Here is a 71336-nt window from a genome sequence, read left to right as displayed (position 1 = left end):
ACTGGCACCCCGGGGTCTCTCCCAGAGGCTCCGTCACCATCCCCGCTGGTCGAGGACTGGCACCCGGGGTCTCTCCCAGAGGCTCCGTCACCATCCCAGCTGGTAGAGGACTGGCACCCGGGGTCTCTCCCAGAGGCTCCGTCACCATCCCCGCTGGTCGAGGACTGGCACCCGGGGTCTCTCCCAGAGGCTCCGTCACCATGCCAGCTGGTCGAGGACTGGCACCCCGGGGTCTCTCCCAGAGGCTCCGTCACCATCCCCGCTGGTCGAGGACTGGCACCCGGGGTCTCTCCCAGGGGCTCCTTCACCATGCCAGCTGGTCGAGGACTGGCACCCCGGGGTCTCTCCCAGAGGCTCCGTCACCATGCCAGCTGGTCGAGGACTGGCACCCCGGGGTCTCTCCCAGAGGCTCCGTCACCATGCCAGCTGGTCGAGGACTGACTGGCACCCGGGGTCTCTCCCAGGGGCTCCGTCACCATGCCAGCTGGTCGAGGACTGGCACCCGGGGTCTCTCTCAGGGGCTCCGTCACCATGCCAGCTGGTCGAGGACTGGCACCCGGGGTCTCTCCCAGAGGCTCCGTCACCATGCCAGCTGGTCGAGGACTGGCACCCCGGGGTCTCTCTCAGGGGCTCCGTCACCATGCCAGCTGGTCGAGGACTGGCACCCGGGGTCTCTCCCAGAGGCTCTGTCACCATGCCAGCTGGTCGAGGACTGGCACCCGGGGATGTGGCACAGCCCTGGGCTGGAGCTGTCCCTTCATCATGCTCAGAGTTTCCTCTGCCTCTTTCTTGCGTTGGATCCTCTACCTCCAGCATCCCCTAAATTCCTCTGTCCTGATCTATCTATCCCTTCTTCTGGAACATTTTAGATTTTTTACTTGTTCCCAGAGTTCTGAAGTTTCACTGTGCTGGGTCTCGACATGGTCCAATTCTGTCCACTGTGCTGGGCTTTCCAAGTACCCTTTCAACATGGACTCCCACGTCGTTCTGTTCCAAGATATTTTCTTGAATTAGTTCTTGATTTTTCTCCATTCTGTTTTCTCTTTATGAAACACGGAGTTTTCATGTACATATCTGATTTCTTCAACTGTTCATCCCTTACAAAAAGAAAAAAAATCTTTCACTTTTTAAAAATTTGTCTTTTGTTCTACAGCCTGGAAGATACCCGTAACTTTATTATTCAACTTCTCTGTAGTTTTTCATTTTTACTCTGTCATGATTGTTTCTTAGAATTTTTATTCCTTGATTATTACCCTTTTTTTTTTTGGTGTCCTGTTCTTGCTTCATGGATACAATGTCTTTCGTTCTTCTTATTTTTTTTAGCAAGAGAGAAAGAGAGATAGAAAAAAGGAACAGACAGACAGAAAGAGAGAGAGATGAGAAGCATTAATTCTTCATTGTGGCATCTTAATTGTTCATTGACTGCTTCTCATATGTACCTTTACCAGCCAGCTCCAGCCAAGCCAGTGATACCTTGCTCAAACCAGTGACCTTGGGCTCAAACCAGCGACCATGAGGTCATGTTTATGATCTCATGCTCAAGCTAGTCAGCCATGCTTAAGCTGGTGACCTTGGGGTTTCAAACTTGGGTTCTCAGCATCCCAGGCCAATGTTCTGTCCATGGCCCCACTGCTTAGTTAGGCTACAATGTCTTTTCTTATCTCTCTGAGGCTAATATTAGAAGAAATGTTCTCCCCCCTATTCCCTCTCTTCCAAGATTTTTTTGCTCTGTCATAAATAATATTCCTCAAATATAGTGACTCTTGGCTGTCTGCTTATATTTAAGACAAGGGTGCAAAAGCCCTGTTTACAGGGGGGACAGAGGTTATTGGCCATGCTTTTTACTATACAACGATTTGAAAATCCCTATCAGAATTATTAGGTCTTTTTTCTGGGGCTGGTTAAGGCGCCAAGGAAGGCTTTTCTCTTTTCTTGACTGTGGGTGTAGGTTAGTTGCTGGTGTCTGAGGAACTAGTTGGGGGAAAATACTTGGGAGACCTGGCTTTTTTTCTGGATTTTTCATTTAAAAGCTTTCTAATCATTCCTCTATTCTTGTCATGGACCCACCTTCACCACTGCTTTTATAGTCAGTGTTGTTTCTTGGCTTTCTTCACTGCTGGTTTAAGATTTGGCTTTTTTGAGTCTTCTAATTATTAGCACTTGTTCATTTAAAGATATTTTGCTATATCTTCTATTACTGTATATACAAGCAAAACCACTAGAACAGGGTCAAACAGTGCTTCGTACCCCAGTAGCATTGCTAAATGTAGTGACAGTGCAATAGCAACACAGAGTATAATAATAAATACTCATAAGAATGACCCTGACTCATCAATAAAAGGCTAACCTCTGTTCAGCACACTCCATGAAAAACACTAGAAAGATTTGTGCAAGGAATATTACTTATACTATATAATTGCATAGTTACTTTATAGTTTTAAAGATATTTTCACATGAATTATTTCACACACACACTCATTTGATAAAAAACTAAGTAGGAAGCACATGTTATTTCCTCTTACGGCAGACAAAGGCCTTAAGGCTTACAGATACTAAGAATTCTTTTCAAAATAGCACAGCAGTTCTGTGAAAGAGCTAAATATTCTAATTCCTAAAAATATTTTGGTTGCCTTACCTGTGGTAACACAGTGGATAAAGCCACACCTGGAATGCTGAGGTTGCCAGTTTGAAACCTTGAGGTCACTGGCTTGAGGATGGGCTTGTCAGCTTGAGCAGGAGTAGTCTACACAATCCCAAAAGTTTCCACCTTGAACCCAAAGTTCACTGGCTTGAGCAAGGGGACTCTGGCTTGCCTTGAGCCAAGGTCCAATCTCTGGTCAAGGTACACATGAGGAAGCAACCAATGCACAACTCAAATGAAAGCAACTATGAGTTGATGCTTCTCCCTCTTCCTCCCTCCCTCCCTCCTTCTTTCTCACCTTTTCTCCTCCTTCCTGTCTCTCAATAAATAAATAAATAAATAAATAAACAAACAAACAAACAAACAAATAAAGTTTGATTATCAAAAACACAAGCTCCAGTGTCTGGAAAAGTCATCTTATGCCTGATAATGTGTGTTCTGACCCACCTTTGCTAACTGAGCTCTCCTCCAGGGAGCTGATCTTCTAGGCTGAGCATGGCTGCTCCAAGCCTTTGGCTCCTACCAATTTGAGGACCTTTCTTTTCTCTGCTACTAGGGAAACTGCCAGGGCCCAAGTCTGTTCTCTACTTGGTACTAACTGTGACCTTGAGCAAGTTACCTAACCTCCAGGTACTTCAGTGTACTCATGTGTCATGAGGGTTTAGCAATAGTCCCTACCTTTTAAGATCACAGCAAGGATTAAATGAGTAAATATATATAATTTTCAATAAGCTTTAGCTATTATTATTTCCATTTTCTCAACCTTATTTATCATCTATAAAAATGGTATATCTGGCACTTTAAACCTTCTACCATAGGTAATTCTCCAAACGCTGCTGTAGATTATATATAGCAATGACATGCCATTCATAATATTGGTGGAAAAAAGATTTTTTTTTTTAAACAAAGGAAAAGAGGGACAGTAAGGGAGAGAGATGAGAAGCATCAACTTGAAGTTGCAGCATTTTAGCTGTTCATTGATTGCTTTCTCATACATGCCTTGATGGGGTGGCTCCATCTGCGCCTGTGACCCCTTGTTCAAGCCAGTGACCTTGGGCTCAAGCTAGTGACCTTGGGCTTCAAGCCAGCATCCTTTGAGCTCAAAGACATGTTTATGATTCCATGTTAAAGCTGCCGACCTTACGATCAAGCTGATGAGCCTGTATTCAAACCAAATGAGCCTGTACTCAAATTAGTGAGCTTGCAGTTTCGAACCTAGGTCCTAAGCATCCCAGGTGGATGCTCTATCCACTGCGCCACCACTTGGTCAGGCAAAAAAGATGTTTTAATGAAAATACCTCTCAAATATTGGTGTAGACATAGACCACCTTTAACCTTGAAAATTTCTTTGTCTTTAATGATGGGGTTATAACCCACTCTTCCTTTCAGGCTTCATTCCATGTAGGTTTAATTTTATAGTCAAGACGCTGTGGTTCTCTTTTTCTGCCCTGTAGAAAAAGCAAAACAGATTTTCAGATTGTGCACATAAACCCAGTTCTGCTGATGACAGTCATCTTCAATAAAGCACAAATACCGAGCCCTATATCCAGTTTTAATCTCTATACCTTGCAGAGCATTCTTTCAGAATGACCCATCATCTACACTGTTGCTTGTTGTCCTCAGATGTCATACTTTTCTGCTAGACATAACTTAGAGACACACCCCTGTGGAGGCTGACAGCTCCTCCGAGGAGACTGCAGCTGCAGATGCTCAGAGGTTGGCTCCAGACAGCTACCTTGCCCCATCAACTTTGCAGAGTCAAAGGTCAGCTTCCTGGGACTGACTGGTTCATTGTTTCTGATCCTGTGTCCATGGACACCTCTGCTGCTGCCTTACAGTCTGGGTCCTCTATACCCTTTGCCCAAGCAGGTTCTGCCTGACATGGAAACCCCAGCCTCCAACTCCACAGCCCTGCTGACTTCACTGCACTCCCTGGCCTCGTCATGAGCTGCAGTCTGAGAGCTGGCCTTCTGAGTTGTGAAAATCAGTTCTCACCTTCTACCAAAGCTGTTGGAAAGAACAGCTATATTTGTACCTTTGATCTACTTTTAAAAGCAAAACAGCCTGACCAGGCGGTGGCGCAGTGGAGGGAGCGTTAGACCGGGACAAGGAGGACCCAAGTTCAAAACCCTGAGGTCGCCAGCTTGAGTGAGGGGCTGCTGGCTTGAGCATGGGATCCTAGACATTATCCCATGGTCGCTGGCTTGAGCCCAAGGTCACTGGCTTGTGCATGGGGTCACTCGCTCTGCTGTAGTCCCCCCCCCCCAGTCAAGGCACATATGAGAAAGCAATCACTGAACAACTAAGGAGCCGCAACGAAGAATTGATGCTTCTCATCTCTCTCCCTTCCTGTCTGTCTGTCCCCATCTGTACTTCTCTCTGTCTCTGTCAAAAAACAAAAACAAAAAGGTCTCAAAATATTTACGTTCAAAAAGCAGTGATGGACTCCTCTGACCCTTTTGCTTTAATCTACTCTGTTTTCCCTCACTACTTGCTTGTTCCTTCAGATTCCTCTTACTTTTGAAAAATTAATCTTCAACTCTTGATGAGGGAATTCCCAGTTCCTTTATATTTTCACTTTTGAATGTTGCCTCATTTACTAAATGAATAACCTTTTTATTTTTTGGAGATGACAAGTGTAAAGCCAGTAGCCGTGGCCACCATCACAGCCGCCTGGCCCATGCAGGTTCGCATTGGATTTGGACAGATGGTAATGAAACAATGGAGCCAAGAACTGATGGGCCATCATCTTTAATCCTAGCTTGCACCTGGTGGGCAAGTAAAAACACACACTGGGCTCCAAAACCCACTCATTCAGTGCTCACAAAGCTACTGACTTATCCGAGTTTCCCAGAATCAAAGGTTTCTAGCTCACTAGCCTCATTCTTCTTTGTTCTCCTTCTCCCTCTCTCCACACAAATTCTGCACTAACTGGCTTCTCTTTCAGCACTCCTTCATCTTGGCTGCCTCTCCTCTCCTCCCTGCTCTCTCTTCTAATGCTAATCTCAGGAACTGAGAGCGCAAGCTCCCGGTCTGCCCCACTTTATAGTATAGAAATCAAGACCTTTAATCCAATATACAAAATAGGGAAGTCTCTGATACAATGTCACTTATCTGAGGCATGATGGGATTGTACCACCCCACATCAAAAAGGGTGGGAAAGGCTTAGTCCTAAAACCAAGCCCCAGGCTACAAGGATCCTGCCTGCCCACAGCCCGTCCCCAACACACATTAATATAATCACACCCATCCCAAGCAATCACCTGGGTGACAGGCTTCCACGTGGGCAGCGCCATCTTTAACAAAGTGAGCATAATATATTTTATCTGCCCAACAATCCACCCCTATGCTCACTTTACTACCCACAATCTATACCAACGGCATCCCTGTGCAAGGAAATTAGGCACATTACACAAATTACAACAGCACAAATCATACAGTTTCAACAATTACAAAGGTACATTTCACCAGCCTCTGAACACTTAGCCCAAAGCACAAAATGTCCTCAGCCTTCTTTCTAGCCATGGGAAAAGCTTCCTGGGGCAGGGAAGTGCTTCCAGCAAAGCCGCCTCCCACCCCCATCAGGGTATTTCACATTGTCCAAAATCCGTAAGTCCATCCAACAAAGGAGCCACTGCTCACTGTGGTCGTAGTCCAGGAAATCAGTCCATGCACATGGGGCATCAGCCATCTCCCTCATTCCTGCTGTCCTGGCAGGTCTTACACTGTCCCAAAGAGGAGCACGTGGCAATGGCAGTCAGCATTTCCATCTCTGCTCTAGAAAGCATGATGGCATCAACCCCTATGTCCCCAAATCACAGAACTACCAGGGACATAGCAAGTACTCCTTGCTGCTGGGCTGTCATCTTCTGGAGACTGCGAATTGCAACTCTAGCCCGATTCTCCTCATCCTCCAAAAAGGAACTGAAAACACCAGTTCCCACTGCCGGTCTTGAGCCCCGGGCTGCCGCACCCTTCTGCTCTGCAGAACTTGCAGCTCTGGACCCAGCCTTAGCCTTAGCCTCAGCCTCAGCCCTGGCCTCCTGCCACTGCTGGCTCTCCACAATGTCCAGGGCAAGCTGTAACTCACAAACCTGTGATTCCTTCTCCAGCGTCTGCTCCATTTCCAAACAAATCTCTCGAACCTAGTCGGCCTCGTCCAGTGCTTGCTTTAGCTCCAGGGTCAGCATCTCTTTCTCCCACATTTGCTCCAGCTTCTTCCACTGCTTGGTTTGCAGGTCCCAGGCAGCTTCTTCCACAGAGCTCTCAGTTTCCTCACACATGGCTGTAAAAGTCAGCCAGCCTATGGTCCCCAAAAGGACAGCCACAAGGAACCATAACAGCAACCAGTCCTCTACTCCGCCGCTCAAAGGTGGTGGTGGCTCCATACCGATCTGTATCGAATCCTGCCACAGACTACATCAAATGTATGGCCAGTATCCATGACCACCATCACAGCCGCCTGGCCCATGCAGGTTCGCATTAGATTCGGACAGATGGTAATGAAACAATGGAGCCAAGAACTGATGGGCCATCATCTTTAATCCTAGCTTGCACCTGGTGGGCAAGTAAAAACACACACTGGGCTCCAAAACCCACTCATTCAGTGCTCACAAAGCTACTGACTTATCCGAGTTTCCCAGAATCAAAGGTTTCTAGCTCACTAGCCTCATTCTTCTTTGGTCCCCTTCTCCTTCTCTCTACACAAATTCTGCACTAACTGGCTTCTCTTTCAGCACTCCTTCATCTTGGCTGCCTCTCCTCTCCTCCCTGCTCTCTCTTCTAATGCTAATCTCAGGAACTGAGAGCACAAGCTCCTGGTCTGCCCACTTTATAGTGCAGAAATCAAGACCTTTAATCCAATATACAAAATAGGGAAGTCTCTGATACAAAGTCACTTATCTGAGGCATGATGGGATTGTACCACCCCACATCAAAAAGGGTGGGAAAGGCTTAGTCCTAAAACCAAGCCCCAGGCTACAAGGATCCTGCCTGCCCACAGCCCGCCCCCAACACACATTAATATAATCACGCCCATCCCAAGCATTCACCTGGGCGACAGGCTTCCACGTGGGCAGTGCCATCTTTAACAAAGTGAGCATAATATATTTTATCTGCCCAACAACAAGGGACCCAGAGCTTCCAGCCATTTAGGGGCAGTGAAAGTGGAAGTGCCAGGGAGTTTGTGGGTATACTGGGGGTGGGGGCTGGGTAGGAAGTTCCTCACATGTCTTAGTTTGGTTGACCCGGCGATGTATTACAGTAGTTGTTTCTAATCATAGAAATGCCTGGGATGTGCAGAGAACTTCCTCTGCTCTAGGTGCCTTACATGCATTTCTCATTGAATTCTCACAGTGGACCCTGTTAACCTGAGAAAGAAGACAACTACTAAGAAGGGCTCCTGGTGGCTAACTGGGCTCAAATTTAAAAAACAACAACATAGCCTGGTAGCCATTACTGCACAGGAGCCTCTCACACAAACTGCACTTCAGGAAGAAGCCTGCACTGCACCTCCTGCCGGCACTGTGTTCCTGCCCTCTGAGTAGCCCTTGTAAAGGAGTTCCTGGATTACATTTTAACCAGTAGGACTGAGATATTCCCTGTCCTCATCTTCACCAACCAATCAGAGCAGCTCCATAATGAGTAATCAGGACAGTGCCTTTTGGACCAAATTGCCAGAATTTGGAGTTTTCATTTGCATGATGATGGGCCAATCAGGAAACAGAGGTGGAGACTTCTTTCTATAGAAGCCAGCTCCCTTCTGGCTCTGGTAACCAGTTTCCCTTCCCACTGAAAAATGAAGACTGAGTATCCCTGACTGGGCAGGGCTGGCCAGGGCTGGGCAGAGTGGAATGGACTTGGGTAGCTGGAGTACAGCAGAGCAGAGAGCAGAACTTCCTCACCCCGGACCTGCTTCACAACCATGATGCATCACAATTGAGCTGTTTGCAGCTCTTTAACCCAAATTGGAGATTTCTTTTGGTGTTGAATTGGTACTAATGATTACTGGTTGACAACCCTACAAAGTAGGTGCTTTTCCTTACTGTCTTGCCCCCACTATCCCTGATTTCTTCTCCTCAAACATTTACCTTTTATTATATCTACCTTTTAACACTCTGTCCAGGGCTTTGCCCCAGTTCACAATCACATTTTGAGGAAGGGTATACTTCCCAGTGTTCAAGAGAAGATTTCAGGGTGCCTCCTTGAGGTACTTGTTGTCAAACACTATGTTCTGGAGCCTACAAAGACAGAACGCACAGAAACACACCCATATACGCCCCGAAATTAGTGCAAACTCACACATGCCCACAACTCACATCAACACACACAAACGTGTATAACCCCAAACTCACATTTAAACCACACTGGAACACCCTGGCCAGATATCTCAGTTGGCTAAAGCATCGACCCAGAGTGTAGATGTTGCCAGTTTAATCCCCTGTCAAGGCACATACAGGAACAGATGTTCCTATCTCTCTCTCTTGTTCTCTACCTTTCTCTCTCTAAAAAAATCAATAAAATAAAACATTTTTTTAAAAAGTTAATCCTTTAAAAAATAACTAAATGGGGGGGGGGGGGGGCGATGGCGACAGAGTAAGTGGATGTTATAACTCTCACCTCCCAGAACCAAAGTAGATTACAATTTAGGAACAATCATCTTGGAAAACCAACTTTGGACTAAACTAAGAGAAATCTATAACCAAGCATCACCGAAGGAACCACACTGAGCTGGTAGGAAGGGCAGAGATGCGGAAAGGTCTGCCCCGCTCCCAGGAGCGAGAGGCAGGGTGGGTTGCCCGGAGACCAGAACCCCAGCCTGGAGCCCCAGAGACTAGAGGAGGTGTAAGAACAGTATTTAGCTCAAAGAAGAGCCTGGTTACTATTTTCAAGAGAGAGACAGGACTCTCAGACCCAGGCTCTGTCTTAAAGGGACTGCACAGAAAACCTTGTTCACAGCCACTTACCTGGTGCTCCGGGAGCCGGGAGCACTGAGAGGACTGGAATTGTGAGAGGAGAGTGTCATCTCGGGGGCACAGGGAAAGGCTGTGGGGGACAGCCACCCTGACTCCTGTACTGGGTCACTCCCCAAACTTAAAGTGGCCATTTTTCCTGGGAGAACCAAACCAGCAAAGGGAAACAATTACCCCACCCACCAGAGGCTCTCCTGCTCCAGTCAGTGCAGACAGACACTTATAAGCAGGGGGTGCATCAGGAACACAGGACTTGAGTGCTGAGGTCTGGGCTACACCGTCTCCCCAAACTGCTGAGTACCCTCCAACGGGCAGGAGGGCCTGGCTGCAGCTGCTACTGCAGCACTTGGCCCCTGCAGTGGGGAGACGCAGAGCCCAGTGAGGCAGCTTGCATCACAGCAGGGGCACAGCGGTCAGAGCCTGGCAGCCCTGGCCACAGGTGGTGAAAGGGAGAACCAGAGGGACATCCCTGCCCCCAGGGGGAGCCAAGCAGAATGAGGCATCCCACCATAAGGGGCGGAGCCAGGCAGCCCTGCAGTGACAGGGGGAGACTGAGCCAGGAGAGGCAGCCCTGGTGCCTGCAGGGGCAGAGCAAAGAAAGACAGCCTGCGCACCTACAGGGGGTGGAGCCCAGCGAGGTGAGGAGTCTCCTGGCTGCAGAGCAGCCCAAGTTGTACCTGTGAGCACGCATGCCCAAGTGCCTGAGGAGGAGGAGGCAATGGGGGGCTGGCAGAAAGACCACAATTCAGAAATAGACCACACACACTGGCCAAGAGTACATAAAAGCCAGTGTGGGGCCCTGGCCAGTTGGCTCAGCGGTAGAGCGTCAGCCTGGCGTGTGGGGGACCCGGGTTCGATTCCCGGCCAGGGCACATAGGAGAAGCGCCCATTTGCTTCTCCACCCCCGCCACTCCCTCCTTCCTCTCTGTCTCTCTCTTCCCCTCCTGCAGCCAAGGCTCCATTGGAGCAAAGATGGCCCGGGCGCTGGGGATGGCTCCTTGGCCTCTGCCCCAGGCGCTAGAGTGGCTCTGGTCACGGCAGAGCGACGCCCCAGAGGGGCAGAGCGTCGCCCCCTGGTGGGAAGGGCGTCGCCCCTGGTGGGCATGCCGGGTGGATCCCGGTCAGGCGCATGCGGGAGTCTGTCTGACTGTCTCCCCCCATTTCCAGCTTCAGAAAAAAAAAAAAAAGCCAGTGTGGGAGTGCAGCTAATATTTACAATGGCATCTGTGTCCAGCAGAGGCAGCCACAAACACTGGATCACCTGTAGCTCCAAGAAGGTTCCTAAGGGCCAGCCAAAACAGTGACCCCCACTGGTCTGTGCCAGGTTCCAGCCAGGGAGGTCCAGGGCTGGTACATCCAGTGGACAGATATAGAGAGCATCATCAGCTTAGGACCAAACAACCCTAGTTAGAGTGGTATGTTAAGGGAAGACTTCTCACAACTGACCCAGCTAAGGCATAGAAAATGCTGTCACAACAGCAAAAAGAGCAGTACCAGTAGATAAGTAGCCCACAGCAGATTAAAAATAACAGCTGAAGCAAACCCAAGAGGATATAGAAACAACACAACTGAAAGCTGGAGGCAGACAACACCAACCCTATAGTCAGCTAGCTACACAAACAACACATCCAAAGGAGCAGTGTATACAGAGACAAATGAGAAGTCAGAGAAATGCAATTCAAATAAATCAACAAGAGAAATCCCCAGAAAAAGAACTGAATGAAATGAAAATAACCAAGATACTGGATGCAGCATTTAGAATAATGATTGTTAGGATAGTCTAGGATCTTAGAGCAACAATGGATGGACAAAATGAGCACCTAAACAAAGAGATAGCAGGCATCAAAAAGGACATTGAAATCATAAAAAAAGAATCAGACAGAAATGACAAATACAATATCAGAAATGAAGACTTCACTAGAAGGAATTAAAAGCAGGCTGGATGAAACAGAGGATTGAATCAGCGATTTAGAGGACAAGATAAACAAAAGCACAGAAGCAGAACAGCAAAAAGAAAAGAGGATCAAAAAGTCTGAGGAAACTCTAAGAGAGCTCTGTGACAACATGAAGAGAAACAACATCCGCATAATAGGGGTTCCTGAAGGAGAAGAAAAAGAACAAGGGATAGAGAAACTGAATGAAGAAATCGTAGTTGAAAACTTCCCTAAATTGATTCAAGAAAAAGTCACACACATTCAAGAAGCACAGAGAGTCCCATTAAAGAGGAATCCAAAGAGACCTATGCCAAGACACATCATAATTAAAATACTAAAGCTAAGAGATAAAGAAAGAATACTAAAAGCTGCAAGAGAAAAGCAGTCAATTACCTACAAAGGAGCCCCCATAAGGATGACATTTGGCTTTTCAACAGAAACACTTGAGGCCAGAAGGGACTGGCAAGAAATATTCAAAGTAATGCAAAACAAGAGCCTACAACCAAGACTTCTTTATCCAGCAAGGCTATCGTTTAAAATTGAAGGAGAAATAAAAAGCTTCCCAGACAAAAATGAAACAAAACAAAACAAAACAAAAAACTCAAGGAATTCATTACACCCAAACCAATGCTACAAGAAATGGTAAGGGGCCTGTTGTAACCAGAACAAAGGGAAATAAAATCTAGAAAAAGAGGATTGTAGATTTAAAGAATAAAATAGCAATAAATAAGAAAATATCAATAATAATCTTAAATGTAAATGGATTAAAAGTTTTTTTGTTATTTATTTATTTATTTATTTATTTTTTACAGAGACAGACAGTGAGTCAGAGAGAGGGATAGACAGGGACAGAAAGACAGGAATGGAGAGAGATGAGAATCATCAATCATTAGTTTTTCATTGCGCATTGCAACACCCCAGTTGTTCATTGATTGCTTTCTCATATGTGCCTTGACCGCAGGCCTTCAGCAGACCGAGTAACCCCTTGCTGGAGCCAGCGACCCTGGGTTCAAGCTGGTGGGCCTTTCCTCAAACCAGATGAGCCCGCACTCAAGCTGGCGACCTCGAGGTCTTGAACCCGGGTCCTCTGCATCCCAGTCCGACGCTCCATCCACCGCGCCACTGCCTGGTCAGGCTTAAATGTAAATGGATTAAATGCTCCCATCAAAAGACATAGGGCAGCTGCATGGATAAGAAAACAGGATCCAGCCTGACCTGTGGTGGCGTAGTGGATCAAGCATTGACCTGGAATGCTGAGGTCGCCAGTTCAAAACCCTGGGCTTGCCTGGTCAAGGCACATATGGGAGTTGATGTTTCCTGTTCCTCCCTCCCTTCTCTTTCTCTGTGTCTCTCTTCTCTAAAATGAATAAATAAAAATAATTTAAAAAAAAAAAAAGAAAAAGAAAACAGGATCCATACATATACTGTCTACAAGAGACCCACCTCAAAACAAAAGATACACATAGACTGAAGGTAAAGGATGGAAAAAAATATTTCATGCAAATGGAAATAAAAAAAAGGTGGGATAGCAATACTTATATCTGACAAAATAGACTTTAAAACAAAGGCTATAGTAGGGGATATAAAAGGTCATGACCTAATGATAAAGAGAGCAATTAAACAGGAAGATATAGCCATTATAAATATCTATGCGCCTAATATAGGAGCACCTAAATATATAAAGCAGATTTTGATGTACATAAAGGATGAGGTCAACAGCAATACTATAATAGTAGGGGATTTCAAAATTCCACTAACATCACTGGATAGATCCCCAAGAAAGAAAATTAACAAAGAAACAGCAGCCTTAAAGGACACACTAGATCAACTGGATTTAATAGATATCTTCAGAACCTTTTACCCTAAAGCAGCAGAATACACATTCTTTTCAAGTGCTCATGGTACATTCTCTAGGATAGACCACATATTAGGACACAAAATGAGTCTCAATAAACTTAAGAAAATTGAAACCATGCTAAGCATCTTCTCTTATCACAATGGCATAAAACTAGAAATTAACTACAATGAAGTACTGAAAAACATTCAAACACATGGAGATTAAATAGCATGTTATTAAATAATGAATGGGCTAACAATGAGATCAAAGAAGAAATAAAAAATTTCCTTGAAACAAATGAAAATGAACATACAAAAACTCAAATATGGGACACAGCAAAAGCAGTCCTGAGAGGGAAGTTCATAGCATTACAGGCAAACCTTAAGAAGCAAGGAAAGCCTGACCAAGTGGTGGCACAGTGGATAGAGCATCGGACTGGGATGCAGAGGACCCAGGTTCAAGATCCTGAGGTTGCCAGCTTGAGCGCAGGCTCGTCTGGTTTGAGCAAAGTTCACCAGCTTGGACCCAAGGTTGCTGGCTTGAGCAAGGGGTTACTCAGTCTGCTGTAGCCCCACAGTCAAGGCACATATAAGAAAACAATCAATGAACAACTAAGGTGTCACAACAAAAAACTAATAATTGATGCTTCTCATCTCTCTTTGCTCCTGTCTGTCTGTCCCTATCTGTCCCTCTCTCTGACTCTGTCTCTGTAAAAAAAAAAAAAAAAAAAAAAGCAAGGAAAAGCTCTAATAAAAAACTTAACCCTGCATCTAAAAGAACTAGAAAAAGAACAGCAAGTATAGCCCAGAGGAAGTAGAAGGAAGGAAATAATAAAGGTCAGAGTGGAAATAAATGACATAGAGGTTAAAAAAAATACAAATGATCAATAAAACCAAGAACTGGTTCTTTGAAAAGGTAAACAAGATTGATGAACCTTTAACCAGACTCACCAAGAACAAAAAGAGAGAGGACTCAAATAAATAAAATTAGAAATGAGAGTGGAGAAGTAACAACTGACACAGCAGAAATACAAAGGATTGTAAGAAAATACTATGAAGAACTGTATGCCAAAAAAATTAGACAACCTAGGTGAAATGGACAAATTCCTTGAAACATATAATCTTTCAAAAATCAATCTGGAAGAATCAGAAAACCTAAACAGACTGATTACAACAAATGAGGTAGAAACAATTATCAAAACACTCCCAACAAACAAAAGCCCTGGACCACTTGGCTTCACAGGTGAATTCTATCAAATATTCAAAGAAGAACTAACTCTTGTCCTTCTCAAGCCATTTCAAAAAATTCAAGAAGAGGGAAGACTTCCAAGCTCCTTTTATGAGGTGAGCATGATCTTCATTCCAAAACCAAGAAAAGACACTACAGAAAAAGAAAACTATAGGCCAATATCCCTGATGAACTTAGATGCTAAAATTCTCAACAATATATTAGCAAACCGGATCCAGCAACACATGAAAAAAAAATCATACATCATATCAAGTGGGATTTATTCTGGGGAGGCAAGGCTGGTACAATATTCCCAAATCAATCAATGTGATTCATCACATAAACCAGAGGTTCTCAACCTGTGGGTCGCGACCCCGGCGGGGGTCGAACAACCAAAACACAGGGGTCACCTAAAGCCATTGGAAATACATATTTTATTTTAAAATGTATTGTATAATAAATACATATTTTATTTAAAAATGCTTGTATAATAAATGCATATTTTATTTAAAAATGTATTGTATAATAAATATGTATTTTCCGATGGCTTTAGGCGACCCCTGTGTTTTGGTCATTCGACCCCCGCCGGGGTCGCGACCCACAGGTTGAGAACCGCTGACATAAACAAAAGGAAGGAGAAAAATCACATGATAATATCAATAAATGCAGAAAAAGCATTTAATAAAATCCAGCACTCATTTATGATCAAAACTCTCAGCAAAGTGGGAATACAGGGATCATACTTCAACATGATAAAGGCCATCTATGACAAACCCAAAGTCAACATTATATTCAATGGGCAAAAATTAAAAGCAATCCCCTTAAAATCAGGAACAAGGCAGGGGTGCCCTTTTTCACCACTCTTACTCAACATATTTCTGGCAGTTCTAGTTACAGCAATCAGACAAGAAGAAGAAGTAAAAGGCATTCAAGTTGGAAAAGAAGAAGTAAAACTACCATTATTTGCTGATGACATGATATTGTATATAGAAAACTCTAAAGTCTAGTAAAAAAACTACTGGACCTGATAAATGAATTCAGCAAGGTGGCAGAATATAAAATTAATATTCAGAAATCAGAGGCATTTTTATACACCAACAGTGAACTGTCTGATAGAGAAATTAAAGAAACAATCACCTTCACTACTGCAACAACAACAAAAATAAAGTATATAGGAGTAAATTTAACCAAGAAGGTTAAAGACTTGAACTCAGGAAATTATAAAACATGATAAAAGAAATCAAGGATGATACAAACAAGTGGAAGTATATACCGTGTTCATGGATAGGAAGAATAAATATCATTAAAATGGCCTGACCAGGTGGTGGTGCAGTGGATAGAGTGTCAGACTGGGATGCGGAAGGACCTAGGTTCGAGACCCCGAGGTTGCCAGCTTGAGCGCAGGCTCATCTGGCTTGAGCAAAAAGCTCACCAGCTTGGACCCAAGGTCGCTGGCTCCAGCAAGGGGTTACTCGGTCTGTGAAGGCCCACGGTCAAGGCACATATGAGAAAGCAATCAATGAACAACTAAGAAGTCGCAACACGCAATGAAAAACTAATGATTGATGCTTCTCATCTCTCTCTCCATTTCTGTCTGTCTGTTCCTGTCTATCTCTGCCTATGTAAAAAAAAAAATCATTAAAATGTTTATATTACCCAAAGCAATTTATAAATTTAATGCAATTCCTATTAAAATGCCAATAGCATACTTCAAAGCTATAGAACAAATACTCCAAATATTTATATGGAATCAAAAAAGAACTTGAATAGCCTCAGCAATCTTGAAAAAAAATAATAAAGTACTGATATCAAGTTATACTACAAGGCCATTGTGCTCAAAACAGCTTGGAACTGGCATAAGAACAGGCATATAGATCAATGGAACAGAACAGAGAACCCAGAAATAAACGCACACCTTTATGGACAATTGATATTTGACAAAGGAGGTAAGGGTATACAATGGAGTAAAGACAGTCTCTTTAACAAATGGTGTTGGGAAAATTAGACAGCTACCCTCAAAAAATACGAAACTGGACCACCGACTTACACCATTCACAAAAATAAACTCAAAATGAATAAAAGACTTAAATATAAGCCGTGAAACCGTAAGCACCTTAGAAGAAAACATAGGCAGTAAGCTTTCCGACATCTCTCGCAGCAATATATTTGCTGATTTATCTCCATGAGCAAGTGAAATAAAAGACAGGATAAACAAATAAAACTATATCAAACTAAAAAGCTTTTGCACAGCTAAAGACAATATGAACAGAATAAAAAGACAAACCGCACAATGGAAGAACATATTTGACAATACGTCTGATAAGAGGTTAAAATAACCAAAATGTATAAAGAACTTGTAAAACTCAACACTGGGAAGATAAACAATCCAATCAATAAACGGGCAAAAGAAATGAACAGACACTTCTCCAAAGAGGACATACAGATGACCAATAGGCAGATGAAAAAATGTTCAATATCACTAATCATTATAAAAATGCAAATTAAAAACACAATGAGATATCACCTCACACCAGTCAGAATGGTGCTCATTAACAAAACAGCGCATAATAAGTGCTGGTGAGGATGTGGAGAAAAGGGAACCCTCCTGCACTGCTGGTGGGAATGCAGACTGGTATAACCACTGTGGAAAACAGTACGAAGATTCCTCAAAAAATTAAAAATGGGCCTGACCTGTGGTGGCGCAGTGGATAAAGCGTCGACCTGAAAATGCTGAGGTCGCCTGTTCGAAACCCTGGGCTTGCCTGGTCAAGGCACATATGGGAGTGATGCTTCCAGCTCCTCCCTTCTCTCTCTCTCTCTCTCTCTCTCTCTGTCTGTCTGTCTCTCTCCTCTCTAAAAAAATGAATAAAAAAAAAATTTAGCCCTGGCCAGTTGGCTCAGCGGTAGAGCGTCGGCCTGGCGTACAGGGGACCTGGGTTCGGTTCCCGGCCAGGGCACATAGGAGAAGCGCTCATTTGCTTCTCCACCCCCCCCCCTCCTTCCTCTCTGTCTCTCTCTTCCCCTCCCGCAGCCAAGGCTCCACTGGAGCAAAGATGGTCCGGGCGCTGGGGGTGGCTCCTTGGACTCTGCCCCAGGCGCTGGAGTGGCTCTGGTCACGGCAGAGCGACGCCCCGGAGGGGCAGAGCATCGCCCCCTGGTGGGCAGAGCTTCGCCCCTGGTGGGCGTGCCGGGTGGATCCCGGTCGGGCGCATGCGGGAGTCTGTCTGACTGTCTCTCCCCGTTTCCAGCTTCAGAAAAATACAAAAAAAAAAAAAAAAAAAAATTAAAAAAAGATTAGCCTGACCTGTGGTGGCGCAGTGGATAAAGTGTCAACCTGGAAATGCTGAGGTTGCTGATTCAAAACCCTGGGCTTGCCTGGTCAAGGCACATATGGGAGTTGATGCTTTCTGCTCCTCCCCCCTTCTCTCTCTCTCTCTCTCTCTCTTTCCCCTCTCTATAATGAATAAATAAAATCTTTTTAAAAAAATTAAAAATGGAACTGCCTTTTGACCCAGCCATCCCACTTTTAGGAATATATCCTAAGAACACCAAATCACTGATTCAAAAGAAGAAATGTACCCCTATGTTTATGGCAGCACTGTTTACAATAGCCAGGACCTGGAAATAGCCCAACTGTCCATCAGTGGACAAGTGGATTAAAAAGCTTTGGTACATATACACAATGGAATACTACACGGCCATGAAAATAAGGAAATCTTTTTGCGACAACATGGATGGACCTGGAAACTATTATGTTAAGTGAAATAAGGCAGGCAAAGAAAGAAAAATATCATATGATCTCACTCATTTGAGGACTCCAATGAACAATGTGAACTGAGGAGTGGAATAGAGACAGAGGTGGGATCAAAGGGACCAGAGAGAAAGTGGACAGAAGGAAGGGGGATGAGAGGATGGGATCAGAAAAAGGAAAGAGATTGGTGAAATTATATATACATAACACAGCGTTATAGAGAGCAGAAAAGCAAATCCTAGAGGGAAGGGGGAAGGGCGTTGGGGGGAGGGGAGCAAGGGGGATGTTGAGGGGAACGCGGGGGTGGGGGTGATGTATTAGGTGGGACACTTGAATCTATGTAAACACAAATTAAAATCAAAATGAAAAAGAAAAAAAAATAAACCTGCACTGAAGAAGAAGTGTGTGGCAGGTCCCATCCTCCTCGCCTGTACAACATGAGGCTGGAAGGAAGTGAAACCTGTCTCCACAGGAAGTGAAACAGTATGTGAGCCTCTCTTTTGCTTCTGACACAGCTTTTGGTGGAGTTAAGCGAACAGTCTACAGTTCCTGGAGCTGCTCTGAGGTACCTGGGATCCCTTGGGGTGAGGGTCTGGGTGGAGCACTGGGCTTGTGAGGTGACCATAGGTTGTTGGGAAGTTGGGCGTTTAGTCTTTGTTTACCTCCCCGCCCCTCACCGTTCTGTGTGCAGGAAGAACATTGACTTTCTCCACAACAGGGTATTGAAAATGGTTGTGGGCCCTGAGGACATTTACTCAGAATCACAGATGCCACACAACCTGTTTTTTTGTTCTTAGTCTGGCAACAATGTGTTTTCATAGAGTTGTCATTTCACCCTCTTTTCAAAAAGTAAAGAAACGTTTCAGAGAGAGAGACAAAATGAAGTAAATATAACAATAAGGGACTTTTCTTCCATATGCTTGACCAGCTGATCCTGACTAGTATTAGATAAATTTTGTCTGGTAGGCCAAGAAAAGTCCCCAGATGCTGGGTGACATGAATACGTCTGAGGTCCTTAGAGAGGATAGAGGCGGACATTTTGTAACAGTGTCCCCAAACTACAGCCCACGGGCCGCATGCGGCCCTCTGAGGCCATTTATCCAGCCCCCACCGCACTTCCGGAAGGGGCACCTCTTTCATTGGTGGTCAGTGAGAGGAGCACTGTATGTGGCAGCCCTCCAACGGTCTAGGGACAGTGAACTGGCCCCCTGTGTAAAAAGTTTGGGGACCCCTGTTTTGGAACTTGGTGGCCTCTGTTTTGTGTCACTATGGATAGAAGGACAAGGGGCTGGGGACATTGAGTGGAAGACGTAGTGTTGGGTAGATGGAATGGTGAGGTGGATGTGAATGTCATTGTTCTCTTGCCCTAGAGGTTTCAGTTGAAGGCAAACACTGTAGTCTGGGGACAGATTCCAGGACTTAATGAAAATGAAGGGGTTCTTCAAAAATTCAGTTATCTGACTCGAGAGTATAGCCCCCATCATAACTGTGAGACTAGAGTAAATGATCATCTATTTCTTTCTCAAAATTCCCTCTGGTGCCTGATATACCGTAGAATAACTGAATGCTAGCCCTGGAAGAATCTTGGGTGTAATGTGCTTCAATGATTGCCAAACTTTTTATTTTTGTCATATCCCTGCACCTCTATTTATTTATATTTTCCTTTAAATTAACTTGCTTAAATTAAAAAGAAACCCTAAAATAATATTATATTTTCAAGCCCTTCTAAAATTGATTCTTTTTTGAGAGAGAGAAAAACAACAATTTGTTGTTCCACTTATTTATGCATTGATTGATTCTTGTATGTGCTCTGATTGGGGATTGAATTTACAACTTTGGTGTATTAGGATGATGCTCTAACCAACTAAGCTACTTGGCCAGGAAGACACATTAATTTGGGACTGTTCCTGAGTTCTCCTAATTTACAGTCTTGATTTTTTTCAGTATAACATGCCATACTTTCAAGTACATAGAAATAATCCTTAAATATGTATAATTCAAATATACTGCTCACAAAAATTAGGGGTTATTTCAAAATTAATATGAAGCAATGAAATATCCCCTAATTTTTGTGAGCAGTGTAGATAATTCATGTAAAACATGCTAAACATTGTGCCCGGCAGGAGGAAACGCAATAAAAGCACTTCTTCCCTTTCTCCCTTAAATCCCTGCTCACTGCTAACCTGAGCTAGTTGCTCTCCAGAAGCTGTTAGAATCCTTTTAATGCTAATAATTCTGAAACATCAAGATAATGCACCTTGGGGTTGCTGTCGACTAGTAGATATTCACGTACCCACTACCCTGTTGAGCCCCACTGAGTTCATCTGAGCAATGCCCTCTTCCAGGCATCCCAATGTTGGTGGTGGGTGCATCCGGGCAGCCAGCCCTGTTCTCTCTGCTTCCGGTGGTGGTGATATCCTTTCTCTGCTCGGCCATATCCATAGACGAAGAACGAAAACAACTGGTAATGAGGGAGAACATGATGCAGTTGGGGGGACAGCTGGTACTGAAGAAAGAAGAGGAACTGGCTAATAAGAGGCTCATGGTTCTCAAAAGGGCTGAGATGAAGCAGGCAGTAAAGACCCAGAAGTTCCCACCCAGCATGCACTTCTTCCAGGCCAAGGATCTCATTGAGAAAAGCGAGGTGTTTAATATCCTGAAGAAGATGCCGAAAGGTAGAGATTTTGGAAGGATGACTTTGGGGGTCCTGGGAAGGTAGGGAGAAATTAAGCTTGACGCCGTTATTTATTGTTATTGGAGCTGCTCTTGTTCTAAACGGAGCAGAGAGACTGCCATTCAGCGCCCCTGAACCTGTTCTTGTGGGGCAACGGGGCATTCAAAGGTGGCTGTTGGTTCATCCTGGAAACCAGAACCTCTGCTATGAGAGGACCAGCTTCAGAGAGAGTGAGCAGGAAGGGCCCTGGATGTTACTGCCTTCCCTGACAAAGCCAGAGAAGCGTCCACACATAAGACAGTATCCTGGGCCCACAAGACCCTAGTGTTTTTGGGTTTATTTTGTTTTTTAAGATTTTTATTTATTCATTTTAGAAAGAGGAGAGAGAGAGAGAGAGAGAGAGAGAGAGAGAGAGAGAGAGAAGGGGGGAAGAGCAGAAAGCATCAACTCCCATATGTGCCTTGACCAGGCAAGCCCAGGGTTTTGAACCGGCGACCTCAGCATTCCAGGTCGACGCTTTATCCACTGCGCCACCTAGCTTTTCTTTTGTATTTTCCACCACACTCTTTTCTTTTAGAATACATGAAATAGCATCCTGGACAAACATATTTATTTAAGATTTTATTTATTGATTTTAGAGGGTGGGGGGTGAGAGAGAGAGAAACAGATGGAGCGGGATCGAGAGGCATTTGTATGTGCCTTGACCAGGCAAGCCTGGGATGTGGAACCGGAGACCGCGGTATTCCAGGTTGATGCTCAGTGTACTGCGCCACCACAGGTCAGGCTCTAGTATAATAATGTATTTCTATAGTATAAACACATGTCTCTAGGTCAGGGGTCCCCAAACTACAGCCCACGGGCCGCATGCGGCCCCCTGAGGCCATTTATCCAGCCCCCGCTGCACTTCCGGAAGGGGCACCTCTTTCATTGGTGGTCAGTGAGAGGAGCACATTGACCATCTCATTAGCCAAAAGCAGGCCCATAGTTCCCATTGAAATACTGATCAGTTTGTTAATTTAAATTTACTTGTTCTTTATTTTAAATATTGTATTTGTTCCCGTTTTATTTTTTTTACTTTAAAATAAGATATGTGCAGTGTGCATAAGGATTTGTTCATAGTTTTTTTTTATAGTCTGGCCCTCCAACGGTCTGAGGGACAGTGAACTGGCCCCCTGTGTAAAAAGTTTGGGGACCCTTGCTCTAGGTAGTAAGATAATTATCATCCTGCACACACAAATAGCAGTTTGTAGCTTACCTTTTTTGTTCAATGTTATAAATAGAGATTTTTATAAAATGAACCCAGTGAGGTTGGTAAAATAACACCCCCAGTTGACAGAAAATGTAAGGTTTAGTGGAAGGGTGACACAGCGAAGCTTACGTGGCTGGGACACCTGTCAAAGGGCCAGTGTCAAGGCCAGATGCCAAGATGGAGCAAGAAGAACAGAGGGATGTGTATACTATGCCTTGAGGAACACCAAGGTAAAAAATGGTGTCCAGTCTGAAGGACAAGAATGGGGCCCCGAATGGGGCCTCTGCAGACCAGAAACTCCAATGCAAAGAATGGGTGGGATGTTGGGGAGCAGGCTGAGAGGACCGGGGTGGAGCAAGGGCTGAGGCTTATGCCTGTTACACCGCTTCATGCACTGTTGGGTGTCAAGGCTTCATTTAAAGGCTTGGGCTCTCCCTGGGGAAGTAGAAGCCAATGCAGCCCCACTGTGAACCTGGACGCAACTCCCAGCCCACGCCCTGTCCTTCCTCTTCTTTTTCCAGGGGCCGCCTTGCACATCCATGACTTTGGCATCCTGCATATGGACTGGCTGGTGAAAAATGTCACATACAGACCTCACTGCCATTTCTGTCTCACCCAAAAGGGGGCCCTGATGTTCAAATTTGCTCACCCAACTCCCCCCACTCCAGCAGGATGTTCAGAGTGGGTTTTGCTGCAAGACTATCGAAAGAAGCTTCAAAACCTCACCGAATTTGACAACAGGTAAGAGATGGTTCAGAATGTGTCATGTGCCTATCATCAGTGGGCAGTGTGTGGGTGGGTCTCTCTCTTGGTGCAGATCTAGCCTAAGGAAAATCTTTCAACTTTACAGGATACTTTGCTCCACAAAGGCATTCGATGCCCTTTCTGTCCATAGGAGGTTCTAGTACATTTAGAATCCAATTTGATCAGCAAAAGGTATTAATAGCAATACTATTGTTGTATCAAATGAAATTTGTCTAGATGCTCAATAAGGCCAGAAAGAAGAAAAGTTCCCAGCCTCCTAGAGCAGTGGCAGTCCAGCTTGAAAATATGATGGAGCAATTTTCTAACAAATTTGTATAGTGATATTACAGAGAATAATTATTTTAATCACAGGACCACCTACGGAGTGCTTTCATGAGGTTATTTCCCTTGACAAATAAGAAACATGAGGCTCAGCATAGCTGAGGAAATTGCCCAAGGCCACAGAGCTGGAAAGTGGCTCATGTTCATGGAAGAAATGTTCAAACCTGTGAGAATTTTTATGAGTTTATTTGAGCCAACTGACAACAATTGCTGGGAAGCAAAATCTCAGCAGATTGATAAAATGCTTTGGAGAATGGCAGTTTTGCACCTCATTTTATATATTAGACTCAAAGGAGAAGGTGTAAGGAGGATTACAAGAAATCTACTGGGGCCCTAGCCAGTTGGCTCAGTGGATAGAGTGTTGGCCTGGTATACGGATAGACTGGGTTCCATCCCTGGTCAGGGTAGGCAGGAGAAGTGACCATCTGTTTCTCTCCTCCCCCCTCTTTCCTTCTCCCTTTTCCCCTCCCTCAGCCAGTGGCTCAATTGGTTCAAGTGTAGCTCCAGGCACTAAGGATAGCTCAGTTGATTAGACTAAAGAGCATCAGCCCCAGACAGGGGTTGCCAGGTGGATCCTGGTCAGGCTACATGAGGGAGTCTGTCTCTCTAGCTCCCCTCTTCTCACTGAAAAGAAAAGAAAAGAAAAGAAAAGAAAAGAAAAGAAAAAAGAAAAGAAAAAAAAAATCCATTGGAGCTAGGTTAGGAAGGCAGGAGAAAGCAAAGCAGGGAAATTTCTGGAATGGGATAAAAAGTAAAAGGAATAGGCACATACTTCTTTTACATTTGTGGCTTAGGATAGTTAACAGTTACCAATTAAACACGGTAACAATAACAGTGAGGGGTTTTGTGGTTCTCTGCACGGTGCAGTGAGGGGTGGGGGGACAGGAGGAAATTACCCTGGCATTTCAAAGGTTTGTTATCTTAGATGCAAAAAGACAATAGACAGGTTCAGTTAAGGTGAAGATTGACCTTTGTCAGGGAAGATACTGCCCTAGGACATGACTACCCATAGTGACTTGCTTTTAGTTAGGGGATTTACTTTCAGACCATCTCATGTAGTTCTTTAGGTCTCTGAGTTTATAAGGCTACCAGGCAGGTCTCCCCTGAGCTTGTCAGGTGTAGTATTTGGGTGGCCCCTTTTTGTCCACACTAATCAGGGATGTAAATCTGGTCACATAGGGCCACATCCATAGTTATTTTTATAAGACCCCCTGTATTAGTGTGCTAGGGCTGCTGTAGCAATATAACAGACTAGGCTATTTAAACAATGGGAATTTTTCTCACTAGTCTGGAAGGTAGAAGTCCAAGATCAAGATATACACAGGTTTGGACTGACCAGGTGGTGGCGCAGTGGATGGAGTGTTGGACTGGGATGCGGAGGACCCAGGTTCGAGACCCTGAGGTCGCCAGCTTGAGCACGAACTCATCTGGTTTGAGCAAAGCTCACCAGCTTGGACCCAAAGTTGCTGGCCTGAGCAAGGGGTTACTCAGTCTGCTGAAGGCCCGCGGTCAAGGCACATATGAGAAACCAATCAATGAACAACCAGGTCTCACAACAAAAAACTAATGATTGATGCTTCTCATCTCCCTCAGTTCCTGTCTGTTTATCCCTATTTATCCCTCTGTAAAGCCAGCAGCCACCATCGTGGCCATTCACATGCAGGTTCCCATTGGATTCGGACAGTCGGTAAAGAAACCATGGAGCCAAAAACTGGTGGGCCATAACCTTTAATCCTACCTTGCACCCGGCGGGCAAGTAAAAATACACACTGGGCTCCAAAACCCAGTCACACTCAGTGCTCACAAAGCCACTGACTTATCCGAGTTTCCTAGAATCAAAGGTTTCTAGCTCACCAGCCTTCTTCTCCTCAGTTCCCCATCTCCTCCCTTATCCCAGATACAAACTCTACACAAACTGGCATCTCACTCAGCACTCCGCCATCTTGGCTGCTTTTCCTGGCCTCCTCCACGTGGCCACCTTCCGCTGCTGGCTCTACTTTCTCTGCTCTCTCATGCTAATCTCAGGAACCAAGAGCCCAAACTCTCGTTCCGTCCCCATTTTATAGTGTAGAAATCCAAACCCTTAATCCAATATACATAACAGGGAAGTCTCTAATACAAAGTCACTTCTCTGAGGCATGATTGGATTGTACCACCCCACATCAAGACGGGTGGGAGAGGCTTAATCCCAAAACCAAGCCCCAGGCTACAATGATCCTGTCTGCCTCCAACACACATTAATATCACCTGGGCGATGGCATCTTTAACAAAGTGAGCATAATACATTTTATCCGCCCAACACCCTCTCTCTGACTCTCTCTCTGTCTCTGTAAAAAAAATTTTTAAAAAGGTATACACAGGTTTGGTTTCTCCTGAGGCCTCTCTCCTTGGCAGACAGACAACTGTCTACTCACTGTCCTCTTATGCCTTTCCTCTGTGCACATGCAGCCCAATGTTTCTTATAATAGTCTTATTTGATATTGGCCTCACCCTCATGACTTCATTTAACCTAAAATACCTCCTTAAAGCTGCTACCTCCAAATACAATCACAATGGGGGTTAGAGTTTCAACATATGAATTTGAAGGGGTGTAGAATTCAGTGCATAACACCCCTCCAAAGAGCTTGACCTAGGATGAAAATACAGTGGGGTCAGATTGGTGAGGTATGCAAGAGGGAACAGGAGAGCCTGGTTAGTGGGAATGTCCCACCTGAACTGTCCCTGGGAGGGTACAAAGCAGATCTCAGGGTGGAGGGCTCCATTAGAGTCGGGATGCTTCCCTTCACCTCTTACCACTGCTCACTATGCGATGCATCCCAGTTTATTCTGGGTGGAAGAAACAAGGTGGGTAGGTCTCTTTCAGGTGCCTGGAGGCCATAGCCAAAGCATGCCTCCTCAACTCACCTTCCTCCGTTGTGTCCTGGACAGCCTTCTGAAGAATTTCACTCTGATGACCGAGAACCCCGAAGTGACTTATACAAACCAAGATATCGTCTGGTCTAAGTTTCAAACCATTTTCTTTACAATCTCTGGCCTCATTCTCTATGCACCAGTGTTCAGAGACTATATCTTTGAGGCATTGGAAGAGTTCTACCAGGACAATGTTTTCTACTTGGAGCTCAGAGCCATGCTGTCCCCGGTGAGTCTGTCCCTCTTCTCCTCCAGTTTGACTTTCAGATCTCACCCTGTAGGTCTTCATGGGCTCCCTGCTCTAGTACTGGTTGGTACAGGATGAAATGACGGCTTCATCCCCAAGGGAATGTGTGCCATTCCAGGGGCCAGCATGAGCAAGGAAACCTGAAATGGACTGGGCTGGCCCCAGCAAAACTGTGAATGGGACCCTCATTGCATTTTACCTTCCTTTTCTTACGATGGCCACTTCTCACCTTCTCCCAAGTATGTAGTGCCTCTTGGGTGCGCATGGTCCCTGGCCTTGGATTCTGGGTAGTGTCTCTTGCCTGCACCTTTCTTGACTTGTCTCCTTTCATATCAAAAGTTGCCATATTTTGCCATATATAAGACACACCTTATTTTGGGGCCTAAAATTTGAAAAAAAAACTATTACATAAAGTTATTGAACTCAAGTTTTTCGTCATAAAATTCCCATCCATTAGCTTATCCTCATCTGTGTCTGATGACAAATCACTGTCTTCATATATTGTCTCATCCTCAGTTCCATCTATGGCATTTGAAATGCCACACTTCTACAACCACTGTACAAGACGCACTCAGTTTTTAGACCCCAAATTTTCCCCAAAAGAGGTGCGTCTTATACATGGGGAAGTATGGGCTTCTCTGAATCTCTCGGGACAATGCTCTTGGTATGGAGGACAGTGGAGGCATCTGGTACATAAATCTGGTTGCTGTAACAGTGGGGAGGGTGAGTTCCTGGGGTGGGGGAGCAAAGATTTTCACCAGCTCCTCTCTGATGGTGGCCTTGCCTATAAAAGACCCCAGAAACAATGCAGCTGAGCTCCACAGAGAGAGCCCCCAGGAACTCACCCAGGGTTTCTCATATGCCCAAAACAGGGTCTCCCAGTAGAGCTCAGGGCATGGCTCTGGTGGACTGGCAATGCTGGCTGAGGGGGCTGGGAGAAAGCAAGGGCCTGGTGGCCATGCCTCCCTGTACTTCTCTCCTCCCAGGCTTGGGTTCCTCCTCCTCCACCTTCACCTGCTCTCGGTCTAGGCCCTGATGTCCCCTGGACAGTGCTTTCCTCTGCCTTCCTCCCTCTGGGTACTACAGATGCTTCTTATTTCCTGTTTGTTTCACCACAGTAGCTTCCTTGCTGATTTTTATATAATCATTCTACACCCAACCATTTACTTACATTTTTTTTATTTTAATTGATTTTTAGAGATAGGGAAGAGGGTAGAATAGAGTGAGAAAAAGGGGGGAGAAGCGGGAAGTATCAACTTATAGTAGTTGCTTCCTGTATGTGCCTTAACCGGGAAGCCCAATGTTTTGAACTGGTGACCTCAGTGTTCCAGGTCGACACTTTATCCATTGTACCACCACAGGTCAGGCTTTTTAAAAAAATATTTTATTTATTCATTTTTGGAGAAGGGAGAGAGAGAGAGAGAAGGGAGAGGAGCAAGAAGCATCAACTCCCATTTGTGCCTTGACCGGGCAAGCCTGGGGTTTTGTACCGATGACCTCAGCATTCCAGGTCAACACTTTATCCACTGTGCCACCACAGGTCAACCCAACCTTTTATTTAAATCTTGGTGGAATAAGGTTCAGCTCTTTCGTATGAAGTAAGAGGATCTCACATCTATCTAATCTACACTGTGTTCACCACCCCAACCTTATTCCCAGTTTTCTTTCCCAACCCTCTTCCTCTACCCCTTCCTCCCTGTTTCTTTCTTTTTCTCTCCCTTTCATCGATTCAGGAGATATCTGCAAGCCCTTGCTCTGTCAGGCACTACACTAGGTTCTGGGTGTAAAAAGGCATGGAGGAAAGAACCCATGTCCTTGAGAAGGACAACCGTTTCTTTCTGGGAGAATTGTGGGTAAACAATACACATGGCAAATATTCTTGTGGGTATTAAGAACCATTTACAGGGTGTAGAGAGACTACAAAGAAAGAAATGGCTTATGTTACTGGTTGCATGGGAGAAAAGACCAAATGTGCGTCCTAGAGGAAGGAGAATGCTCTCACAAGTCCCGGAAGACAAGGATGGGTTCAGTGGGTCGAAGGGCGAAAGTGGGTGGGACATGTTCCTCAGCGGAACCAACATAAACAAGGGTGTAGGTGCTAGAAACATTTATTTGGAGCCCATTTGGAACTTCAAGGAGCTCATCATGACTAGATCCTAAGATTCTACGGGTACTCGTTGAAAATAAGACTGGGGAGGTGGACAGGGCTAATTATGAATAATTTGGACACCATATTAAAAACTGTATTCTGCAGGTGAAAGCAGAGGCGGATTAAGGTCAGTTGAGGCCCTGGGCACAGAAGAAAATATTGGGTCCCTTAAAAAAAAAGAGAGAGACAGAGAAAATAAAAATACATGTTAACCATATTTTTAAATAATTAAAAAATACTATGTACTATTAATGTTAAAATTTCACATGGGAAACCAAACTTGGTGTCATTAGAAAAAGGCACGCTGGACCCCTTCAGAAGTTGGGGTCCAGGGTGCACACCCAGTGCACCCACTGTTAAATCTGCCTCTGGGTGAAAGGGAGCCACTGGATGGTTTTAAGAAAGTGAACACATCCTTACAATGTAAGATCACTCTGGAAGTACTGGGGATAACAGATGACAGTGTAAGGGTCCCCCTGGTGACAGAGCAAGAAGACTGGAGACTGGGAGACCAGTAAAGAGGCCTGGGAAATCACAGGTGCAAGATGAGGGCCAGAATAAAGGCAGAGCAGTGAGGAGGAGGAGATGAATTCCTGTCTTGTGCAGGAGGAAATATCTGTAGGTCTGGTGTCTGACTGCATGGGGTAAGGATTCTTCAATGACTTGCTGATATTCAACTTGAGTTGATTGGGGGATGACATTTATGGTAACAGGGAATGCAAGAGGAGGAATAGGATAAGGAGGGAGAAATGATCACTTTGGTTTTCAATTTGTGATGTTGGAGATTCTTATGAGATATCCACATGAAGATGTCCAGGAAGTGATTGAAGACATTGAGTTTGGAGCCCAGAGGAGAATTCTAGCCTGAAAACACATTTATCATTTATGTGCACACATTATGTGTGATCATTAAACAGGGAGAGAGAATGAAGTTCCCATAGAAGATGTAGGATAAGAAGAAGAGTGGGCCAAACGACTCTGCAAAGAGCAAATAAGAACAGTTGACAAAGTGGACTGAAAAGAAGCAGCCACAGAGATAGAAGGGGACTAAGATATAGCTCTCCCAGACCAGTGCTGGGATTCAAATCATTTAACAACCATCTCTGCCCTAACGACTGTTCTAAGTATTAAAAAAAAATATACCGAAACGTATTTTATTATTTCATGCATTTAATACTTACATAAAACAGAAAAACAGGTACACAAAACTAGACTATGTTATAAAAAGTTTTAAAATATTAATGAAAAAATAGTAAATAATACCTGACAAAAAACAATAAAACTGTTATTTAAAACAGTTCCATATTAATTCTTGATTGGCATCCTCACTTGCAATTTTTTTCACCTATGGATAGAATGAATTACTACAGGCGCTTAGAATACGCTGTTGTGCAAATGAACATTAGAAAAGAGTAAGGGCCTGACCAGGCAGTGGCGCAGTAGATAGAGTGTCGGACTGGGATGCGACGACTCCGAGGTTGAGCACGAGCTCATCAGATTTGAGCAAGGCTTACCAGCTTGAGCCCAAGGTCACTGGCTCGAGCAAGGGGTCACTTGGTCTGCTGTAGCACCCCCTCCCCCATAAAGGCACAAATGAGAAATCAATCAATGGACAACTAATGAAGCGCAATGAAGAATTGATGTTTCTCATCTCTCTCCCTTCCTGTCTGTCTGTCCCTATCTGTCCCTCTCTCTGACTCTCTCTGTCTCTGCCACACACACAAAAATAATAATAAAATAAAAAAGTGTAAGGAATGTCAATTTGTGATTTCCACATTGGGCGGCTGCCCAGCGCCCACCTTAGAACCCTGATGACAAGCACCACTTTAACAACCAGTTTGCCAAACTCAAAAAAAAATTAAGTATTGGTTCTGCTGAACTGATGCGAACTGGCTGAATCCCACCACTGCTGAGAGACCAAGGCGAAGGGGTCTTCACATGGCGGCAGGGTGAGGCCAAGAAAACTGTGGATTGGGAAGAGTCCTTTGGATCTGGAAATCAGAAGGTCACCTTTGAGCGGTATCAATAGCATGCCGAGAAGAGAAGCTCGATTCCCAGGAGTGGAAAAATGAAACACATGATGAGTTGGAGCCAGATTTGGCCAACAAAAGGCCTTGTCTGTGATTTGAGAAGAAAGAAGGAGGTAGCTAGGGAGGAAACACAGGGTTAAGGAGTGTCCTTTTTTACTTTGCACACACATACAGAACAAACCTTGAGAGGCTAGAGGGAAGAAAGGGAGTAAGAGATGATGTGATGTTCCTTGGGACGAGTAGAGGTTACTCCAGCATGCAGGGAGCGAGAACCAGAGAACATTCCCCATACCTTGAGAAGAGGCAGGTGAGGGGCAGATATAGACATCGGGTGGATAGGAGCAGGGAGCTAAGGGGAGGAGGTCCTGCCTGCCTCCCTCGTATTTCTATAGCAAGCAAGGCAAGACAATCACTGAGACTGACGGACAGTGAGGGGCAGGTGGTGGTGATTGTTTGAGAGAACCGTAGGGGATTGGACAGATTGCTGATCCCAGAAAGATAAAGTGATTCCCTCAAGCTCTGAGGGCCAGCCTAGGGATGGACACAAGATCTCTAGTAGCCCATACTGGTGTGTGATTCCCTTCTGTAGTAACCTTCCCACAGGAAAGAAAAGGAATAAAAAAATGGTGTGATAGATGGAGCCCAGGTTAGCAAGAACAAGTGGAAGAAGTGGGGTGAGGACCCGAGGCCATGACAAAGGTGTGGTAGGATCAGCGGGCAAGCACAGGGAGTGGCAGCGCAGATGGGGGTGGACAAGGGGGAGGGAAAGGCACAAGGACCTGCAGCATGGCCACCAAGGGAGTTAGCACTCTGTAAAGAAAGAAGTATTGAAGGAACTAGTAATCCTGAGTTCAGTTTATCAGATGTGAAGGTGCTTAGGTGATAAGTTCCAAGGTTAGACCTCTGAAGTATGAGTTCGAAGGGGAGTGTGTCTGGGAGGCAGCATGCCCAGGAAGACCTAGGATGAAAGGGTCTAGTCCAGGCTGGCCAGCAGTTTTAAATTTTTTTATTTTTGTATTTTATTTATTCATTTTTTTTAGAGAGGAGAGAGACAGAGGAGAGAGAGACAGAGAGAGAGAGAGAAGAGGGGAGGAGCTGGAAGCATCAACTCCCATATGTGCCTTGACCAGGCAAGCCCAGGGTTTTGAACCGGCGACCTCAGCATTTCCAGGTCGATGCTTTATCCACTGCGCCGCCACAGGTCAGGCTGGCCAGCAGTTTTTGCCCCCAGGCCAGATTAGAAAGAAAAATTTTCACCGGCTGGACAAAATATTAAAATTAAAAAATGTTAAATACAAAAATGATTCATTTAAGTAAACAAAATTTTATTATGTAATTTGTTTATGAATAAATGAGTGAAAAAAATTTTAGTATACAATATTGTTTTAATAAAAATATATTTTAATAAAAATATAATTACATACCATATAAATATCCAAACTATCACAATCAATTGAAACAATATTTAATTAATAGAATGAGCTTGAAGGGGTTATATCGCAAATAAAACAATTATTTCGTTTTCCAAACAGCCTGGGTACGTTTTCAGTTATCAACTGCAGCTATTGTCTATGCTACAATGCCACTTGATTCAGCACACTTGACCACAAAAATAACGAATTGTTTGACCTTGGGTGCACACTGGCAAACTCTGCCTAAAAGAATGTGGGTTTCACATAGCCCCTAAACGTCAAACAGTTCATATCGAGTACAGATGAATACAAAAGCTGTAAATCTTTATAATGGAATTTTTTTAAAAAATAAAGAAGTATTGTGAATCCATTCAACCAATTATTGGAAGTTAACCCTAGATTAGTCACACGCAGAATTCTTTTCCGCATATCACTATCCTATTAAATATCTCGATTTCCAATAATCAAAGACGCTTCCGCTTCTGAGTAGCTGAGATTTAAAGTAGCGGAGAATATTAAAAATTTAATCACGGGCCGCATAAACTCAGTACGCAGCCTCGATCCATATGTTGGCCATACCTGCTCTAGGACCAAAAAGGAACCAGGCTCAAAGTGGGTCTGCTCAGCATGGTCTGGGGGCTGGAATGTGTGGACTCTTCATGTCTTGCAGGAAAGATTTCACAGCAGAAGTCTAGGTGGTTCTGAGAGTATGTTTATTTAAGGTGGGGACAGGGAGACAAAGGAAGGGCTTAAGATGGAAGAGGTAAGATCTTCGCAACAGGAGTGAGTCTAGGCGGAGCTGCATTGGTCTGTTAGAAAGCAAGTCATAGAGGCAGAAGAAGTGAGCCAGCTGGGCTGTAGGGACTCAGAAAACAAATTACAGAGGCAAAAGAAGGGCCCTTGGCCTGGCCCATGGTGGTGCAAGGGATGGAGTGTTGACCTGGAACACTGAGGTTGCCAGTTCGAGGCCTTGGGCTTGCCCAGTCAGGGCACATATGACAGGCAATCAATGAACAGCTAAAGTGGAGCAACAATGAGTCGGTGCTTCTTATCCACCCCTCCTCTCTTCTCTCCATAAAAGCAATAAAAATAAAATCTTTAAAAAAAGAAATTCAAAAAAAAGAAAAGAAAAGAAAAAAAAAAAAAAATTCAATCCCTAGTCAGGGCTCACACAGGAGGCAGCCAAAGAATGCATGACTGAGTGGAACAACAAATGAACGCTTCCCTTCCCCTTCTCCTCTATCTCCCTTTCTCTCTCTGTCTCTCTAAAAAGCAATGAAGGCCTGACCTGTGGTGGCACAGTGGATGAGGCATCAACCTGGAAATGCTGAGGTCGCCGGTTCAAAACCCTGGGCTTGCCTGGTCAAGGCACATATGGGAGTTGATGCTTCCAGCTCCTCCCCCCTTCTTTCTCTCTGTCTCTCTCTCTCTCTGTCTCTCTCTCTCTCTCTCTCCCCTCTAAAAATGAATAAATAAAATAAAAAATTTTAAAAAAATAAAAAGCAATGAAAATTAAGCTCTGGAAAAAAAAAAAGCAGGGCCCTTGGAGACAGGCTCATGGTGTTAGCCCAGGATGAGCTGCTGCTGCCCGCTGCTCCCCGGCTGCAAGTCCTACAGGAACTTTCAGAGCTTAGGGGAGAGAAAGCGAAGGTGGACATCTGAGGAAGGAAGTGGAAGAAGCATGAGGTGTGCTCAAGTGAGAGCGCACACTGGGTTCTTTGTCTTAAGGGTTTTTATCTGTTTTCTAAATGTGGGAATTTTAGGGGAGGTCTTGAATATTCATCAGTTTTTCAGATGTGTCATTTGATATGCTGATGAATCAAAATGAGTGTATAGACAAGTCAGAGTCATTCTCTGGTCAGTTTCACCTTCAAGAAATACCATCTAAGAGGGATCAGGACCCAGGCAGATATGCCTCAGGCGCCATCTGGAATGTATAAATCATTTGCTTTTAAGTTTCCTTGGCTGGGAAAGATAAGACGTTGCAATTTATTATCTGGCTATAAATTGCTCAGCTGGCTGTTCAGCTATCTGTCTTGGTTTCCCCATTCCAGTTGCCAAGGGATTTTCCTAGCTTCTTACTATCTTGCCTCAAGGATGAGAAGAGGACTAGGGGTTCAGGAGAAGGGACCCCCACTCAAGTATGCTGAGAAAATAAGGCCCTTGGAACACTGGAAGAAAAGGTTAAAGATGACATTGTTGGTTTGATTTTAAGGAAGGGAGTTTGGAGAAAGTAAATTGGAAAGGATTAGGAAGAGTCCAGAAGAAGAGAGCACTATCCTAAAATAAATAAATAAATAAATAAATAAATAAATAAATAAATAAATATTAAAGGCCCTGGTGACTTCAATGCAATATATATATTTAAATATATATTTTTTAAAATCCTACTTTAGGGTCTTACATTTGGGCCAGAAGCAGAGGATGCTGGGGATTTCCAGAACCATGAGATGGATGGGCCTCAGATGTATAGACTTGAGCTAGTGGAAGCTCACACCTCCCTGGAGGAGGGAGGCGTCTTTTAGGAGAGCAGCCTAGGTAAGTAAGTGCTACTAGATGGTACTTTCGGTCAGTCTATGGCAAAGAACTTTACTGAGGACTTTTCTTAGGGGTGGAAATTGAGGTTTTTTGATGGTGGGCTGGATTTCTACCCACCCCCTTTATTTTTAGCAAGAGAAAGAGAGAGACAAGTACAGATAGGCAAGAAGGGAGAGACATGAGAAGCATCAACTCATAGTTGCAGCACCTTAGTTGTTCATTGATTGCTTTCTCATATGTGCCTTGACCAAGGGGCTCCAGTCAAACTAGTGACCCCTTGCTCAAGCCAGTAACCTTGGGCTTTAAGCCAGCAACCTTTGGGTTCAAGCCAGCGACCATGGGGTCATGTCTATGATCCCACACTCAAGCAGACAACCGTGCACTTATGCTGGTGAGCCTGCGCTCAAGCCGGCAACCTTGAAGTTTCAAACCTGGGTCCTCAGCATTCCAGGCCGATGCTGTATCCACTGTGTCAATGCCTGGTCAGCAAGATTTCTGAATTTTCTATTCAGTAGGTTCAGTTGGGGAAAGTGACCTTTGGGTAGAGTTCTCTACATCGTATCCCAAGTAGTCTGCTTATTCATTCAAATATTTGAGAACACCAATGCCATGGTGACTGACCTTCAAGTTTGTAGTAGGACCCATAAGATGGTTTTGTTACCATATCCCTCAGTCTTTATAGGCTCAGAAATTTTATTGTTTATACACCCAGAAGTGATAAGGCTCCAGAGAACTGACACACATTGGCCAATTCGTAAAGCCAGATGGATAAATAAGAAAGTTCAAATGCTTTTTTTCAGAGAAAACTATCAATCAAGCCAAACACTTACGCTTCCTGATTGGAGAAATTCTTATCTTTGAAGGCAAATTTTAACCTTTACTTAAGCCAGAGGGTGTTGATGAGCCAGAATCTTCATAAGCCCTGTCAGTGAGCTCTGAGAATCTAACCAAGTCCACAGCAGTTCATAACCTTTGAAAAGTCTGATGAAAGATATCACCCTTTCCCCAGGAGGACAAAAAAAAAGGCTCAAACAAATTGACTATTGAAGACAGTGTTTTTACATGTATCCATACATATCTATAAAACCTTTATGGAAACAGCAATATTTTTTCATTCTAAAAATAAAAAAATTAAAATTTTGGTTAGGAATTTTTTTTTTTTTTACAGAGACAGAGAGAGAGAGAGATAGAGACAGACAGACAGACAGACAGGAACGAAGAGAGATGAGAAGCATCAATCATCAGTTTTTCATTGTGACACCTTAGTTGTTCATTGATTGCTTTCTCATATGTGCCTTGACCGTGGACCTTCAGCAGATCGAGAAACCCCTTGCTCAAGCCAGTGACCTTGGGTCCAAGCTGGTGAGCTCTTGCTCAACTCAGATGAGCCCGGGCTCAAGCTGGCAACCTCGGGGTCTCGAACCTGGGTCCTCCGTATCCCAGTCCGAGGCTCTGTCCACTGTGCCACCGCCTGGTCAGGTTTTGGTTAGTATTTCTAAACTTTTCTACCCTCCCCAATTTGACTTAAAGGGTCAATAACCCTTTAAGGAAGAAATACACCAGTCCCAAGAACCCGTAATTCCAGTTTGTGGATCAGGGCTCTTTTCTCTTCTGAAACAAAGCTTCCTCAACTCTCAGCTCTCCCTTTCTCTGCATCCAGGACTGACCCACCTTTTCCCTTAGATACACTAATACCCTCCTCAAAGTTCGCCCCTGGCTATCTGGTGAGGATGGCCCTAGTGCTATCTCCACCACGGTGTGACCTGTCTGATAGTTGAGGTGACTACAGGCTGGTCCTATAGCTGAGCTCTTGGGCCGTGGGTGTGGGGCTCTCCTTTGCACCTCAGCAGAGCTTTTGTAAATTTTGTGAGCAGAATCAATCCTTTCAAACGATCCTTTCAAAAGCAAAGAAGGAGTCTGGTCCACCTGTTGAGAGAAGAATTTCTGAGGGAGATGAGCTTGACACTGGGCCTGGCCTGTGTAGGGTGTTAGAAACTGCATTTCCCAGAACAACTTGTTTCCCTGTTTTGGTCTGAAAAACCCTTCTCTCACCAAGCATAGGCTCCACCCCCTCTAAGCCCATCTTCCTCTCTGTCTTTGGCTTAAGCCCTGCCTCATTCATTTATTGCTCAATCCCCTTCACCACCTTCCAGGGACTATGTGCGCCCACATCTCCCCATATTTTGTCTCCTGTAATGACAGGCGACCAACTTTTTTACAATGAAAAGAAGGGCAAAAATAAATTGAAGAAAACAATATCGTAAATAAAAGAAACGTTTTATTCATTGCAACAATAAAACACTATACTATGATAAATGTATAATAAAAACATTTGTAATATTTTATATTGTAATTATGCTTACATGCCTATTAATTTTTTATAATAATTGTAAGAAAAAGTACTTTTTTTTTTTTTTTGTATTTTTCTGAAGTTGGAAACGAGGAGGCAGTCAGAAAGACTCCCGCATGCGCCCGACCGGGATCCACCCGGCACGCCCACCAGGGGGCGATGCTCTGCCCCTCTCGGGCGTTGCTCTGTTGCAACCAGAGCCATTCTAGCGCCTGAGGCAGAGGCCACAGAGCCATCCTCAGTGCCCGGGCCAACTTTGCTCCAGTGGAGCCTTGTCTGCGGGAAGGGAAGAGAGAGACAGAGAGGAAGGAGAGGGGGAGGGATGGAGAAGCAGATGGGCGCTTCTCCTGTGTGCCCTGGCTGGGAATCGAACCCAGGACTCCTGCACACCAGGCCAACGCTCTACCACTGAGCCAACCGGCCAGGGCCAAAAGTACTCATTTAGATACTGATCCTTGACGAATCGTCATGTCAAATACAAATACATCACATCACATGCAATGGATCAACTCTGCATTGATCAAATACGGACATTTACAGATTAGTCTTCCAATATCAAAAAGGAGGACACTTTTCGAGGGAGTACGTAACTTACAAAAGAAGGACTGTCCTCCTACAGGAGGATGACTGGTCACCTTAGTAATGTGTATTTCCAATACCCGCATGGGCTGCCTTGTGTGGTAACGTAGGAGCTCTGGTTTCCTGACTAGAGGACTAGCCGTTTCAGGCCCCCAGCAGAGCTGACCTTGCAGGTTGTCTGCAGGCGACACCAGGAGTGATAATCCTGCCTGCTGCGGGGGATCCTTGAACCTGGGCATATATGTGACTAGTTTGGACCCTGACCTCCCAGGATTCTAATTCTGTGCTCTTGGTTAGGGCAGGGAAGCTGCAAAGTTCATTAACCCCTCCACCCTCTTCCCGGTGATTTCAATGCAGACTGTCTGACCCAGACCACACTTGAGAAAGGAACTCCTCCAACTTGATCTTTCAAAGCTCTTTGCCTATGTTGTCTTGTTTGAGCCTCACTGCAACCCTGCATCTTACTGAAATGGAAACTGAGGCTGGGAAAGGCCAAAGAACTTGGCCAAGGTCACATGTGGTAAGCAAGGAGCAGATGGATGCTTTCTGAACACTGCTTCCCAAAGGTGCTCCCTGAGGGGCCACCCAGCTTGGTGTGGTCCTTCCACAGGAGTAGGAGAGCTCCCAGGTGTGTGGGCTGCTGCTTCCCCGCAGAGCAGGCCCAGGGGAGTCGCTTCTTGTCAGGCAAATCTGGGCAGCTTTCTCAGGTTGGGGAGTGGGGGCAGGGGACCTCAACCCTGGACGGAGCCTGAAGCTCCCTAGGGAGTGAAGGGCAGCAGAGGGAGGGAGAAAATTGTGGAGAGAGGGTTTGGGTCTGGGTTTGTTCCTAGGCTGTTGACTTTCATCTTGAGCCTGGAGGAGAAGTGTTTGGGAGAAGCTGCTGGGAAACTGGGTAAGAGGGACAGAGAACAGCGGGAGCCAGGTTTCCTGTCCAACCCTCCCCCTTTTCTGCAGCTGACCCCGCCAAATGAGGAGACTAAGGCCCTAGGGCATTCACCCTGGGGACCCTGCCCAGCTCCTCCCCTCTCCCCACTCGGACCACTGCCCACCATCCCCCAGCCAGCCGTCCTAGGAGGTGGAGGGCTGCTGGGATTTGGGATTCTGGTGGAGGCTGAGGGGGATGGGACTTGACCGTCTGTTCTGGTCTGACCCTGGAACAAAGGCCTCTTGCAATAAAGAGTCTCTGCCTTAATGCCCCCCTTAGCCAGTGTAGGGGGAGCCATCAACACATTAACAACTAAAAACAGTCTGCTCTGGAATTCTTTTGCTGAGCCGCACTACCTCCTCCTCTTGCTTGTGGGGCTAATTCAGGGCCTGGGATGATGTTGATGGACTATCCTGGCTGTTCAGCCTTCTATTGTGTTACTAATGCTCAATAACAAAGGCTACTTGCCTTTAGCAACAGTTGCTAGGCGGGTCTTATCTCCTAGGCTCCAGCCCCTTCCCCCACGGCCAGAATCGGAGGCCCGGACTGAGTCAAGAGTGGAGCTCTTGTCACCCAATAAGATTATCAACAGGAGATGGCCCTGCTGGCACTTATGGATGTGGGGGATCTTGGGAAGAGACAGGTCTGTGTCAAAGAGAATTGACGTTGGTTGTTCCAGACTTTTTCTGGCGGCTGTCACTTGTGAAACAAACAGTGCTCCCACTCCCTCACTTCCCTATCTGTCCTGGATTCTTGGCAGACCCTTCATCAAAAATTCTACCTGGCTTTTTGCGAATGTGACCACTGTTTCACGTGACTGATGTTACCTCTGCAAGAATACTGACATTAGCAATTATTTTAACATGCTCTCATTGTGCTGTTTACCTGTCAAATTGACAATAATTGTAGGTCTTAAATTTAGCTGTCCATTATACATTAGAATAAATAACCTGGGGGAATTGAAAAACAAACAGGTTCCAGCCCAGAGATTCCCCTGCTGATTCTAATGTGCAGCCACAGCTGAGACTCTGAGATCCCCTGATGCCAAAGTATAAAGAGGAAGGCAGGGGCCACTCTTATGACCAGAGACACTCAGGGTCAGTGAGATTCTGAAATTCATCAGATCTCCAGCTTTAACTATGCAGTAAGACTGAGTTTCTTAACCCTTTTAAGCCTTACAATTCTCATCTGTAAAATGAGAGATCCACATAAGTGTAGTTTTGAGGATTCAATGAGATAGGCTACAAAGCTCTCGGCATATACCTGGCACATAATAAAAGGTCAATTAATGCTTTGTTGAACAAATCATTTCCTAGTATTGAAAGCTATTTGTGTTGAGAATTAGAAATTCTGAGTACTAGTTTCTGGTCTTGTGGAGACTACCTGTGTGACCCCGAGCAACTCTATGCTCTGAAATTCCTTCTCCGCCCTGGCCAGTTGGCTCAGTGGTAGAGCGTTGGCCTGGCGTGCGGAAGTCCTGGGTTCGATTCCCGGCCAGGGCACACAGGAGAAGCGCCCATCTGCTTCTCCACCCTTCCCCCTCTCCTTCCTCTCTGTCTCTCTCTTCCCCTCTCGCAGCCGAAGCCGAGGCTCCATTGGAGCAAAGATGGCCCGGGCGCTGGGGATGGCTCCATGGACTCTGCCTCAGGCGCTAGAGTGGCTCTGGTCGCAACAGAGCGATGCCCCAGATGGGCAGAGCATCGCCCCCTAGTGGGCGTGCCGGGTGGATCCCGGTCGGGCGCATGCGGGAATCTGTCTGACTGCCTCCCAGTTTCCAGCTTCAGAAAAATACAGAAAAAAAAAAAATTCCTTCTCAGTTCCTTCCCGCTTCAAAGCCCTACAATTCCACGATATCATAGCGAGTGAAACTTTGTCATCTTATATCGGTTTATGAAAGGAGTTCATAGTTTGGTTAATCTCCCCACAAACATACAGTTCCTCAATTAAACTACATTTAAGAATGGAGATCAGCCCTGGCCGGTTGGCTCAGTGGTAGAGCATTGGCCTAGCGTGTGGAGTACCTGGGTTCGATTCCCGGCCAGGGCACACAGGAGAAGCGCCCATTTGCTTCTCCACCCCTCCGCCGCACTTTCCTCTCTGTCTCTCTCTTCCCCTCCCGCAGCCAAGGCTCCATTGGAGCAAAGATGGCCCGGGCGCTGGGGATGGCTCCTTGGCCTCTGCCCCAGGCGCTAGAGTGGCTCTGGTCGCGGCAGAGCGACGCCCCGGAGGGGCAGAGCATCGCCCCCTGGTGGGCGTGCCGGGTGGATCCCGGTCGGGCGCATGCGGGAGTCTGTCTGACTGTCTCTCCCTGTTTCCAGCTTCAGAAAAATGAAAAAAAAAAAAAAAAAAGAATGGAGATCATGCCTGACCAGGCAGTGGTACAGTAGATTGAGTGTCAGACTGGGACGTGAAGGACCCAGGTTTGAAGCCCTAAGGTTGCTGGCTTGAGCACAGGCTCACCAGCTTGAGCACGGGGTCACTGGCTTGAGCCGTGGGATCATAGACATGACCCCATGGTTGCTGGCTTGATAAAGGGGTCACCCGCTCTGCTGTAGCCTCCCCCACCCTCCTCCACGTCAAGGCACATATGAGAAAGCAATCAAGAACAACTAAGGAGCCACAACAAAGAATTGATGCTTCTCATCTCTCTCCCTCCTGTCTGTCTGTCCCTCTCTGTCTCTCTGTCTCTCTCTCTCTCTTTGTCATGTTATAAAGTACTGCACCCCAGATTCTGAAAGGCACTGTACCTCATTTCATCGAATCCATGTAGAGATACCCAGTCCAGATAAATTTTGAAGAGTTTTATTAGAGGAGATTTATTAATTATGCCAGCCGCATATGGCTGACACATGACATCTGCAGGACCAAATTGTGCAGTGACAAAAATATTTTAGGGGCTGCTTATATGCCCTTGATCACACACAGGCGAGGGAGAGCATGACTTCACGGTACAAGCTGGCAACATTTGTTTAGGGGATACACAGAAACATTAAGACTCTCAAGGTAACACAATCAAAGACATTTACAAATCTTTCAGGGTTCATCTTCCCTCACTAGCCTAGAGGTGTTTTACTCTCAAGATTCCAGGAAGGGGGAGGAACTAAAGTCAATGCAAGGTGGTATGTAAATTCTGTCTCCTATTGAAAGAGAAGAAGTTTCTTGTTAATCTTTATTTTAGATTTAAAACTGAATAACCCATTGTTCTTGCAAGCCAGAAACTTCTACATTCTTCTCCCTCCCCTCCCTAAAGGAGGGAGGGAACAGGTAAGCCTGAGAGGAAAGCCTGACCTTTCCTCCCAGAATATTAATACCAATTTTCAGCTTTTGGTACCTTACAACAGTCACACACACACACAAAAAGAATGGAGACCACTTAAACTGAGTCCAACGTGTTTTTTAACTAAAAAGGGTTTGTTACATAGAGGAAGCAGCTCTTTTGTGTCATTTACTCTTAGATGAATGACTGACACCACCTACCTGAACTGTACTTAGAGATTGTTAAGTTCTTAAATATTAACTCGTCTTTCTAGGACAGCTGCAGATTTTGAGTTGTTTTTCCTATATCTGGTGATATAGATTGGTAAGAATAATAATACAACTGTGTGGACCCTACCTTAAGCGTTTGTCATTCAGTTGGGGTATCTGGGCAGGTGACTCAGTAATGACAAAGTCAAGGCTGGGGCAGAATCCTGTCCTTCCCTTCTGCAGATCTGGTGGAAATCCAAGATGACTGCAAGTAACAATTCTGGGTTCAGTTAATTCAATGGTTCTCAAATTGTTACATTAGAAAAATTTGAGGATTCCAAAGAGCTTTGGTTTATGTGGAGTGTATCTACTTTATCCTGTGTAAAGCCAGTAGCCATGGCCACCATCACAGCCACCCGGCCCATGCAGGTTCGCATTGGATTCGGACAGTCGGTAATGAAACAACGAAGCCACGAACTGGTGGGCCATAGTCTTTAATCCTAGCTTGCACCTGATGGGCAAGTAAAAACACACACTGGGCTCCAAAACCCACTCATTCAGTGCTCACAAAGCTACCTCCTTATCTGAGTTTCCTAGAATCAAAGGTTTCTAGCTCAGTAGCCTCATTCTCCTTTGTTCCCCATCTCCTTCTCTCTGTACAAACTCTGCACAAACTGGCTTCTCCTTTAGCACTCCACCATCTTGGCTGCCTCTCTCCTCTCCTCCACATGGCCTTTCTCTGCTCTCTGCTCTAATGATAATCTCAGGAACCCAGAGAGCAAGCTCCCGGTCTGCCCCACTTTATAGTATAGAAATCAAAACCTTTAATCCAATATACAGACAAGGAAGTCTCTGGTACAAAGTCACTTATCTGAGGCATAATGGGATTCCTCATAAGAGTGTACCACCCTACATCAAAAAGGGTGGGAAAGGCTTTGTCTTAAAACTAAACCTTAGGCTATAAGAATCCTTCCTGCATACAACCTGTCCCCCACACCCAATGCAAAGTATAAGCGAGCAAACATATATTTCATATTTACAAACTTATTTGACCAACATCCTGTATAATATAGCCTGATTTAGGAAATACAACAGAGAACCCAGTAGATGGAGCATTGATCTGGGACACTGAGGTTCCAGATTCGAAACCCCGAGGTTGCTGGTTTGAGCACAGGCTCACCAGCTTGAGCACAGGTCGCCAGCTTAAGCATGTGATTATAGACTTGATCCCATGGTCAATGGCTTGATCCCAAAGGTTACTGGCTTGAAGCCCATGGTTACTGGCTTGAGCCCAATGTTGCTGGCTTGAGCAGGGGTCATTGGCTCGGCTGGAGACACCCCTTTACTTTAAGGCACATATGAGAAGCAATCAATGAACAACTAAGGTGCCACAACTACAAGTTGATGCTTCTCTTCTGTCTCTCTCTCTTCTTCTTCTTCTTTTCTCTCTCTCTCTCTCTCTCTCTCGTGCTCACTAAAAAGAAAGAAAGAAAATATAACAGAAATTTTCAAAATACAAGAGACTACACAAACATACAACATTGTCATGCACGATGCCACGTCTGGAAAACTCTGATCACTCATGAGACAATGAGAGCGAAAAAGACAAATAATGTCTTAAAATTTTTAGGAAGAGGCTGCCCAAAAAGTCTAGGGGAACCCATAGGTGTTCCCCAACTATACTTTGACAACCTCTGGGATACAGCATACTCTATAAGGTTTTTTTTTAAGATGTTTATTTTATTGGTTTCAGAGAAGGGAAGGGAGAAAGTGAGAGAGAGACAGGAATATCAATTCGTTCCTGTATGTACCCTGACCAGGGATTGAACCCACAACCTTTGTCTATTGGGATGACACTCTAATTAACTGAGTTATCCAGCCAGGGCAGCATAGAGGTTCTTGTAACATCAAAGATTTGAAGATTCTAACAGAGTGCCTGGAAGTCTGTTGAAATCTTGATCAGTGACAGGAAAAGCTCTCTTTTTTAAAATTCTCAGTAAAGTAGGAGAGAAAAAAAGTAACTTTTCTTTTATTTTCTTGGGTTGTGTTCTTGGGGGCTGCCAAGTAAACCAACAAAAGCCACATCAACAGGAAAAAAAACATATAGATTTTATTTGCTGTTTATTTTTACATGCATGGAGGCCTTCACAGAAAAGAGGCAGAGCCCTGGCTGGTTGGCTCAGTGGTAGAACATTGGCCAAGCATGTGTAAGTCCTGGTTCAATTCCCGGTCAGGGCATACAAGAGAAGCACCCATCTTCTTCTCCACCCTTCCCCCTCTCCTTTCTCTCTGTCTGTCCTTCCCCTCCCGCAGCCAAGGCTCCATTGGAGCAAAATTGGCCTGGGCGCTGAGGATGGCTCCATGCCCCCCCCCCCCCCACCTCAGGTGCAGGTGCTAGAATGGCTCTGATTGTAGTGGAGCAATGTCCCAGAGGGGCCGACCATCGCCCCCTGGTGGTCATGCCAGGTGGATCCCGTCAGACACATGCGGGAGTCTGTCTGTCTGCCCCCTCCCCACTCCTCATGTCGAAAAATTAAAAAAAAGAGATATGGAGACCCCAAGAAGTGGATAGATCAGGTGCTCACACACTATTTTAACAAATGGAGATAAATCGTGGAGAAGTGAAGAGATAAAGAAAAAGGGGCTTGGGTTTCAAGAAGCTGTATGTTGTGGGAAGGTAAACATATAGGGGAAAGTAATGGAAGATAAGGCTATTTTAGCGATTCTGTTTTGTGCAGACTCACCTCCGTGCAGAACCCCTATCTCAGTCTTTTTTCTTTCTTTCTTTTTTCCTTTTTTTTTTTTGTATTTCTCTGAAGTTGGAAACGGGGAGGCAGTCAGACAGACTCCCACATGCGCCTGACCGGGATCCACCTGGCATGCCCACCAGGGGGCGATGCTCTGCTCATCTGGGGCATCGCTCTGCCACAATCAGAGCCATTCTAGCGCCTGAGGCAGAGGCCACAGAGCCATCCTCAGCGCCCGGGCCAATTTTGCTCCAATGGAGCCTCCCTGAGGGAGGGGAAGAGAGAGACAGAGAGGAAGGAGAGGGGGAGGGGTGGAGAAGCAGATGGGCGCTTCTCCTGTGTGCCCTGGCTGGGAATCGAACCCTGGACTCCCGCATGCCAGGCTGACGCTCTACCACTGAGCCAACGGCCGGGCCCCCTATCTCAGTCTTAAGCTTGTTTTCCTTCTGGTACCAGGAGGGGCGGGGACACTGCCACACACAGACATTTATGTCCTGCGTTTAGGCCAATAAGAAGAGGGCAGAGAGTTCTGTCTGCCTTTGCTGCTCCTTCATTGCCTACAGCTCACAAAATATTCCTTTTGTAAATGTGGTATATTTTAGGATGGCATGAGAACATACTGGGATAATCATACCCATCCCCTTCAGTAAACCATAAGAATAACGGGCACGACTAGATCCTGAGTGAACACTACTTAAGGTTCTCCCCTCTGCAAAGTCCTGGCCGCCCTAACAGCCAGGAAGCGTGACCATGCTCACTCTGAAGGTAAGCAGTCAGGGAGTGGCCCGCCCAATAGGCTGAGATGGCCTTGGAGAGGAGTGCATGGAATACCAGGTTTCACTGGGGCAGCTGCAGAGGAAACCAAAGAGCAAAGGGCCAAGGGGCCAAGAGAAGGGGCTGGAAACAGCTGCCTGCTCACCCCACTTCCCCAACCCAAGCAGCAGAGCAGAACCCTCCAGAGACGAAAGGGCAAAAGGCCTGGGGAGACTGACCAGGGACAGAGGGCAGCACCTGCAGTGGTGCAGTCAGGAAGGAAGTGAGTGGTCCCCTTGCCTAGAGAGTGGGGTATGAGGCCAGAGAGTGGTGTGACATGAGAGGTGCACACCCAGCTCCTGCAACTCGGAGAGACAGAGCTGACTCCAGGGGGGAGGCAGGGCTTCTCCTTCAGGGTGATGAGATGCCTTCTGGCTCCTGTGCTAGCTCTGTCTCTTCTCCCTGAAGCCTCATCCACTCTGGTCTGTGTTCCCCCAACAAGCAGCCCTGAGCCACAGACCACCTGGGACCAGCCGGTTTGCTTGCAGGGCAACCTCTCCGTTTCCTGTTTATCAAGCCCTACCAGCCTCTCACAGATCAGCTCCAATGCCATTTCCCCCAGGAAATCTTTGATCATATCCAGTTACAGAAACCTCTTCTTCTTCTGAGATCTCCTATACCTTTAACACTTAATTCTTACTGCTTTGTATTAGAAAATTGGGGAGAGTCTGTCTGTCTCTTCATTAGATTGAAAACTTCTTGAGGCCAGGCATCCAGTCTTATTAGCATTTGTCTCCCTGTCCTAAGGCCTAGCCAGAGGCCGATTTAACGGAGGGTGCACCAGGCGCACGCCCTGTGCCCCAACTTTACACTTTTTTCTAATGTAAGGGGCCCAATATTTTTTTCTGCACCTGGGGTTGGGGCCTCAACCGACCTTAATCCTCCTCTGGGCGTAGCCCAATTCCTACCATGTCTGTGGGTGAATGTTGGGTAAACAAATTTTTTTTTTTTTTGGTTTGCTTGCTTGTATGGGGCAACCTGGTATATATACAGTCTGTGGAAGGCTATGTTGCTTGCACTCAGGCGGCAGGTTGCAAATTGTGGATTGCCTTCCTGCTTGGGAGACCATTGTTTGCTACTGTTTGCTGAAGAAGGGGTTTTTTCCCCAGCCTGCATTGGCTGGACAGTGCAGAGAGAGCACAGAGAGAGTGCTAAGGGAGCCCTGCTGAGGTTTGTGGGGGCCTGTGAGTCCAGGTGAGTCCGGGGAATGGAGAATGAGTTGGGGCTTTGGGAGCCCTGAGTGAGAGGGAAGCGGTCTTCCCTGCCTGTTTGCTTGTTCTCTGCTACAAGACTTTGTCCTGGCCCTACTGTTCCTTTACTGTCTGCCCAAATCCAGTGGAAACCTGCATGGCCATGGTGGCATCCTCCCTCACCCTATAATCTCTGCAGAAACCTCTGCATCTCATCCTGACCTAGGACTGCCAATGCACGTTACCAGTCTGAGTGAGGTGAGACCTGGCCCAGGGACACGAGATGCTGAGGGAACTGCCCTAGGAGCCCCAGCCCCACCCCCAGTACCTCAAACTGCGGCACGGAGGGGCGCAGCCTGCTGAGTGGGCACTGTAGAGGGGGCTCCTTCACGCCCCTTCCACATCATGCTTCCCGGCTGCACTTTCTTTCCTGTGTTCCTGCCTGCTGTCTGTCCCTGGCTCTTCTTCTTTTATTAACTGGGTTGTTTGCATTTTTGTTTTTGTTTTTTTAATGAGAGAGAGAGAGAGAGAGAGAGAGGGACAGACAGAAACAGACAGAAAGGGAGAGAGACGAGAAGCATCAATTCTTCATTGCGGCACCTTAGTTGTTCATTGATTGATTTCTCATATATGCCTTGACCCTGGGGGACTACAACAGGGCAAGTGACCCCGTGCTCAAGCCAGCGACCTTTGGTCTCAAGTCAGTGACCATGGGGTCATGTCTATGGTCCCACGCTCAAGCCAGTGACCCTGCACTCAAGCTGGTGAACCCACGTTCAAGCCAGCGACCTCGATATTTCAAACCTGGGTCCTCCACGTCCCAGGCCAGTGTTCTATCTGCTGCGCCTCCACCTGGTCAGGTTGTTCCTGGCTCTTCTAACCATGTTACTCTTAGTGTCCTTAGTGGCTATGGCCACCTCCAGGTGTGCTCCACCTGGGGCCGGGACAGAAAAGCTGAAGAGGGTCCGTGGACCATCCCTTTCTTGTGTCCTCTCCAAAGTTGATCTATTTTTCATTCATTACATAACTACTTGCTGAAAATCTACTGTGTGCCAGGCACTGATCTGGGTGTGGGGAACCTAGCAGCTGAGAGACAGGCAGATATCTCAGCCTTGTGGCACCAAACAGCCTCGTCCCAGGTGGGACTGCCTAGGCCTCTAATCAATGTCAGTGGCCATCAGAGACATTAAACAAACAAATTGCAAAGTTGACCTGGTTTTAGAGATTGTTGGTGGTGAAAGTGACATTTTGTTCTGATCATCTCTGGTGTCGGGTCGGGACCCTGCTTCTTCCCACAAGGTGTATGAACTGAACGGGACGACCCATACCCAGGAGTGGTCAGTGAGGACCTACAAAGAAGTGGCTTGTATGTTTGCAAAAAAGCATCCTGGGTTTATTGGACTCAAAATCATTTATTCGGATAACAGGTGAGAGAAAACATGGCCAAATTACGAGAGTGGGAGAATAGGGTGTGGGCAGAGTCCCTATGCTGGGAAGGGAGAGGGGAGAAGGAAGGAGGGTGAGGAGGGAGGGTGGAGCCAGAGACCCTCCATGTGTGTACACTTGTGTGTATACTCGTGTGTGCAAAGATCTATTGCTGAAACCCCTGCTAGTTCAAGTCTTCGCAATCAGATCAAAATGAAGAATGGGCTCAGTTTTCTGGGTAATTTTAGGTTGGGATCCAGACCTGCCAGTTGTGGGTTTAACATTTTTGTCTGGGTGTTCGGATAATTGGCCCTTTTTTGGTAACAGAGATAGGGAGAGAGACAGAAAGAGGGACAGAAATGGGCACTCAGGAAGGGAGAGAGATGAAAAGCATTAATTCTTTGTTGCGGCATCTTAGTTGTTCATTGATTGTTTTCTCATATGTGCCTTGACCATAGGGGGGGTGCCGGCAGAGCAGGTGACCCCTTTCTCAAGCCAGTGACCTTTGGGCTTAAGCCAGCAACCATGGGGTCATGTCTATAATCCCACACTCAAGCCAGCAACCATGGGGTCATGTCTATAATCCCACACTCAAGCCAGCAACCATGGGGTCATGTCTATAATCCCACACTCAAGCCAGCGACCTTGGGGTTTCAAACCTGGATCCTCTGTGTCGCAGTCTGATGCTCTGTCTACTGTACAACTGCCTGGTCAGGCTGGCCCATTTTTGTTTTAATTTGCTACTGGGGTTCTGCCTAAAGTCAGCTCTGCTAGTGAGGAGCTATGTGTGAGGCCTTGATTGGTGACCAGGCTGTGACTAACAGCTGCCTCAGCATCTCTGTATGGAGACCCTGCTGCCTTAGATGTGTGTGTGTGTGTGTGTGTGGGGGGGGTGTCTTGGTGGAGAGAGACTTGCTCTTTCCCTGAGCAGTGCAGAAAGCCTCAGAACTTTAATTTTCTTTTTGCCAAAGTGAGAGCTCTCTCTGCCTTGTCAAAGAGCAGTCAGTCTACTGCCTGTTGCCTGCCTAGGACGGGAGACGCAGGGCAGAGCCCAGTGAGGCAGGGCAGGGATCTGGAGGGCAGTAGGGCTTCCCAGGAGCCCTCGCCTTGCCGGGTCCCCTGGATCCATCCCCTCCTTGTCAGGGCCTGGGCCCCTCAGGAGCTGAGGACTGCACCTATGTGCTGGTCAGCCAGGATAGAGCTTGCAAGGTGTGCCCACTGGTTTTGCTCAGAAGGGGGCCAGCAGCGGGCAGGGGGCAGGGCGGGGCTGCACAGAGGGAGTGGGCAGGTGGGGGGGACACTTGGGTCCCCAGAACTGAGCACCGGGACAAGTGAGCCCACTGCCAGGCAGAGGCCTTTCTTTCATCCTGGCTGTGCCAGGCCTTTTCTTGTGATGCTCCCATCCTTACGCTGAACTTGAAGGGAGACAGGGGCAGAGGAAAGTGAGAGCTTGGCTCAGTGGTTCCTGGCGTGGCCAGACCTGGCTGACGGAGCTGGAGGAAGAGGACGTGCTGTTGCCAGGTCCCACTGACCCCACAGGGACTTGGGTGACTGTTACACTTCACAGGTATCCCCTGAACAGACGGCTGGCTTCTGCACTGCGCCCACTTCCAGAACCTACCCTCTTAAGGATTCAGGGTCCAAATGTAAACTTGTTTCATGGATCCCCTTACCTCACTGGCTTTTTGGACACTGGGGGTCCCTCTGTGGTCAGTCAGGGTCCTCGACAGGATGGATTTGGTAGAAATATCTCTTCGCTGTAGCCACTTAAAGGGATCACAATAGCCCAGCTGGGGTGGGTCATGGGGGCAGTGGCACTGAGGTTTGGGAAACGGTTGCTACATAGCCTGGACTGGACAAGACTAGGCCAGCAGCAGGCACCGGGGGAGCCACTGGGGTGCATGATCTTAAACGCCAAGTCATGCTGCCTCTCATGTTTCTCTCTGTTTCTCACAGATTGAAAAACGTGTCCCTCATCACGAAATCCATCCGAACAGCTATGAAGCTCCAAACCAAGTTCCCCGGGACCGTGGCAGGGTTCGACCTGGTAACTGTCTCTTTGTGAAGGGCTGGGCAGGGGTTCAGGGCATCCCGGGGCCCTCTCTATGGACCTGCATGGGGGAGAGTCACAGTCCCCAGAGCATCCCGGGGCCCTCTCTATGGGCCTGCATGGGGGAGAGTCACAGTCCCCAGAGCATCCCGTGGGCCCTCTCTATGGACCTGCATGGGGGAGAGTCACAGTCCCCAGAGCATCCCGCGGGCCCTCTCTATGGACCTGCATGGGGGAGAGTCACAGTCCCCAGAGCATCCCGGGGCCCTCTCTATGGGCCTGCATGGGGGAGAGTCACAGTCCCCAGAGCATCCCGGGGCCCTCTCTATGGACCTGCATGGGGGAGAGTCACAGTCCCCAGAGCATCCCGGGGCCCTCTCTATGGACCTGCATGGGGGAGAGTCACAGTCCCCAGAGCATCCCGCGGGCCCTCTCTATGGACCTGCAGTGGGGGAGAGTCACAGTCCCCAGAGCATCCCCGGGCCCTCTCTATGGACCTGCATGGGGGAGAGTCACAGTCCCCAGAGCATCCCGGGGCCCTCTCTATGGACCTGCAGTGGGGGAGAGTCACAGTCCCCAGAGCATCCCGCGGGCCCTCTCTATGGACCTGCATGGGGGAGAGTCACAGTCCCCAGAGCATCCCGGGGCCCTCTCTATGGACCTGCATGGGGGAGAGTCACAGTCCCCAGAGCATCCCGCGGGCCCTCTCTATGGGCCTGCAGTGGGGGAGAGTCACAGTCCCCAGAGCATCCCGGGGCCCTCTCTATGGACCTGCATGGGGGAGAGTCACAGTCCCCAGAGCATCCCGGGGCCCTCTCTATGGGCCTGCATGGGGGAGAGTCACAGTCCCCAGAGCATCCCGGGGCCCTCTCTATGGACCTGCATGGGGGAGAGTCACAGTCCCCAGAGCATCCCGTGGGCCCTCTCTATGGACCTGCATGGGGGAGAGTCACAGTCCCCAGAGCATCCCGGGGCCCTCTCTATGGACCTGCATGGGGGAGAGTCACAGTCCCCAGAGCATCCCGGGGCCCTCTCTATGGACCTGCATGGGGGAGAGTCACAGTCCCCAGAGCATCCCGGGGCCCTCTCTATGGACCTGCAGTGGGGGAGAGTCACAGTCCCCAGAGCATCCCGTGGGCCCTCTCTATGGACCTGCATGGGGGAGAGTCACAGTCCCCAGAGCATCCCGGGGCCCTCTCTATGGACCTGCATGGGGGAGAGTCACAGTCCCCAGAGAAGGGTGAGCAGGAAAGGCCAGACGGCTGAGAAGTCCCAGACTAAGCAAGGAATTCTAGGAGTTGGGCAGCAATGCCAGGTGATAGGCTGTTCCTATTTCTCTACCTCCCGCTCTGCCCTTGCCCACTCTGTTCACCCGTCCACTCTGCAGACCTCTCGGTGGTGTCGACCAGCAAAGAGGCTGCATAGTCTGAAGCCGTGCATCAGTCTGTAGGTGGTGTCACCCCCACCACATCAGAGCCATGCCCTGTGCTGGCAGTCAGGCTGCACACCCGCTCGGTGACTTGTCAATCTCATTCAGGAAGCTAAACAAAGCTGGAAGGACGGGCTAAAGAGCAGTCTGGCACCCTCTTACAGATTCTGTAAATTTTACTGGAGACAAGTGCTTGCTTTCAGACCAACCAGAGCCAGAAGGAATACAGTTCAAGGAACTGGTGTTGTTGTTTTTTTGGACTGAGGGTGTCCTCCTGGGATCCCTGTGGATGACTCAGAGGCATTGTTGTCTGGAAAAGGGGCAGAAGCCCCTCCCACCACAGCTTCACCACCATGTGCAGCGCCTGAGCAGGGGAGCGTCTAGAGCTCGAGAGAGGAGCTTCTGGAAGAGTCTGCACAAGGACTGCGACAGACAAGTCTTCGTGGGAAATTGGGGCTGCAGAAGGGATAGCTAGTTGTTCAAGGGTTCCACCTGCAAGCTCCATTTTTTTTTTCTTTTCTTTTCTTTTCTTTCTTTTTTTTTAGAGAGAGAGAAACAGGGACAAACAGGAAGGGCGAGAGATGAGAAGCACCTTGGTTGTTCATTGATTGTTTTCTCATATGTGCCTTGTGTGTGTGGGGGGGGCTACAGCCAAGTCAGTGACCCCTTGCTCAAGCTAGCAACCTTGGGCTCAGACCAGCGACCTTGGGCTCAAGCCAGTGACTATGGGGTTATGTCTATGATCCCACACTGAAGCTGGCGACTTGAGTTTTGTACCTGAGTCCTCAGCATCCCAGGTCAATGCTCTGTCCACTGAGCCACCGCCTAGTCAGGCACAAGCTTCATTTCTTTCTTTTTTTAAAATTATTTTTATTTATTTATTCATTTTAGAGATGAGAGAGAGAGATAGAGAGAGAGAGAGAGAGAGAGAAAGAGAGAGAAAGAAAGGGGGAGGAGCAGGAAGCATCAATTCCCATATGTGCCTTGACTGGGCAAGCCCAGGGTTTTGAACCAGCGACCTCAGCATTTCCAGGTCGATGCTTGATCCACTGCGCCACCACAAGTCAGGCCAAACTCCATTTCTTTTAAGCTTACTCTCTATTCTACTACATTGACTACCCATATTTGTTATAAAAATGATTCATTGACCCTCACCACCCCCAACCCCACCGCCACCCTGTCAGATTAAAACTGGTGTTCTGAAGGAGGTACCGTTTTTACCCTAAGGCAACTCTTACCCCCAGCACCCAGCAATGAAACCCCAGGACGTATTTGACTCAGTGCAAAGCATGGTGTTGGAATATCTGCGGCTCAGAGGGCCCTGCCAGGAAACTGACCCCCAGGGACCACCAGGGACGTGCAGAGTTGCCTCCGGAGTCTGGTCTGGGCTCTGCCTCTCTCACTTAGTCCCTCACTCTGTTGTTCTCTCCTTGTCTCTGTCTCTTTCACAGTCTTGTTCTCTGTCTCTTGCTCTCTCTGTAACTGTTTCTTTCCCTATAAGGAGCTTGGGGCTAAAGCATGGGGGGTTGTGAGGTGGTATGAGGAGACAAGATAGGGAGGGCTGGGTGGCTACAAGGTATAGCCTCCGACTAAGGGGAAATTATTTGGGGTCAAGAATGCACTCTCTTTTCTGTCTTAATTCTGCTACTTGTCATTCTGAAAAGGCTGGGTGACTAAGGCTTCCGTCAGTGGTGGCAGGGTATGAAAAAGGATGTCCCCAGGCTGTCAGGGGCACATCAGCACAGAGAGGCATGGGTCCAACTGGCAGGTCCACATCCCTTCCTCTCTGTCCTGCAGGTGGGGCGTGAGGACACAGGCTACTCCCTGGCCTACTACAGGGAGGCCTTGATGATTCCAGCCTCACAAGGCTTTAAGCTGCCTTACTTCTTTCATGCCGGAGAGACAGGTGAGCCCTGTGGAAATCATCAGGGGACAGAGGAGGTGATGGATGGGAGGGCTTCGTATTGAATACTGGGGCAGCTTAATCACCATCGACAATCGTTGTACAGCACTTGTCCTCTTCATGTGCATGATCTCACTCCTTCCTGACAGTAGGACTCAGTCCTTGGAGAGGAGGAGAAACAGTGCTAATAACAGTATCAGGATCTTTACCTATATCATTTCAGATTCTCACCCTGGTCCTGCTAGAAGGTGCTTGTATCCTTATTTTTATAGATAAAGAGCTCAAGTTTCCAAGCGTAGTATAACTGACCCAAAGGTAAGAGGCAGAGTCTGGATTTGAGCCCTTTAGGATGATTTACATTTTATAATGAGTGATTTGTGCCTGAAAGGTTCATGCACCTTTCCAAAGTCACATCCTGTCAGTGACCTGAAAAGGACTAGAACCAGGTCTGCCCTGGCATTTGTCCACACTCATCAGTGCTGAAGAGGAGGTCCTGCATTGTCCAAGTGGCCTGACTGCTATTGCTTCTGAAACGCTATAGGCTCAGCATGTCCTTTCCCCGCAAAGCTCAGTTTGAGAGCTTGCTCATTTCTTAGCCCCACCATATCCCAGTTCTTAGAATGTGTAAATAAATAAAAGGAGTTCTAGATCATGGCTGCAATTTTGGATCAAAATGAAGATGGGGGGAGGGGGTTAGACCAGGAAGAAAGATTGCTGCTGATCTACACTGGCATCCTTGAGCATTGCAGGCACCTGCCACCCTCAGAGAACCAGAGAGATAAGTTTCACCACCAGGTTTAAACCTTGGTTTATCTCACCCTTTCTCAGATCAAGGGTCTGAGTGCATTTATCTCTTTTCCTTGACATTTCAAGTCAATTTTGACCAAAGCTAATTTAAGAGATTGAAAGAACTATTTGTTGGGTAAGGGGTAGAGGGATTAGGCCTGAAGAGCTGTGGTCTAGTTGGGAAAATCACAACTGTATGAAATCCTTTCAACAGTATGAAACACTGTAACACAGGATCCAACCAAATTCTAAGATGCATGGTTCTCAGAGATTTAGCCAGGAGTTGGTATTTCAAATCCAAGAGTAATGTTGTTTCTTTTTAAAAGAAGAGATATTTAAAAAGGAAGTGCTAGATAGGAAACCACTGAAAATCTATCTAAAAGCAGATGCTCTAATCAGCAATGAGATTTTTTTTGTTTTGCTTATTCTATTCTTTTTTTTTTTTTTTTTTACAGAGACAGAGAGAGAGTCAGAGAGAGGGATAGACAGGGACAGACAGACAGGAACCGGAGAGATGAGAAGCATCAAACATTAGTTTTTCGTTGCGACACCTTAGTTGTTAATTGATTGCTTTCTCATATGTGCCTTGACCATGGGCCTTCAGCAGACTGAGTGACCCCTTGCTCAAGCCAGCAACCTTGGGTCCAAGTGGTGAGCTTTGCTCAAACCAGATGAGCCCGCGCTCAAGCTGGTGACCTCGGGGTCTCGAACCTGGGTCCCCCGCATCCCAGTCCAACACTGGCCAGGCGCTTATTCTATTCTTAACAGAAGAGTGTCATTTTTATATTTTACATGTGGATCAGCTAGGATGGTTTCAGTTGTCTGGAATGTAATATATCCAATAGGTTTTACAATAAGCTCATCTATTATCCCACATAATAAACAACAGCTGCTATCCTCATTCAGTCTGGATTTCACCTTATTTAGTTGTGGGATACTGAAGTCATATCTAGTCATGACCACATCCAATGAAACAAAAAACAAAATGTTTCCTTCAGGGTATCTTTTTTTTACTAAGGAGGTAGTGCCAGGAGCTCTTTATCAATAACTTCTGAGGCCAGCTGGGACTATCCTAGCTGCAAGGGAAGCTAGGAGAGTCAGGACCTGTCATTTTCACCCTCTAAAGTGGGCCTGCCAGCCAGGAAGGGGAAGAGGGGAGGGCTGGTAAGTAGAGAGCCAATAGCATCTGCCATGGCTTTGTTCACACTGGCCATTGTGATCTTGCAGTTGATACTGTCCAAGCGTACTGTTAAAAGATGTACAATAAAATAAGTGCATAGAAATAATTATATTGATAGAGTCTGCAACACATTGCTGTTGAAGATTATACACATAAAATTCCCTGAAGATGGCTCTGGAAACAAACAAAAAATGGAAAAAAAAAAAAAAAGAACTGTGGAGTCAAATAGACCAAGATTTGAAACTGAAAATTTTGTTACTGACTAGCTGAGTATCCTTGTTCAATTTACAAAGCTCATGTGGCCCTGGCCAGTTGGCTAGGTGGAAAGAATGTCAGTCCAGGGTGTAGGGATCCCGGGTTTGATCCCTGGTCAGGGCACACAGGAGAAGCAACCATCTACTTCTCCTCCCATCCTCTTTCCCTTCTCTCCCTCTTCCTCTCTCCCAGCCAGTGGTTCAGTTGGTTCAAGCATCAGCCTCAGGCACTGAAGATAGCTGTTGAGTTGAGCATTGGCCCTAGGCCAGGGTTGCTGGTGGATCCCTGTCACTGTGCATGTGAAAGTCTGTCTCTCTATATCCCCTCCTTTCATTTAAAATAAAATAAAATAAAGCTCATGCAAATTTCAATTCCACATCTGTTTTACACACACACACACACACACATCAAACAAAAGCACGCCATAACTCTCTTGAACAATGTTATAAAGAAAATGTGTGCATGTATTTGTGTTAAAGTTCATTTATCTTTCTTCCTTTGTCTGTGTGTCAAGTCCATCCTAGTTGAAAACTCCCCCTTTATCCCCAGACTGGCAGGGTACTTCCGTAGATCGAAACCTTCTGGATGCCCTAATACTGAACTCTACCAGGATTGGCCATGGATTTGCTTTGACCAAACACCCAGCAGTCTGGACTGATTCATGGAAGAAGGACATCCCCATAGAAGTCTGTCCAATCTCCAATCAGGTATGCATGATCCACGGGACCGCTCTGACACGATCTTCTCCCCAACCTCAATCTCTGCTCTGATTCCCTAACTTTTTCCTGTATAATCTCTCTCTCCTTAACTCACTTGTTTTCTATATTCTTCTGCTCCTTCTCACTCCCACTTAGTAAAGTTATTTAGATATTGCCCTTTGCCTAAACCATTCATAATAATGAGGTAACAGTAAGGGTCCCTAGTGGGGTGGAATGTAGAACAAAGCTGAAGGGACGTTGGAGGAGACGGGCGCACCGGCTGGGACCACAGGTGCTGCTGCTCGCATGGTTGCTTGGGTTCCTGTGAATCCGCCTGTCTTGCTCTATTCAGGAACGCTGCTCTGAGCAGGACAAGAGATCAAATACTTGTGGTAGGGGTGAAACTTGGAGAAAATTAGAAAGAGCATGAGGACTGGTTCTATTTCTTGTGTTAGGCTTTGCTTTGCCCAGAAGCCATCCCAGTGTTCAGAACAGGGATGGGGTTAGACAGAAGGAAAGAAGCAGATTATGCCTCATGGTCTCACCTTCCCTGTGATGACTTTTCATGGATCAAAATTTGTCTTTCTACTTTGCCTTCCTCTGGGCAGGTTCTGAAACTGGTATCTGATTTGAGAACCCACCCTGCATCTGTTCTGATGGCTACTGGGCACCCCATGGTGATCAGCTCTGATGATCCAGCTGTCTTTGGTGCCAAAGGCTTGTCCTATGATTTCTATGAAGCTTTCATGGGCATTGGTGGGATGACGGCTGACCTGAGGACACTCAAACAGCTGGCTATAAACTCTATTAAGTGAGTGGCCTGAGTACTTGTCATATTCCCCCACTCCCTCTTCCATCCCATGGCATGTGTTTACCTTCCTTAGGGGTCTGGGGCAGAAGCCTGGAAGGTTTCTGTGCGTCTTCTCCAGATTGTCTCCATTTCATTATTGCCCTTGGACTGGGGAGAAATGTGTTCTGCAAGCACCCGAGAGTGCCCCGTACTTCCTGTCCCGCTCTCCAACCCCTTTGCTGGGGCTGACCTGGGCACCTCTTCTGCAGGTATAGTGCCCTGTTCGACACTGAGAAGAAGGCTGCCATGGAGACCTGGGAGAAGAGCTGGAATAATTTCGTAGCTGATCTGGCCAAGAGGCCAAAGTGAGAAGAAAGCCATTCATCACTCATCCCTATGCTTCCCTCCACAAGCTGTCTCCACTTTCTCTCAATTAGTCTTGAGTCCACTCAAGTGTAGCCTCTACCTCCGTTTCTTTATTAAAAACAAAACAAAACAAATAAACAAACATGACCTTGTGAAGATTATCAATGGCCTCCATCTTGCTCAATGTCTCGGAAACACTTGATCAATTGACTGAACTCATCTTTCTGAACTATTTTTCTCTCTCCACCTCAGGGACATCTGTCTCTTGATTTTCTCCTACCTCTGGCACTGTGCCCAGGCCCCTGTCCAGACGCTGCTCTCTACCTGATGTCTGTGCTGGGTTTTCTCAGCACTTGTTCCTTCTTCTCTTCCGTCCTTGCCTCTTTGCTTCTTCTCATCTTTCCTTTTCTTGTTCAATACTTTTTTACTAGGTAGTTTCATGCATTCTTTTGCCTTTACACCATTTATTTGCTGATGCTTCCCAAATTTGTTTGTTCACTTAGATGGCTCACAGCCCTCACAGAGCCCTCCTGTGTGCAGTTCTGAACTCTCAGTCTCTCTCCTTCAAACTTGCCCTGCCACCCCCATCTTGGTAAATGGCACCCCCATCTTGGTAAATGGCACCTCCATCTATGCCACCCAGAAGTTCAAAGCAGAAATTTTTGATGAAACTCTTGATACCAGTCTCTTCCTTGCCCCAGACTTCAACATGTATCTCAAATCCTTCATTACTCTCCAGCGCTACTACTATTGGCTGAGTTCAAGTCGCCATCACCTCTTGCTTGAATTATGACAGTAGCCTTCATGTGGATTGTCCCTATCTTCTCTTTGTCTTTTCCAATTCTTTTTTTTTTTTTCAAGAACAACATCTTTTAAAAAAATTATTATTTTAGTGAGAGGAAGGGAGGCAGACTCCTGCATGCGCCCTGACTAGGATCCACCCAGCAAGCCCACCAGGGGATGGTGCTCTGTCCATGTGGGACATTGCTCCATTGCTCAGCAGCCAAGCCAATTTTTTTTTTTTTGTATTTTTCTGAAGCTGGAAACGGGGAGAGACAGACAGACTTCTGCATGCGCCCGACCGGGATCCACCCGGCACGCCCACCAGGGGCGATGCTCTGCCCCTCCTGGGCGTCGCTCTGCTGCGACCAGAGCCACTCTAGCGCCTGGGGCAGAGGCCAAGGAGCCATCCCCAGCGCCCGGGCCATCCTTGCTCCAATGGAGCCTTGGCTGTGGGAGGGGAAGAGAGAGACAGAGAGGAAGGAGGGGGTGGGGGTGGAGAAGCAAATGGGCACTTCCCCTATGTGCCCTGGCCAGGAATCGAACCCGGGTCCCCCGCACGCCAGGCCGAGGCTCTACCGCTGAGCCAACCGGCCAGGGCCCCAAGCCATTTTTTTAGTGCCTGAGGCAAAGGCTATGGAGCCATCCTTAGCGCCCATGGCCAACTTGCTCCATTTGAGCCGCGGCTGCAAGAGGAGGGGAGAGAGAGAGAAGCAAGAAGGGGAGAGGTAGAGAAGCAGATGGTTACTTCTCTGACCAGGAATTGAACCTGAGACTTCCACATGCTGGGCTGATGCTCTACCACTGAGCCAGCCAGCCAGGGAAGAACAGCATCTTTTTAAAAATTAAATTAATTCAGGTTTCTCTACTGCTTATGGCTCAGTGTGCTTAGAAAACCCCAAATATCTCAGCAGATCATCCTGTTTCCTGTGGGTCCTTCCAGCATCACCCTACCCCAGGCACCCTGTAAGACCAGTGGCTGCTGCCATGGCCATGCAGGTTCTCATTGGATTCAGGCAGACCGTAAAGGAACTGTGGAGACAGAAAATGGTGGGCTATTCATCCTAATGGCAATGAGCAAACAGCAGGGAAGACCGTTTCCCTCTCACTCAGGGTTCCCAAAGCCCGACTCATTCTCCGGACTCTCCCGGACTCACAGGACCCCACCAGCCTCAGCACCCTCTTTCTCTCTCTCTGCACTCCTCTTTCCAGCAAAATAGGCTGGGGGAAAAACCCTTCTCCAGCAAACAATAGCAAACAATGGCCCCACCCAAGCAGGAAGGCAGTCGCAGTTTGCAATCTGCTGCCCTGAGGGGCAAGCACCCCAGCCTTCCATAGACTGTACGCACATGGTGCTGCCCAGGCCAATGCAAAATATAAGGGAGCAAACCTAGACACACTTGTTTCACATTTTTTTGCCCAACACACCCCTAATGCACCAGACTGAGCACAGTAGTCCCCTGTTCCTCAGCTGTCCCACCCTCTGTCCTGCACCAGGGTCTGTTCTGACTCTCTCTGCTGGAACCTTCTTTCCCCCACTTTTGTCTACCTCCTGTTTACCTGCAGGTTTCAGAAAGGTTTCTCACGTCCCCTCACCTGGTATTTTCTCTCTCAGGCACCTTGCTGATTTCTTTAATGACTCTTAATAACAATTTGTCATTTTATGTCAATTTCTGTGCTCACAGTCTCCCTCTAACAGACTGCGTGCTCCAGGTGGGCAGGCACACTGTGACCCAGAGCCTAGCTCCATGCCCCAGACCTAGTCGGTACTCAGTAAAGGATGTAATTGGATGAACAGACAGAATAGTATGTGTTGAGCTGGTTGCTGAGACAGGACAGGAGGGAGTAGAGCAGAGTCTCCCCAAACAGAAGGCCCCATGGGATCAGATTCTGGCTCCTAGCCTGATCTTTGAGGAAGGGAGGCAAGACACCACCGCTGTCCTCACTTGATGAAAGTTGTGAAGAAGAATAAAAGAAGTTCTTAAAAGGTACAAGTGCATTCATCTAGTCCGTCATTCATTGAGGCCAGAGGAGGATTTAACAGCAAGTGCACTGGGCACGCGCCCTGGACCCTGATTTCTGAAGGGCCCCACAAAACCCAAACTTGAGACTTTTTTCTAATGACACCAAGTTTGGTTTCATATGTGCAATTTTAACATTAATAGTACATAATATTTTTTATTTTAAAATATGGTCAACATGTATTTTTATTTTCCCTGTCTCTCTCTTTTTTTTTAAGGGGCCCAATAATATCTTCTGCGCCCCGGGTCTCAACCGACCTTAATTTGCCTTTGATCTTAGCAACTGATCTCTCAGGCAGCAGCCAGTCCTCTTCCCATTTGCAGTTTATCAGTGTTTGGTTCGTGACACTGGGAAGAACCTCGCTGACCAGGGGTCCTCCACTCCCTGGTACCCAGACGGAACAAGATGACCTCTAAGATCCTAATTCTGAGGGTCTCTGATTCATTGCTTACCCATTCCTAGTAGATGATGCATAGGTCCCAACTCAGCTGTCCTACACTTATTTATTTTACTTTTATTTAGCTAACTTACATTTAACAAATGGTGGAACTAGAAGTTAGCAGAGTGGGGCTTTTGTAGCAAGTTGCCATAGCTGCAGGGGGTCTGCCAGAAGTATAAGGTCTCTGCTTAGACTCAGTGTGATCCTTTTTTTTTTTTTTTTTTTTTTTTTTTTTGAGAGAGAGAGAGAGAGAGAGACAGGAAGGGAGAGAGATGAGAAGCATCAATTCTTCATTGCAGCACCTTAGTTGTTCACTGATCGCTTTCTTATATGTGCTTTGATGGGGGCGGGGGGTTTACAGCTAAGCCAGTGACCCTTTGCTCAAGCCAGTAATCTTGGGCTTTATGCCAGCAACCATGAGGTCATGTTTATGAGCCTGCTCTCAAGGCCGCGGCCTCGGGGTTTTGAACCTGGGTCCTCAGTATCCCAGGCCGATGCTCATCCACCGTGCCACCACCTGGTCGGCGACTCAGTGTGATCTTTGACTCGGCAAAATGAACCAGCTACAGTCTTGCCTCCATGCCTGGTTCAACAGACTAAGTCCTAGCAAGAGAACTAGAAATACTCACAGGACCAGACCCTGAGTCATGAAGATCCGGGAAACAGGTTGTCATCCCCTCTGACCTGAGTAATATTTCTGCCAGAGGCTAGAGTAGCCAAAGCTAATTTTACTAATTTCCTCATGTAGGACTTTCCAGAGGTTACCCTGACACACATGCCCCTTTTTTTTAGAAGAGTACACTTATTTATTTATTTTTTACAGGGACAGAGAGAGTCAGAGAGATGAATAGTCAGGGACTGACAGACAGGAACAGAAAGAGATGAGAAGCATCAATCATCAGTTTTTCGTTGTGAGACCTTAGTTGTTCATTGATTGCTTTCTCATATGTGCCTTGACCGCGGGCCTCCAGCAGACCAAGTAACCCCTTGCTGGAGCCAGCGACCTTTGGTCCAAGCTGGTGAGCTTTTTGCTCAAGCCAGATGAGCCTGCGCTCAAGCTGGAGACCTTGGGTCTTGAACCTGGGTCTTTGGCATCCCAGTCCAATGCTATATCCACTGCGCCACCCTGGTCAGGCCACACATGCCTTTTGAAAACATATGTGTTATTAAATTTTTTTTTTTGTATTTTTCTGAAGTTGGAAACGGGGAGGCAGTCAGACAGACTCCTGCATGCGCCCAACCGGGATCCACCCGGCATGCCCACCAGGAGGCGATGCTCTGCCCATCTGAGGCATTGCTCTGTTGCAACCAGAGCCATTCTAGCGCCTGAGGCAGAGGTCACAGAGCCATCCTCAGCGCCCGGGCCAACTTTTGTTCCAATGGAGCCTTGGCTGCGGGAGGAGAAGAGAGAGACAGAGAAGAAGGAGAGGGGGAAGGGTGGATAAGCAGATGGGCAGTTCTCCTGTGTGCCCTGGCCGGGAATCGTACCCAGGACTCCTGCATGCCAGGCCGATGCTCTACCACTGAGCCAACCGGCCAGGGCTTGTTATTGAATTTTTGTAAACAAAATCGTGCTACACTTGGGGGCTTGACACCTATCTAGAGGACATCCACAGCAAAGTCTTCTGTTAACAAAACATCTTTCTGTCGTTTGAATTCATGTGCTCTACATTTATCTATTTATTTCTGAGAGTAAGGTTAAACCCTTTTTCCTTCTTTGTCAGATGAATTTTCTAAAGGCCGGCGACACCGGGAGTCCCTGACTTGTCAGGCTTATTGCACAGCAAGTCCCCATCATCTGGCTCATGAGGGATGTCCTGGCCGGGCTCCTCCTTCCGGGTCCCAGAGCTTTTGATTCTGCCAGCATGGCTCCTGAGGACGGGTCGGGCCTTCGGGAAATTCAGATGGAAGGAATGTTTTCGCAGAAGTGAGTCATCTGATCCTAGTGAGTTAGAAGTTGGGGATCCAATCTCAGGAGAAACCATGGAGCATTTATCTTATTATCTGTGAAATAATGTGGGATCATCAGAGAAGTTGCAAGAGTAGCACAAAGAACTCTTTGCCCTGGTTTCCCCATTGTTAACATTGTACTTTTGCTGTATCATTTTTTCCCTTTCTATATCTGTAGCTCAGTGTCTACATCCGTATATCCCCTTTTTCCTAACCAGTGAGACTTATGGTGCAGTCATTACGCCCCTCACTCCTGAACACTCCAGCACACATTGCCTAAAGATAGTGACATTCTCCTACTAGCCACGCAGTACAACCTTCCAAATCAGGAAATTAAATTGGCAAGAGTCTACCACCTGGCTCTGACCCTTCAAAGCTTTTTTTTTTTTTTTTTTTTTTTTTTAATTGATTTTAGTAAGAGAGGCAGGGAAAGAAAGAGAGAGAGAGAGAGAGGGGAACATCAATCTGTTCCTATATGTGCCCTGATTGGGAACTGAACCTGCAACCTTTGTAAACCAGGACGACACTCTACCCAATCAAGCTATCTGGCCAGGGCTCAGTCTCCTCATCTTTTGTGACACTGACATTTTTGAAGAGTACAGGCCAGCTGTTTTGTAAAGCATCTTTCATTTCAGGTTTTCTAGTGCCTTCCTGTGAAGGGGTTCCAGTTACGCATTGTTGAGAGGAGTGCCTCAGAGTGGTACTTTGTCCTTCTCAGTGCGATCATGGTCAGGGCTTAGGGGTGTGTGTTTGTGTGTGTGTGTGTGTGTGTGTGTGTGAGAGAGAGAGTGTGTGTGTGTGCGCTCTGCACCAGCAAGCCATAGCCAATCTTCAACATCTCAGCCCGTTCTTAAACCAGTGGTGTCTGAAATTGGTCATCGTGAGAGTTTTTACACCATAAAAATTGGCAAATGTTACATATCAGTAACATTTATCATATCAGTGCCCTCTCTGCCAGCCAGTTGTTAAGCATGTATCAGCATGCCAGTGCACACAAGTGAATCCGTCCCATTATAACTATATTCACTCTGATCCCTTTGTTAAGGTGAAGTCCTCCAGGATTTGTCACTGAGGTGGTTTCCCTTTGTAATTAGTAACTATTTAAAGGGGGAAAAATAAATAAATAAATAAAAATAAAGGGGAAATACTTTAATTTTTTTTTGTTTTGTATTTTTCTGAAGTTGGAAACGGGGGAGGCAGTCAGACAGACTCCCACATGCGCCCAACTGGGATCCACCCGGCATGCCCACCAGGGGGCTCTGCCCATCTGGGGCTTCGCTCTGCTGCAACCAGAGCCATTCTAGTGCCTGAGGCAGAGGCCACAGAGCCATCCTCAGCACCCGGGGCAACTTTGTCCCAATGGAGCCTTGGCTGTGGGAGGGAAAGAGAGAGACAGAGAGGAAGGAGGGGGGGGGGGTGGAGAAGCAGATGGGCGCTTCTCCTGTGTGCCCCCTGGCTGGGAATCGAACCCAGGACTCCTGCACACCAGGCCGACGCTCTACACTGAGCCAACTGGCCAGGGCCGGAAATACTTTAATTTTATGTACACCTATTCCTCATCAAACCTTTACCCATTAGCTTTTTTTTTTTTTTTTTTTTTTTACAGAGACAGAGAGAGAGTCAGAGTGAGGGATAGACAGAGACAGACAGGAACAGAGAGATGAGAAGCATCAATCATTAGTTTTTCGTTGTGCATTGCGACATCTTAGTTGTTCATTGATTGCTTTCTCGTATGTGCCTTGACCACGGGCCTTCAGCAGACTGAGTAACCCCTTGCTTGAGCCAGAGACCTTGGGTCCAAGCCGGTGAGTTTTTACTCAAACCACATGAGCCCGCGCTCAAGCTGGCGACATCGGGGTCTCGAACCTGGGTCCTCAGCATCCCAGTCCGACGCTCTATCAACTGTGCCACCACCTGGTCAGGCCATTAGCTTTTATTATTTGTTTTTTTTGAGCAAGATGGGGGGAGGGAGAGACAGGGACAGACAGATAGTAAGGGAGAGAGATGAAAGCATTAACTCATAGTTGCGGCACCTTAGTTGTTCATTGATTGCTTCTCATATGTGCCTTGACCAGGGGCTCCAGCCAAGCCCATGACCCCTTGCTCAAGCCAGTGACCTTGGGCTCAAGCCAGAGACCACGGGGTCATGGTTATGATTTCACGCTCAAGACAGTGAGTGACTCTGCACTCAAGTCGGATGAGCCTGTACTCAAACTCAAGCCAGTAACCTAGGGGTTTGAACCTGGGCCTTCCACATCCCAGGCTGACGCTCTATCCATAGTGCTACCTCCTGGTTAGGCCATCCATTTGTTTTCACATCCATTGAGGACTATTGTCTGAATCTACCGTTATAGTAATTGCTGTGTAACAAATTATCCCGGAACTTAGGGGCTTAAAACAATAATAAAAATGTATTATCTCATCTCTCGCAGTGTCTGTGGGTCAGGGATTTGGGAAGGGCCAGGCTGAGCGGTCTGGTCTGGAGTTTCTCATGAGGTTGTTGTTGAAGTGGTAGTGGAACCAGAGCAGGTGGGGTCTGACTACATCCTTTCAGTAGAGAATGATATTTAGAAGCCTTGGGCTGGCCACTAGATATGCCCATTGTTACTAGACACACACACACAAATATATATATTTTATATATAAATATCAATTATCATTAAATACAAATGTGTATGTATATACATTAATATCTATTCAAATTCATCTATGTATATTTTAAAAATGTCCTTTTGCACTCAAACATTAAAACCATTCAATCTCATAGGATTTATTCCAGCCTCTACCCTTCCCATACTGGTCATTCACTCCCTGACAGGGAGCAACCTGGCCCCCAGTATCCTCGATGCATCTTCGTATTTGCTGATTCCCCTTGCACGTGGTCCATCTTCAAACTCCACTGCCACCTCTTTAGCTGCCCCCATAGGTCCTGCTGGTCCAGATGCCTCGGGGGAAGAGAGGGGAACCAATGAGAAAAGGGAAAGAGGAAAAGACTCAAAGGAGGAAGAGACACTGTAAAGCCAGTAGCCACAGCCACCATCACAGCCGCCTGGCCAGTGCAGGTTCGTATCTGATTCAGACAGATGGTAGTGAAACAACGGAGCCAAGAACTGGTGGGCCATTACCTTTAATCCTAGCTTGCACCTGGCGGGCAAGTAAAAAACACACACTGGGCTCCAAAACCCACTCATTCAGTGCTCACAAAGCTACTGACTTATCCGAGTTTCCTAGAATCAAAGGTTTCTAGCTCACTTGCCTTATTGACCTCTATTCCCCATCTCCTTCTCTCTGCACAAACTGGCTTCTCCCTCAGCACTCCACCATCTTGGCTGCTTCTCCTGTCCTCCTCCATGTGGCCTTTCTCTGCTTTCCTACAGCATGGGCTCCTCCTAGAAAGTAATCCCTATTCTTCCAGAACAACTTGATCTCTCTTCCTTTTAAAATTTTTCGGTGCAAAAGCCCTCCCCCAACACATATTAACATAATCATGCCCATCCCAAGCAGTCACCTGGGCAACAGGCTTCCACGTGGGCAGTACCATCTTTAACAAAGTGAGCATAATATATTTTATTTGCCCAACAGACAGCATGGACATTGTGGAGCTTGATGTGACCTCAGAACAGAGCTTGATTCATAGGTGTCCCTGGAATTTGTTTCAGAGGCTTGCACAGGCACGGACCTCTTCTGAGAGAAATGTGTCTTCTTTCAGAGGGCCCTTCAAATATGTGTAAGCCGCAGGAGCCCACAAAATTGGGATCTGGCCCTGCTCTCCTTTAGGTCTTTATCCTAGATAAGGAAAACAAACAGGAGGAACATTTGGTTGAAAAGACTAACTAAAACGAGACACACAGGACAGGTTCTTGGCCCTGGAAGGCATCCTGAAAGTCCAGCTATACCATCTCTCACTTTCTGGGGAGACATCTGAAACCTCCTCAGGAATGGATTTGGGAACCGGCCTCAGACATTCAGTCCAGAATCCCAAAATATCCCTTTATCCCAAGGCCAGTGTTTAGAAAGACTAATATTGTCCTTGCGTCTCACAAGAATTGATCACTTGAAGATTGGATAGATACATATCTGTACCTACAAGCCAAAATTAAGTTAGTGTGCTAGATTACAAATATTTTCACAAATATATTACATTTCACTTAATATATTTTGTTCCTTTAAATAACAATCACCCTAAAACAACATGATCTTAAACAAAACAAAAACAAACAAACAAAAAACTATGACCTTCTGTAAAGCCAGTGGCCAAGGCCACCATCACAGCAGCCTGGCCCATGCAGGTTCGCATTGGATTCGGACAGTCGGTAAAGAAACAACGGAGCCACAAACTGGTGGGCCATAGTCTTTAATTCTAGCTTGCACCCAGCGGGCAAGTAAAAACACACTGGGCTCCAAAACCCACTCACATTCAGTACTCACAAAGCCACTGACTTATCTGAGTTCCCTAGAATCAAAGGTTTCTAGCTCACCAGACTTATTCACCTCTGTTCCCCATCTCCTTCCTTATCCCAGATACAAACTCTGCACAAACTGGCATCTCACTCAGCACTCCGCCATCTTGGCTGCTTCTCCTGGCCACATGGCTTCTTTCTGCTCTCTGCTCTGCTCTCTCATGCTAATCATCCCAGGAACCAAGAGAGCAAGCTCTCGTTCTGCCCCCATTTTATAGTGTAGAAATCCAAACCTTTAATCCAATATACAAAACAGGGAAGTCTCTAATACAAAGTCACTTCTCTGAGGCATGATAGGATTGTACCACCCCACATCAAAAAGGGTGGGAAAGGCTTAATCCCAAAACCAAGCCCCAGGCTACAAAGATCCTGCCTGCCCATACAGACACACATTAATATCACCTGGGCAATGGCCTCCACGTGGGCGGCGTCATCTTTAACAAAGTGAGCATAATATATTTTATCTGCCCAACACCTTCTCTGTCCTTTCTTTGTCAGGTAGGTGGGGCTGGAAGAGACCCCAGGTGTTTGGAAGGTAGAGGCTGCTAGGTTTTTCTGCGTTCAGGTTTTCCAGCCAACAGCTTCTTCATCCCCCATCTCCAATGTGGCCTGGAGCCCAACTTCCAGATCTTAGCCTGGGGACTGTCCACAGACCATGTGTTAGGGGGGTAAGGTCAGTCTGGTCCAGCCAGTCCTCTCCAGGGCAGCTCTGGGTGGTGAAGAGCAGGACAGGAATGTTTAGACCAGGGGTCTCCAAACTACTGCCCATGGGCCGCATGCGGCCCCTTGAGGCCATTTATCCAGACTCCACCGCACTTCCAGAAGGGGCATCTCTTTCATTGGTGGTCAGTGAGAGGAGCATAGTTCTCATTGAAATACTGGTCAGTTTATTGATTTAAATTTACTTGTTCTTTATTTTAAATATTGTATTTGTTCCCATTTTGGTTTTTTACTTTAAAATAAGATATGTGCAGTGTGCATAGGGATTTGTTCATAGTTTTTTTTTTATAGTCCGGCCCTCCAACGGTCTGAGGGACAGTGAACTGGCCCCCTGTGTAAAAAGTTTGGGGACCCCTGATTTAGACTCATAGGCTATCAGAGTTGGAAGATTCCTGCAGATCTCCTTATCTACCCTCTGGTTGACATTAAGGCCCAGAGCAGGTCAACAATGTTCACAAAGTCACGATAGGTGACACCTGGTGTTGGGTAGATAAAATATATTATGCTCACTCTGTTAAAGATAGCGCTGCCCACATGGAAGCTGTCGCCCAGGTGATATTAATGTGTGTTGGGGGCGGGCTGTGGGCAGGCAGGATCCTAGTAGCCTGGGGCTTGGTTTTGGGATTAAGCCTTTCCTACCCTTTTTGGTGTAAGGTGGTACAATCCCATCATGCCTCAGAGAAGTGACTTTGTATTAGAGACTTCCCTTATTTTGTATATTGGATTAAAGGTTATGAATCTACACTATAAAGTGGGAGCAGAACGAGAGCTTGCTCTCTTAGTTCTTGAGATTTGCATTAGACAGGAGAGCAGAGAAAGGCATGTGGAGGAGGCCAGGAGAAGCAGCCAAGATGGTGGAGTGTTGAGTGAGAAGCCAGTTAGTGCTGAGTTTGTGCAGGGAGAAGGAAGGAGATGGGGAACAGAGGTGAATAAGTCTGGTGAGCTAGAAACCTTTGATTCTAGGAAACTCGGATAAGGCAGTAGCTTTGTGAGCACTGAATGAGTGGGTTTTGGAGCCCAGTGTGTGTTTTACTTGCCCGCTGGGTGCAAGCTAGGATTAAAGATGATGGCCCACCAGTTCTTGCCTCCGTTGTTTCTTTATCGTCTGTCCGAATCCAGTGCTGTAAAGCCAGTAGGCAGGGCCGGGGCCACTATCACAGCAGCCCGGCCCATGCAGGTTCGCATTGGATTCGGACGGTCGGTAAAGCGGAGCCAAAAACTGATGGGCCATAGCCTTTAATCCTACCTTGCACCCGGCGGGCAAGTAAAAATACACACTGGGCTCCAAAACCCAGTCACACTCAGTGCTCACAAAGCCACTGACTTATCCGAGTTTCCTAGAATCAAAGGTTTCTAGATCACCAGCCTTCTTCTCCTCAGTTCCCCATCTGCATCCTTATCCCAGATACAAACTCTACACAAACTGGCATCTCACTCAGCACTCCGCCATCTTGGCTGCTTCTCCTGGCCTCCTCCACGTGGCCTCCTTTAGCTGCTGGCTCTACTCTCTCCGCTCTCTCATGCTAACCTCAGGAACCAAGAGACAAACTCCCGCTCCGTTCCCATTTTATAGTGTAGAAATCCAAACCCTTAATCCAATATACATAATAGGGAAGTCTCTTAATACAAAGTCACTTCTCTGAGGCATGATAGGATTGTACCACCTTACACCAAAAAGGGTAGGAAAGGCTTAATCCCAAAACCAAGCCCCAGGCTACAAGGATTCTGCCTGCCTTTAGCCCACCCCCACACACATTAATATCACCTGGGCAACGGCCTCTTTAACAAAGTGAGCATAATACATTTTATCTGCCCAACAAGTGCAAACCTGCATGGGCCAGGCAGCTGTGATGGTGGCCCTGGCTATTGGCTTTACACCTGGTTTCAGCAGTGTGGCTTGGTGCTCATGCTACCTGGCAGATTCTCTGCTGGCCCAGGGGCTCCCAGCAGCCGGGGCCATGTCCTAAACTCCGGCCTGGTCGCCAGACCAGGGCGGTCTCAGCTCCAAGGGAGGGGTCCGCCCAGCCCCTCCCCGCCCGCCCCCACGTCCCAAGCGTCTGCCCCGCTGGGCAGTGACACTCCCAGGACCTCCAGCCCCGGAAATGGCCCCAGTTTCCTGTCTCCCTCACTCCCTTACCGAGGGTCTTGGCCCAGGGCCGTCCCTTTGTCCAGGATCCCTGGGGGAGCAGACCCGGCGTCCCGGCAGCGGCCGGTCGCCCCTGCACATTGCTGTAGCCTCCGAGCCCCCTGGGACTGCTACTCTGTGGGCAGCGATCCGACACTGAAACACGTGGGAAGCAAATGGCGATCGGTGTGAGCTGGGGATGGAAGCAACGATTGCTCCCCCAAGGCAGCCAACCCCCGCCTGGCGGGTCACCTGCGGACGGTGGCGGGCAGGCGGCGCGGTGCTGTTGACCCCTGGCGGCCGTTTGCGGTGCCGCAGGAATCCTGTTGCGGTTCCGCGGTTCCGCGCTCCGTTGGCTTCCCGTGTCCTCTGCTGCTGCCTCCTGTCTCTTCAAGGAATGACACCTAGTAATGATGCTTCCTGACTGCAACATGTGCTTATGGTAGCAAATTTGTAACCCTCAAACAGTACAGATGGTGAAAAAACTCCACTATTGTCGATATTTTGGGCCATTTCCTTCCCACAGTGAATAGTTTTCAGGTATGATTCCCGCCACTGCTTCTCTGCTGTGTCATTTGCCATGATCTCCCCTCTATGCTTCTGCAGTCACATCACACCTCCGAGCAGAAAGGCCTGTTCTTGACCTTGGACCATCTTGTATGTTGAACACATTTAGAGTGCAGGACACAGGTTGAGATACTACTAGTGTCATTAGAATTTTTAAATTTCATGAAATTTAAAGAAAAAATTTGGGTAGCTATACAATCACATTTCAAAAAAGGAAAGAAAAGAGGTGATGTTGGGCAGATAAAATATATTATGTTCACTTTGTTAAAGATGGCGTTACCCAGGTGAAATTCATGAGTGTCTCTGGGCAGGCAGGATCTTTGTAGCCTGGGGCTTGGTTTTGGGATTAAGCCTTTCCCACCCTTTTTGATGTGGGGTGGTACAATCCTATCATGCCTCAGAGAAGTGACTTTGTATTAGAGACTTCCCTGTTTTGTATATTGGACTAAAGGTTTGGATTTCTACACTATAAAATAGGGGCAGAATAGGAACTTGCTCTCTTGGTTCCTGAGATTATCATTAGAGGAGAGAGCAGAGCAGAGAGCAGAAGGAGGCCATGTGGAGTAGGCCAGGAGAAGCAGCCAAGATGGCGGAGTGTTGAGTGAGAGGCCAGTTTGTGCAGTTTGATGCTGGAGAAGGAAGGAGATGGGGAACAGAGGTGAATAA

The 71336-nt window shown here is 46.8% G+C and overlaps 1 protein-coding gene across 4 annotated transcripts; it reads left to right on the top strand.

Moving 5' to 3' along the window:
• The first annotated feature begins 18858 nt into the window (after positions 1 to 18858).
• On the top strand, positions 18859 to 57759 carry ADA2 (adenosine deaminase 2). 4 transcript variants are annotated; one of them, XM_066381128.1, is made up of 10 exons: positions 18859 to 18926; positions 20707 to 21036; positions 22806 to 23025; positions 26299 to 26509; positions 48025 to 48152; positions 50107 to 50197; positions 53427 to 53535; positions 56303 to 56460; positions 57060 to 57262; positions 57511 to 57759. In XM_066381128.1, exons 2-10 carry the CDS (start codon positions 20715 to 20717, stop codon positions 57608 to 57610), a joined length of 1542 nt encoding a protein of 513 aa, XP_066237225.1. In that variant the 5' UTR covers positions 18859 to 18926; positions 20707 to 20714; the 3' UTR covers positions 57611 to 57759. The 4 variants fall into 4 exon arrangements, with proteins under 4 accessions (XP_066237225.1, XP_066237226.1, XP_066237228.1 ...); XM_066381129.1 differs by lacking the exon at positions 57060 to 57262; XM_066381131.1 differs by lacking the exons at positions 18859 to 18926; positions 20707 to 21036; positions 22806 to 23025 and adding exons at positions 34515 to 34656; positions 45325 to 45487 and having other exon boundaries at positions 26372 to 26509.
• Positions 57760 to 71336: the final 13577 nt, after the last annotated feature.

This window comes from Saccopteryx leptura, chromosome 4 (assembly GCF_036850995.1).
Source record: "Saccopteryx leptura isolate mSacLep1 chromosome 4, mSacLep1_pri_phased_curated, whole genome shotgun sequence".
Lineage (NCBI taxonomy): Eukaryota > Metazoa > Chordata > Mammalia > Chiroptera > Emballonuridae > Saccopteryx > Saccopteryx leptura.
This window is presented reverse-complemented; position numbering and strand designations above follow the sequence as displayed.

Excerpts from the sequence above, each read along its gene's own strand:
- ADA2 (XM_066381128.1), top strand. The coding sequence starts at position 20,715 with ATGTTGGTGGTGGGTGCATCCGGGCAGCCAGCCCTGTTCTCTCTGCTT. Across the intron at positions 56,461-57,059 it reads TCTGTCCAATCTCCAATCAG|GTTCTGAAACTGGTATCTGA; the intron begins GTATGCATGATC and ends TCCTCTGGGCAG. Across the intron at positions 57,263-57,510 it reads CTGGCTATAAACTCTATTAA|GTATAGTGCCCTGTTCGACA; the intron begins GTGAGTGGCCTG and ends CCTCTTCTGCAG.